General features: G+C 33.9%; 1 pseudogene across 1 annotated transcript; it reads left to right on the top strand.

The window, feature by feature from the left end:
• Nucleotides 1–38,497: 38,497 nt before the first annotated feature.
• On the top strand, nt 38,498–59,005 carry LOC308415145 (large ribosomal subunit protein eL30-like; annotated as a pseudogene). The gene is made up of 2 exons: nt 38,498–38,588; nt 58,652–59,005. The product of its transcript is annotated as a large ribosomal subunit protein eL30-like (transcript).
• Nucleotides 59,006–72,089: the final 13,084 nt, after the last annotated feature.

Here is a 72,089-nt window from a genome sequence, read left to right as displayed (position 1 = left end):
CACATTTCTGAATTGAATTTCATTATTTGTACAAACTATGTATCAAATCAGGAGCTTAATACATTTACATTTAAGTAGTTACCCATGGGAAATTTATTCTATTTTTTTAATGTTTACTTCTAGTTATACTTTTTAATAATTATTATCTATTGGTTAAAAGAAAAGAGGATAGAAAGAGAAAAAATGAATAGAAAAAAATGAAAAGAAAAGACAAAAGACCAAACAAGAGAATATTAAGTACAGAGGGGCCTTGAGAGGAATCTTTCTCTATCCTGGAGTGTTTAGTTGCTAAATTCTGTGCACACCATTTGTTATTATCATGGCTCCTATGAGGGAATGAGTGCAGTATCTCTTCTCCAGGATGTACTGCTTCATAATGTTGAGTGGCTGATGATGGGAGCAACCAAGGGAAGAGGAAATTCCTGTTAGAAATAGAGTAAACCTAGGTTTCCTCTGAGTTCATAGGAGTGTTCCCTGTATACCAGCTCTTACAGTCTTTCCAGGACCCCATTCATGAAGCATCTAGATCATTGTGAGAAGAGTTGCAGAGCTATTTATGGTTGAGCACTCCACAGACGTTTATTCTCCATGATATGTGCTCTGAGTTCCTGCATTAACCACCATGCATTGCACAAATAATCTATGTTGAAGATTGAGAAATATACTAATCTAAGGGTATAGAGACACATATTTAGAAGGTATCTTGTTATCATGTCCACTTAGAAAATTAATAGTAATATGTTCCCCAACTTAATCTGTGATTCTCCAGGCTTGTAACCAGATGTGGAGTAATTGGCATATATTCCCCCCTGTAAAGACCACCTTAATAATAAGAAATAAATATGAGAAAGCAGTTGGTTAACTCTATAATATTCATATTCCATGTGTTCAAATGGCTTATCTTGACAGACTTATTATTATTGTTATTTATAGATTTACAGCTAGGAAAATATCAATGACCTTTTCCCTCAGCAACCTGCATAGCATCTTCTGCCTTATGAAAAATAGTAGGGAGGAAACCTTCAGGCTAGTACCAACTTTACTTCTATATATTCTATGATCAAAGGATCAAGTGTGTGTATGTTCATAATAAGGTCTACCATAAAGTTCTGGAGGAAAATCTCAAACAATAATAATAACTCTATTGTTTAGAGGAATCTTTGTGACAGCCACCAGATCAGAAACTCAGTGAATTTCATGAAATACTGTATTTTCAGATATTTTTATACTAATTTTATTTCAACATGAAGTTTTTTGACAGTCTGGGTAATTGTGATTTATTTCCAAGTCTGTTTGCCTCAGGATGTCTCCTTATTTTGAAATAAGTTTGCTAGGTATCATATTCTTGATTGTCAGTCTTTATAGCAGTTATACTAAATAAGTCATAACACTCCCCTATTGCCTTTTAAAGATTTTTACAGAGAAAGCCATTCTTAGCTAGTGTAGATACTTGCATGCAACACATTTCCCTAGTATCAATAGGACTCTATGTTTTTAAATTTTGACAATTTGTTTATAAAATATCTTGTTGTGGGAATTTTGGTGATATTTTATTTCATGTTTTAGGATACTTAATATCTTCTTTATATGTTGAAAAATTTCATGTCTCTGGTTATTAAAAGATGGTGTCATAAGTGCAGGTGTTCATGACTACTCCACATTTATGCAATACTGGGGATCCAACCAAGAGCTTTGAGGAAGTTAGGCAAATATTCTACTCAAAGATCACTTTCATTCCCAGATATTGCTGCTTTTAATGAGGTTTTCATCCTTAGTCATTCTCTCATGTCTATATCAACCATTTTATTTTATCCTGTAATTCCTTTCAGGTTTCTTTTCACTTTTAAGCTGATTTTTTTTTATTATTATCATCTCACTGGACTTATATCAAATTTCCTGCCCTTAGATTTATGAATAATTTCTTCTAATAAATGCATTATCCTAGTCAAATTCTCTAGCAGGTTTTCTTATTAATTAATTTTATTCTGAACTAAAATATTTCTTTTGCCTACGTTAAAACCCCATTTTCTCTATTTGTGGAAATTCTGACTTTAGGTTTGTTCTCTTGGCAAAGATTTATTAGGAATTATTTTTACATTGGATTTGATAAATATATAGTGTTGTTTCACTAAATATGAAGATTTGCCATCTTTTGTTCAAAATATTTTTGTCTAGTTTTTTTTTAATTGTCTTTGAGCTATCTTTTTTTACATTTTTGTCAGTACTTGATTTTTTTAAACTTCATTGTAAAAAGCAAAGATAAAAAAAACAAATTTTAGCATTTTTGCATAAATGTATATGAATACATTTTGTCAGTGCTTGTTTTTTTTTTTTTTTGTTTTTTTTTTTAAGGTTTGATACTCTGCATTAAGGTCTTACTAGTTAAAATGAGCAAAACATACATATAAAACAGGATGTAACCTGGGATTAGTCGACGTTTTCTTGGTGTGTAAAGATTGAGTATAATTTTTTTTTTCTTGAACTTCACACAGTCTGTGAGTTGTTTCTGGGGCAGTCTGAGCCCTCTGGGGTCAGCATCCCACTATCAGTGACTGCATATTATGTCTGTTCTTTTGTGACTGGGTTATCTCACTCAGGATGATATTCTCTAGATGCAACCATTTTCTTAAGAATTTGGTTAAGTCATTGTTTTTGATAGTTGAGTAGTACTCCATTGTGTAAATGTACCACAATTTTTGTATCCATTCATCTACTGAAGGACATCTGGGTTCTTTCCAGTTTCTGGCTATTATAAATAGAGCTGCTATGAACACTGGGGTGCATGTGTCTTTGTTGTATATTGGAGTGTCTCTGGAGTATATGCCCAGAAGTGGAATAACTGGATCTTCAGGTAGTACTATGTCCAATTTCCTGAGGAATCACCAGACTGATTTCCAGAGTGGTTGTATCAGTTTACAACCCCACCAGCAGTGGAGAAGTGTTCCTCTTTCTCCGCAGCCTTTCCAGCATCTGCTGTCATCTGAGTTTTGGATCTTGGCCAATCTGACTGGTGTGAAGTGGAATCTCAGGGTTGTTTTGATTTGCATTTCCGTGATGGATAATGATGTCAAGCACTTCCTTAGACATTTCTCAGCCATTCGATATTCCTCAACTGAGAAATTTGTTTAGCTATGTACCCCATTTTAATAGGGTTGTTTGATTCTCTGGTGTCTAGCTTTTTGAGTTCTTTGTATACCTTGGATATTAGGTCTCTGATGTGGAGTTGGTAAAGATTTTTTTCCCATTCTATTGGTTGCCATTTTGTTTCCTTGACAATGTCCTTAGCCTTACAGAAACTTTGCAGTCTCATTAAGTCCCATCTGTTAATCTTTGACCGTAGAGCTTGAGCCATTGGTGTTCTGTTCAGAAAATTTTCTCCTTTGCCTATGTGTTCGAAGGTTTTTCCTACTTTCTCATCTAATAATTTCAGTGTGTCTGGTTTAATGTGGAGATCTTTGATCCACTTACACTTCAGCTTTTTACAAGGAGATAAGAAAGGGTTTATTTTCATGCTTCTGCATGCTGAGTGCCAGTTGGACCAACACCATTTGTTGAATAGGTTGTCCTTTTTCCATTGAATGTTTACAGCTACTTTGTCAAAAACCAGGTGACCATATACATGAGGGCTCATTTCTGGATCTTCTATTCTATTCCCTTGATCCACATGCCTATTTCTGTACCAGTACCATGCAGTTTTCAGCACAATTGCCTTGTAATATAGCTTGAGGTCAGGGATAGTGATTCTCACTGATGTTTTCTTGTTGTTGAGGATGGATTTTACTATTCTAGGTCTTTCGTTATTCCAGATGAAATTGCACATTGCTCTTTCCAACTCAGTGAAGAAATGGGTTAGAATTTTGATGGGGATTGCATTGAATCTCTAGATTGTTTTTGGTAGGATGGCCTTTTTTAAAATGTTGATCCTTCCAATCCACGAGCATGAGAGATCTTTCCATTTTCTGAGATCTTCCTCGATTTCCTTCTTCAGAGGTTTAAAGTTCTTGTCATACAGATCCTTCACTTGCTTAGTTAGAGTCACACCAACGTATTTAATGGTTTTTGCGACTATTGTGAAGGGTATCTTTTTCATAATTTCTTTCTCCACATGTTTGTCCTTTAAATATAGGAAGGCTACTGATTTGTTTGAGTTAATTTTATATATAGCCACTTTGCTGAACTTCTTTATGGAAGACTTCTGTAATCAATCTAATCAAGAGTTAATGGTTTCTCTACCTTCTCTTTTCTACTCCAAAATTCTCTAAAGAAGTTGTGATTTTTTATCCAGTTATTGTTTATTGACCTTGTGTGGGGAACTGAATATTTTACTTCAGTGATTTTAAGGATGGCATTGTGTTCTTTGCCTAATCAAGTAAACAATATGCAAGGGAGTACCATAATGAAGAAGTAACAACAAAATCCATAGATTGGAAAGAAAAAGCTAAACTTGTTCTATTGATATAATTGCTTAATAGAGGATCTCAAGGAATTGAAAACAACAAAACTATTATATATATATATATATAATATTCATTGAGTATAACACAAATACCAAGAGGAATATATTATATTTTATATAGTCTACTAATGATCTATCTCACATATAATTGTTAAGTGTTTAAATTATTCTAGGATATAGTGTAAGCTTTTGCAACCTCAGTATAGAATGCAGGGATTGAGGATTTTGAATTCAAGGAAATCAAAGCCTACATAATGAAATTCTAACTGGAAAGTACAACCTATAATAAATAAAACCACAGAAATATCTAGACCTTATATGCATAAAAATCATATAGATTATTTTTCCAAGCATCCAGAAAAACTAAAAAAGTGCTATATTCAATTTTAGTGTTCAATAGTTTTTAAATAGATGTTTATTTAAAATGTATCTATGCATGCAATACAATCTGAAATAGTTCAACTGGGATTATCCCATGAATGAGGCATTTAGGCTGTGGCTTCCCCCCAAATGAGGCTTAGGTGCTATACTGTTTTCTTCTAAAAAATAACACTCAAATTATATATTGGAAACAAGGTTGGATTTAGACTGTCACTCATATTGAAACTATTACATCACATCAATCACAGTATCCCTGAAAATTGAGGCATAGGTACCATGGTTACAAACACATCCAAGTAAGACTATGAAGAATGAAATAAATACACATATTGGAAAGTAAAGAATAAAAACCATCACCTATCAATCTTTGTATTCAATTCCAAGACATTGTGTGTTACCAACTTCATTTTCTTCAGTAAACATTGACCTTCAAAATAAGCACCAGAACCTGACCAGATTGTAATAAGTATTAGATAACTCTTAGGTAGAGAATTCAAAATGCTTGTTTGAAGCAAACTTCATGATCTCTAATACTGAACTGAAAATATTAAAATATTCTAAAAGAAATTCAGAAAATAGGTTAAGTAATATGACAGTAACTGAGTGAGGTATTTTTTAATTATCTATCCATACAGAGGCACATAAACTCAAACAGCTTTCACAAGAGAAAACTTTCATATAATTAAAGAGCTAAGTTGAGAGATCATAGAACATAATTTTAGTGTAACAACAAAAACGAGACACTGAAAATACAGAAAAGTTTCTCAAATCACATTCTTTATTTCATATTCAAGTAGTCCAAGGAGGAACAAAAAAAAAAAGAAAAAGAAAAGAAACAAAACTCCTGTTTGGGAGTAAGAGAGAGAGAGAATTAACACCAGGAGTCAGTTCTAAAATCCAGTAACAGACTTAACAGACTTGCCAAAACAATTTCCAGTGTTTGGATAAGCTCCAATACTCTCAATACCAAGCTAATCCCTGTAGACTAGAATGCTGCAACTACTTTAGAATAGATATCAAGAAGACCAACTTCATCAGCATTTCTGTATCCTGACTTCCAGTGCAGAACACAGAACTTTCACAGACTTTAGAGCAGAGAAGGAAAACAGATAAAAGTGTTGTCTCATAGCCCAGTGTCAGGTTGCCTTTGTGATAAGAAACACTCAGTAGAAACTGAGGGCTGGAGCATACAAGCAGACCTTTTGTAATAGATCTAGCATATGGAAAAGACTGTATTTGTAGAGTTAATTTGAGATTTATATGTGTCAGTTTTCATTGAGGAATGGATCTGGAACCCATAACCTCAAACTCCAGCTTATCATTCATAATAGTGATTAGTACTGGGCCTTTAGAATTATTTTGACATAGTGTAAAAGAATATTAACCAGTTGTAGAATCTTTGGTTAGCATGCATCATTTAAAAATGCAATCTGAGACTCTGTGTACCTTGAAAACTATGCAGGTCCTTTGTCTAAAAACATAAGGCAAGAACAATACTAAAGTATCTTTCTGGAGAATAAAATATTTAGAATAGAACTGGTGTTGGTTTTCCTCTAATACTGAAACAGCAATGGCTCCTATAAAAATATGTGAAATCTAGATTTATATGCAATTTATTAAAAATAGTATAAATTATTGTAGACTCAAAATAAATAATCCTACTTAGAATTTAAGGAAGCATAAATGCAAACAGATTTAGATTATGAAGACTATAATGAATAGAATTGTTTAGTGATTAGATGACATGATCCAACAAGTTTACCTTACCATCAAGAAATTTAAGAGAACCAAGGACTCATCTATTAGTCAAAATACATGGTCATACCTGTCCTATAAATAATCTGTATGAGAAAAGGCTCTATGAGTTTAAAGCGGTTTCCTTAAGTACACTTAATGATCTTGAAGAAATATAACAAACCATACCATTGACATAGTATTAACAAAAATGAAAATTATTATTAATACTTGGAGAATTTCTGGTGCCATGCTTTAATTATAGATACCATGGCTCCCCTTCTTCCTCCAGCTCTTCACACATCCACACACCCTTTCTTCCCTAACCAATTTGATGGCCTTTTCTTTCCTGTTAAGACAAATTTGTGTTGCTCAAGTATCCTTTTTTGTTCCTTTTTCCCAGAACATGGACCGATGATTAAATAAAAATGAATGAGTTGAAAAATGCACCTAAAAGGTAAAACACAATGAATGATATTAATAGCAGGATATGTCAAGTAGAATAGAAAAAAAATCAACTTATTCAAATTCAGGCTATTTTAAAATACTCAAAACTCAGAGACAGAAAGTTTCTCAATTGGAGCAGAAAACACTACAACTGATGAAGCAGCTTAGGTGTGGTGGAATATACCTTTTATACTATTACATGGGAGTCAAATAATTTGCATTTCCATGAGTTTGAAGTCAGCCTGTTCTACAGAGAAAATTATGGACAACCATAGCTGTGCAGTGAAACTGTGTTTCATGAAATAAAAAAATAATGTTAAAAAGAGTAAACCTTATGGAACTCTGGTACATTATTATGGTGAATACTTAAGTTCTTGTGGTTGCAGCCATCCTTAAAAGTACCAAAGAGATAGCAGATTTACAATGGAAATAATTAAAGGTACATTCATAACCGATAAAAGGAAATGAAGAAACAAATAAGGGGGAGTTTCAAGCCACTAGTCTAAATGATATCAGAAGAATAGGCAATGATTTGGAGATGATACAGGGAATGAGTCTAACAATAGAACACAGTAGAGAAAATAACAAAAATAGGCAAATGGAATTGTGTAAACCTAAGACCTTCTGAGTAATGAAAGATACAGTGAACAGAATGAAGAATGAAGAGCTATTATGCAGCATGAAGAGAACAATTTGTAGAGTATATGTCTGCTATTAGCATCAAATATGCAATTGATGTATAAAATACATGGATAATAATACAAATATTTAGAAGATAAAAATAAAGTACTCAACTAAAATGATAAACAGATAAAAACATCTATTTCTCCAAAGAATAAAAAAATCATGAAGTACATGAAGAAAATGTACAAGGTTGCTAATCAACCTGGAATGAAAAGGAAAGCTACAATAAAATATTCACTTCACACTTATAATTATAGACTATCTAAAAGAGTATATGACAAGTACTGAAGCAGATATATAGAAAGGAAACTATTGCTTCCTGTTAGAAATGAATATAATTTAGCAAGGACATGTGAGGAAAGAGTATGAAGGTTCCTAAAAATGAAAATTAGGACTCACACATGATCTGAAAATCTCAATCTTGAGAATACATGCAAACAAAATGAAATTAATATCTTTAAGGGATGATTGCACTTCAATATTTTTGCAGCATTAATTTCAGTAACCAAGGTATGGAAATAACATATTTTCAACAACTAAGAAATACATGAAGATCATATAATGTATATACACTGAATATACAAACATATGTAAAACTAGTTATCTACAAAAATGATTAAAAGGCTGTTACTTGGAACAATATGGCTAGAGAGTAAGGTAAGTATATAAATACAATTACATGGCACAGAAAGACATGATTCTACCCATATATTGTATGTAGCCATTTGTATCTCATAGAAATTAAGAATAGAAGTATGCTTACTAAAGGTAGGAAAGCTTAGGGAAAAAAGAAGAATGGGGAAAATCAATTGTCAATAAAGAAGAATGGGGAAAATCAATTGTCAATGTCACTTTTAGGTCATAGGTATTAAAACAAAGTTCTGATGTAATATGATTAGTAAGACAAATAAACATTTTATCATAAAAATCATTAATAAATTCTATAAGTATGTTTAAACATCATACAATATAAATTAATGTAAAGTTAGTGTGACTCCATTAATGAACACAAGTTTATATTATATACCAGTGAAACTCTATTTTATTTAAAACTTTACATTAGTTCTAATAAGTCGATTTTTTGTTTTGTTTTGCTTTTGTTTTTTATTGATATTCTATTTTTTCTCTTTCAACTTTATTTAAAAAAGAGACATGTACATATTTTAAAGGCATTTTGGCATAACACTATATGAATATATTTTTGTCAGTACTTAATTCTTTTCAAAGTTTGATAGTATGCATTGAAATCCCACTAGTTACCATAAGCATAAATTACATGTAGGACAGAACATAACATAAAAACAGTCAGTTTTCTTGGTGAGTGTAGATTAAGCATAATGATCTATCTTTGAATACCAAAAATTGCCACAAGGCTATATTCTTTTTTTTTTTTAATTTATTTTGAAAAACAAAGATAAAATGAGGCCTTCTTGGGGGTAGTTGTGGCATTTTTGGTGAAAATGTGTCAATGTGTGGATCAGCTTTGAGAGACCCTCCTCCTAGCTGCCTGAGGACAGTTTTCTCCTAGCAGCGTTTGGAACAAGAGGTGGGACTCTCAGCAACTCCAAACCTATGTTTGACTGGATGCTGCTATGATCCTATCTTGATGATAATGAACTGAACCTCTGAACCTGTAAGCCATCCCCAATTTAATGTTGCCTTTTATAAGAGTTGTCATGGTCAGGGTATCTGTTTACAGCAGTAAAACCCTAGCCAAGACACACATGATACCAAATTTTCTTCTAAATAATTATCTTTATTTTGTTAGATTATTATATATCTCCCCATTAATGATAAAAGATTGTTTTGTTTTGTTTTTCACTTTAATGGATCAAGAATAATACAGAGACTCAAAACTCATCAATGTACATACAAAAAGTGACTGGAATGTTATCCCTAATCAGAACATCCTAAATGACAACTGCCACACCTAAAGCTCAGAGAACATCATAGAAAAGGAGGTGAAATGAAAGAAGTGATATTCATAAGACATAACACAATCTACTGACAAATTTTCTGTAACTGGAGCAGGCAAATATTATTATTGGCTACTAACTTAATGAAAGTGACACTTCTTTCCATATACTACTTAGGAGCTTTTTCCCTTTCTGTTACAGTATTTTTTTTTTTTAATTTTATTTTAAAAAACAAAGATAAAAGAAAAAAATTAAACGTTTTTGCATAAATGTATATAAATACATTTTTTCAGTGCTTGTTTTTTTTTCTTTTTTTTTAAGGTTTGATACTCTGCATTAATGTCTTACTTGCTACAATGAGCATAAAGTACATGTAAAACAGGATGTAACCCAGAATTAGTCAATCTTTTTTGGTGTGTAAGGATTGAGCATGATGTCTTTTTTTTGTTTGTTTTCTTTTCTTTTCTTTTTTTTTTTTTTGAACTTCACACAGACTGTTAATTGTTTCTGGGGCAGTCAGAGGCTCTGGGGTTAGCATCCCACTATCAGTGATTGCATATTATGTCTGTTCTTTTGTGACTGGGTTATCTCACTCAGGATGATATTCTCTAGATGTAACCATTTTCTGAAGAATTTGGTTAAGTCATTGTTTCTGATAGCTGAGTAGTATTCCATTGTGTAAATGTACCAAAATTTTTGTATGCATTCATCTACTGAAGGACATCTGGGTTCTTTCCAGCTTTTGGCAATTATAAATAGAGCTGCTATGAACATTGTGGTGCATGTATCTTTGTTGTATATTGGAGTGTCTCTGGGGTATATGCCCAGAAGTAGAATAGCTGGATCTTCAGGTAGTACTATGTCCAATTTTCTGAGGAATTGCTAGACAGATTTCCAGAGTGGTTGTATCAGTTTACAACCCCACCAGCAGTGGAGAAGTGTTCCTCTTTCTCCACAACCTCGCCAGCATCTGCTGTCATCTGAGTTTTGGATCTTGGCCAATCTGACTGGTGTGAGGTGAAATCTCAGGGTTGTTTTGATTTGCATTTCCCTGATGGCTATGGATGTTGAGCACTTCCTTAGATGTTTGTCAGCCACTTAACATTCCTCAATTGAGAACATTTTTTTAGCTCTGTACCCCATTGTTAATAGGGTTGTTTGATTCTCTAGTGTCTACCTTTTGAGTTCCTTGTATACCTTGGATATTAGGCCTCTATCTGATGTGGAGTTGGTAAAGATCTTTTTCCATTCTGTTGGCTGATATTTTGTTTTTTTTTTTTTGACAATGTTCTTAGACTTACAGAAACTTTGCAGTCTCATTAAGTCCCATTTGTTAATATTTGACCTTAGAGCTTGAGCCATTGGTGTTTTGTTCAGAAAATTTTCTCCTGTGCCTATAGATTCTAAGGTTTTCCCTACTTTCTGATATAATAGTTCCAGTGTGTCTAGTTTAATGTGGAGATCTTTGATCCACTTGCACTTGAGCTTTGTACAAGGAGATAAGAAATGGTCTATTTTCATTCTTCTGCATGCTGAGTGTCAGTTGGACTAACACCATTTGTTGAATAGGCTGTCCTTTTTCTATTGAATGTTTACAGCTCCTTAGTCAAAAATCAGGTGACCATATATGTGAGGGCTCATTTCTGGATCTTCTATTCTATTCTATTGAATCACGTGCCTATTTCTGTACCAGTACCATGAATTTTTTATCTCAGCCATTCTGACTGTGTGAGGCAGAATTGTAGGGTTGTTTTGATTTGTATTTCTCTGCCAGTAAGCTGATTTATCTCAGAGATAAGATAACAATATGAAACATACTTATATAAGAATATTATTCACTCTTAAAAACAAAAAAAGTCTTGAAAATTGCCACCGATTTGGCAAATATGGAGAGAATTACAATACCTGAAATTAGCCAGTGACAGACCTAAAACACACCAAAAACATTCCCTTTAAATAAATATCTATAATATTCCAATTCTTTAATACCAATAATACAATAATGTGTGTGGTGATATTTTGGATAAAATAGATAGTCGAGGGTGAAAATTTTTAGTTATAAGATATATAAGTTACATATAGTTAATGTGCAACATAGCGATTATAATTAAGAATGAATTTTATATATGAAATCTGATCAGAGAGTTTTTTTTATCTTATGCTTATGCACACACACAAATGCTAAGTACATGAAGTGATAAGTATGCTAACTAACTCACTGGTGGTAAAAATGTATATAATCTATATAAATGTTAATCAGATAACTACTTTGCACACAGAAATGCATATATTTATTTGTAAGTGTAATTCGATGACTCAGTAAGAATTTTTTTTCTCTTAAAATATTTATACCATTGTCTTTAGAACACTATCTATGAATCAGCAGTATGCTCTGTTGTAATATGAGCCTTTACCTATAACTGTCACACATATTAGAAATTTTAGCTTGGCCTTTTTGGGAATAAGGAAGAAAAGAAGATTTAAGTAGGCATAATTCAATTAGAGTATCCTGATATGAAGTATAAAGTATAGGTAATACTTAAATGGTACAGTTAAGCTAGTCTCAGAAAACTGGAGTGTCAATCTGAACACAGTTGGGCCAAGAACATGGATACAATTATATTAAGTGAAATTAGCCAATGACAGAACTAAAAGACAAAAATGCCCCCTAAGTTTTTTTTCAAGTCATAAAAGCAGAGAATACAACCTTACCTTTGATAGAACTAGGGATAAAAAAAATAGATGATCAGTGATACAGATTTTAAATTATAAGATGAACAAGGTATATATATATATATATATATATATATATATATATATATATATATATATATATATATATATATATATATATATATATATATTTAACCCTTCACTGATGTCCTCAGGAGAAGGGATCCATTGCCTCCAATTGTGTGCCAATACCTTTTGCTTCTTCAGTCATGTTATCTATTCTGATGGTGTATTCTTTTGTTCCTGTTTTCCAGTCCTCCAAACTTCATCTTTCTACCAACATGTTTTCACATTCTGCCTAATAGTTTCTCTGGCCATCCTGCTTTCCTCATATTTTATGTATTTACACTTACAATTGACATTTCAGTTTCCCAAAAGAAAGCTTACAAAAGACCATTATCAAGAATTAATAGTCTTAATGGTAAAACTCTTAAGCTGTATTTTCTCATAATCACCCAGTTAGCCCACAGATAATCTTTACAGCCTAGTAATTTTTTTTTCTTTACCAAAGTCTATAGGAAATTAAATTAATACAAAATAAACCTCCAACAAATTATGCAGAATTTAGATATTCTTAAACTGTTTTAACTTACATTTAATGTTCTTCAATTTAAATATAGGACCCCACAGAATAATAAGTTTGGATGAAAAGCAAATAAGAAACTTCAGGCAAGATTTCTTTAAAATTTCTCCAGCCAGGCAGTGGTGTGTGCCTTTAACCCAACACTTGTTAAGCAGAGGCAGGCAGCTCTCTGCCAGTTTGTGGCTAGCATAAACCACAGAGTAAGTTCCAGGATATCCAGGGCTATTGTACAAAGAAATCCTGTCTTAAAAATAGTTAGCAAATGTATTAAAAATATGGAAAATTAGATAAAATGCTACATTGTTTTAAAAGAAGAATATCCACTGATTAAGAGATAACAAAGTTGAAACAAATAAAAGTAGCAGACAAAAAAGGGCAAATGTTCAATTTACCAATTTGATCATAAGTTTCTTTAATTAAATAAACTAGAATTAGATTTACCATATGATACTGCTGTACAATTCTGGGGAATTCATTGGACAGTCTACAAACTAGAATTGAAATAATGTAATCTATTTGGAATTCTGTAGGTTTCATTTATGTTCATGTTCATCTCGTTCTTAAGGGCAGTGAAGTTTTCTTCTATGATTTTTTTGAAGACATTTACTGTGCTTTTAGTTTATAGTATTCACCCTTTTCTACATCTATTTTCCTTAGTTTTGGTCCTCTCATTGTGTCCTGGATGTCCTGGATATTTTGTGTTCAGAGCTTTTTGGTTTTGCAACTTCTCTGACTGTTTTGACTATGTTTTCTGTTGTCTTTGTTCCCTAACATCCTCTCTTCTATCTCTTGTAGTCTATTGGTGATGCTTGCATATGTGACTTCCTGCTTTCTTAATAGCTTTTCTATCTCCAGGATTGTCTCTTTTTGTGTTTTCTTTATTGTTTCAATTTCTGTTTTCAATTCTGTCACCCATTTGGTTGTATTTTCCTGTAGTTTTTTGAGTGATTTTTTTTTGTTTCCTGTTTAAGGGCTTCTATTTTTTCTTTTATGTGTGTTCTCCTGTAATTGTTTAAGGGAGATATCCATGTGCTTCTCAAAGATCCCCACCATCATCATGAGGCAAATATAAATACACACACACACACACACACACACACACACACACACACACACACACACACACATATATATATATATATATATATATATATATATATATATATATATATTCTGTAGTTACACTAACTTAAAATATTGGAACACTATATTCAGAAAAGAGTCATATTTATCCAAATTTAAATTTTCTTATTTTCAGACATTCAGTATTCCTCAGTTGAGAATTCTTTGGATACATCTGTCCCTCATTTTTAATGGGTTATTTTATTCTCTTGGAACTAACTTGTTAAGTTTTTTATATATTGGATTTTAACCCTCTATCTGATGTAGCATTGGTAAAGATCTTTTCCCAATCTGTTAGTTGTCATTTTGTCCTATTGACAGTGTCCTTTGCCTTAACATAAGCTTTACAATTTCACAAGGTTCCATTTGTTGATTTTTGATCTTAAAGTTCTATTCAGTAAATTTTCCCCCGTGCTCTCACAGAGGCAGGGACAGGTGAGGATGAGATATAGGGGTTCCAGAGGGGGAAACCAGGAAAGGGAATAAAGAAAATAGCCAATAAAAATTGGGACAATGTTATACAGCTCTTTGGATTGCTAACATTGAAGGCTGAAAAAAATTCTCATTTTTCTCAGAAAATAACAGGATGAGTAGGCCAGGAAATGTGTATGCAACATTCTTCAATTAGAATGAACAGAGTACAGCAGAGGCTGGAGATGATGTGGAGAAAGAGGAATACTCCTCCATTGTTGGTGGGATTGCAAGCTGGTAAAACCACTTTGGAAATAACACTGTCACTTCCTCAGAAAATTGGACATAGTACTAATTGAAGACTCAGCTATTCCACTCATGTGCATATAGAGAAAATATTCTCTAACATATAACAAGTACACATGCTCAAACATATTCATAGGAGCCTTATTCATAATAACTAGAAGATGGAAAGAACCCAGATGTCCTTCAACAGAGAAATGGATTTAGAAATGGTGGTACAATTACACAACAGAGTACTTACTACTCAGCTATTAAAAACAGTGACTTCATGATATTCTCAGGTAAATGGATGGAACTAGAGACTATCATCCTGAGTGAGATAACCCATTCACAAAAGAACACACATGGTATGTACTCCCTGACAAGCAGATGCTAGCTCAAAAATCTCTCAATACCTAAGAAACAATTCAGAGACCTTATGAAGCTCAAAAAGAAGGAAAGCCAGAAATGTGGATGCCTCATTTCTACTTAGAAGAGAAATCAATACACTCACAGGAGGAAATACAGGGACAAATAGAGGAGCAGGGATTGAAGAAAAGATCATCCATAGACTTCCTCACCTGGGGATCCATTCCATATGCAGCCACCATATCCAGTCACTATTGCTGATGGCAAGAAGTGCTTACTGGAAGGAGCCTGATATGGATGCCACCTCAAAGGCTCTTCCAGAACCATACTGATACAAATGAGGGTGCTTGCAGATAACTATTAGACTAAGCACAAGGACCCCAGTGGAGGAGCTAAAGAACAGACTAAAGGGTTTGAAACCTCATGGGAAGAACAACATTATCAACCAATAAAACCCCCCAGAGCTTTCAGGGACTAAAACACCAACCAATGAGTACACATGGAGAAACCCATGACTTCAGTTGCATATATAGCAGAGGATAGAATTGTCTGGCATCAATGGGAGGAGAGGCCTTTGGTCCAGTGATAGCACCTTTTCCCAATGTAGGGGAATAACAAAGAGCTGAGGTGGGACTGGGTGGTTGGGAAGCAAGGGAAGGGTGAGAGGGTGTGGGTGTAGGGGATAAGGCAAAAAACATTTGAAATGTAAATACAGAGAATATCCAATAAAATGATAAAGAAAAGAATGAACAGAGCAGTAATACTAGGCATTAACATTAATTTTTGATATTAATTTCTGGAATTTTTAAAATAATTAATACTAATGGTGTCTGTAACAACATGTAATAAAATATAAAAAATAATTAGTAAGGAGCAATAACAAGGCTGAATGTGAGATCACAACTTTAATATCATAATGAGGTAGAGACAGACAGATCTCTGTGATTTTACAGGATTTATGGTCTAAATAGAAAGTTCTGAGACATCCCAGGTGTCTCAAAATCAAAGAGAATAAACACAAAAGGACAGGAGGAAAGCTTATAAAGTCAGCCATATACAAAGAGCTACAGGCAACTAAGAATTGCTGAGCATGAATCAATTGTCTTTAGGGAACAATACATATATTCTTATAGGATACCAAATTCTCAGCCTTGAAAACATACATATAAGTAACATTATATAGATGGAGAACTTGTATTTCTATATTTAGAAACAAATACACACTCAAACACACAAGAACACCACACACACACACACACACACACACACACACACACACACACACACACACCGTGTATTTGAAAGAGAACAAGGGCAGGGACTTGGAAGCGTTTGGAGGGAGGATATGGAAAGAAAAATGTTGTATTTATATTACAGCCTCAAAACTAAAAGAATAAGTAAAAGCAAAAGCAATAAAGCAAAGTAAAATTGTTCTACAAGACAGAGACTTTTTTGAAATGCCAACCCCATCCTGTATATGAAAATTAAAAGTTATAGTTAATTTAAATTTTATGAAGAATCATGACAAATGGGAATGTTTAGTCAACTATGATGTAATTCAGTTACCTTAACACTTCCTCCAGTATGCCATTAAAATCTGGTATCAAAGAAAGCATGAGAAGCATATACTTCCATACCTATTTTGTGGCACCAATTCCCATGACATCAGGTTATTGAGGCAGAAGTTACAGAGGCATTTGATTGCTGTCTGGTATGCTCAGTTCTCTCCAGGACTTCAGCAATTGTAAAGACAGTGAGGGACTAGTGAATTAAAGCTATCTATCAGGCTTGTTGTACCACACTGAGCAACTGCTTCTGGACAACAGTGAAGATTGGAGTTTCACAAGGGAAAGAGAAATGCAAAGACTGAAAATTCAGAATTAAGGACCATTTCAAGAAACATACCAGCAAAGTAGAGAGCCATTTTTCTATCATATTTTGTAGCCAGATAACAAGCTTTTGCCTAGAGACGTGGCCTCATTTGTCAGAGAAAATACTGATAGCTATGATATTACTGGGGGTAAACTTGAGAGCCTTTAATATACTAAGCCGGGCAGATTTAATTATCAGAAGCAGCTATGTTGTCTACATACTTGCTGTGCTATATAATCTGCAATCCCATGTGTCCCAGTATTTATATATGTCAGCCAATTCTGCTTTTATGGAAGGGGAAAATATTTCACTATGACTAAGCTTGTGATCTTTCTATTTCCCAGCTCAGTCAGTCTCTGTACATTTGTTTCATTACAGAGAGAGGAAAAAAACAATAAACCTGGGAAATTAATTAACACAAAGCAGAGTGGGTGCTTAGCTTCAATGCTTTAACTTCCAAGCTCTGTTTCTCTCACTACCAGTAAGTTGCATCTCATGCATTTTAATACACATCAGTTAAAAAAATTGACTAGGTTTTGTCTACCAAATATCAAATTAACTCTATTTCTCCACTTCTGTATTTGTTTTTCATTTTTCCAGGAAAGACACATTTCCACTGCATTATATTTATGACTCACAATACAGAAAATATATTGCACTTGATGGACTGGTACCACACATACTCAGTTTTGAAACTCAGCACAACCAATAAAATGTAGGAATAAGGAATTGTTCTTTCAAGTGGAATTGAGAAATATAATTAACATACAATTTTAATTCAAAATTCTTCTTGTTACACATGGGGGGGGGGAGTCAAGAGTGTAGTAGAGACAAAAAAAGGCAGAGAGAGGGTAAGAAATAGAGGGGGGAGAGAAAGAGAAAGAGAGAGAGGAGACAGAGACAGAGACAGAGACAGAGAGACAGAGACTGATGAAGGGAGAGAGGAAGGAGGGAGGCGGGGAGTAAAGAAGTAGAAGCCTGCCATGAGGTCCTGGAGAGAGATGGGAGAAGGGATTGGGGAGAGAAGTGGAAAAGAAAGGCAAGAACAAGAGCAGGAGAGAAAGAGAGAATAAGAAACTAAGTTAACTTTCTATTTTGCATTAGGTGTTCTGAAATAGATAGGTTATGAGCAGTGTGAAAACAGACTAGAAAGATATATGTGGAATGTGGATACTGGGAACAAAAAAAGAAGGAGGAAGAGGAGGAGATGAAAACAAGGAAAAAGACACTGCCTTGACAGAAATTGTAGGCTAGAGAAACTAATAAACTTCCTTTCATTAATAATCAATGAGCCTCAATGCCAGCAGAAAACACTCTGTAACCACTGATTTTAGACTGCTATGATTCTGCACACATTTTTATGCTTACATAATAGCTTTCCAATAAAATTGTCTTAAATAATGTAAGTAGCTATATTTTATGACCAGTTACCATATTGAACAAAACAGTCAAAATATGTGTGTTAATATGGTAAAGACATTATGTGATGGATCACATGTTTAATTCTCAGCACTTGAGAGGGTGAGGCATGAAGATTGCATTAGGATTGCCAGTAGCCTTAGCTACAAAGTGAGTTCACTATTACAGTGGGCTACAAACTGAGATGTTCCCTCAAAATCTAAAGGCTCAAAACAAAGATAAGAAACCACATGGTAAATAGATACAAAATAGGAATCAAATGAAGTGAGTAAATTAAGATCTAAGATTTGATCCCTCTTTTTTATTTTTAATTACAGTCTATATATGTTAAATATAAATTATTCATCGTATAAATTATTCATGTACATTAGTACATATAACATACAAAGTCAGTCACATACTATATGTCAAATAAAGATTTGTTGATTGAACAGGCCATTAACTTTCAGAAACAGGAGAATAGACACACTGCATCCTTTTCATTTCATTTGTCAAGCCAGCTTGATCTTGAAGTTTTTATAAAATACAATTGATTAAAATCTATGAGATTTCATGTGCCTCTACTTGGATTTCCATCTACTAATTTTAATGAACAGTAACTTGGTCTCTATTATAATAACAGAAACTCTCATAGAAACATAAGCTAATGAAACAGCAGAAGCTAACGCTCTTTCACCAGTTTTTTTTTTTTTTTTTTTTTGTTATTTTTAATTCATTTTACTTATTTACTTCACATCCTGCTCATTGCCCACTCCTTCCTGAGCAGTCCTCCCACAATCTTTTCACCAACCCCCTTTCCTCTGAGATGGTTAGCCCTGCTGGGTATACCCTCACACTGACACCTCAAGTCTCGGCAGGGCTAGGCACTTCCTTGACCACTGAGGCCATATACAGCAATTTATCTAGTAGGACTTATACCTTGTACAGGAAAATGCTTCTGTGATAGCCCCCATTCCAGTTGTTTAGGACCCATATGAAGGCACAACTGCACATCTGCTAAATATGAGCTTGAAGGGCTAGGTCCAGTCCATGTATGTTCTTGGCTTGGTGCTTAAGACTGTGAGCACTAAGAATCCAGGTTTATTGATCCTGTTGGTCTTTTGCAGAGTTCCTCTCCACTTCAGGGCTGCAACCCTTCCTTTTTTTTCTTTAAAAATCCCCATGCTCCATCCACTCTTTGTCTATGGGTGTCTGCATCTGTCTGAGTCAGCTGCTGGGTGAAACCTCTCAGAGGACAATGTGCTCCCATCCTCAAACATAAGAGAATATAATAAATAGGGTTATGTATGGGTGCTTGTCTATGAGATGGGTTTCATGTTGGGACACTTATTTGTTGGTCATTTTATCAGTCTCTGTTCTATCCTCTGTGCCTGCATTTCTTATAGATAGGACACATGTTTGGTTGAAAGTTTTATGTGTGCATTGGTGTCTCTATCACTCCACTGGTGTTGTTTTCCCAGACTACAGGAGGTAACCTCTTCACGTTCCATATGCCCAATGTTTTGAGTCACAGCTAAGGTCACAATTATTCATTCTTACTTGAAGGTCTTACACAGATATCTTCTAACCTCTAAAAAAATGCACAGGTGCAAATCAAGAATACCATACCCAGCAAAACTCTCAATCACCATAGATGGAGAAACCAAAATATTTCAAGATAAATCAAAATTCAAAGAATTTCTGTCAACAAATCAGGCCCTCAAAAAATACATTCAGATAAGAACATCCCATATTAGCCTTTCAGATTTATTGAATGGTTTTAGGATTTTTAAACTACTTTATATATTGCAGATATTAATATTATAGGTAGTAAAAACATTTTCACATTCTATAGAATTTCTATTATCTATGTTGATTCTTTTTATTATTCACATTTCCACTGCGTAGCTTTTGCCTTTATTTCCTAAGGTACTGAAGTATTTTTCAGAAACTGCATGTGTATGTACATATTGGACCATCGTCTCTATATTTCCTTTAAATGTTCAGATTTTCAGGTCTTTAATTAAAGTTGATTATTTATTTATAATAGGACAGAGACTTTCACTTTTCCACATGTGATTATGTATTTATTTGGGAAGAATTTTTCAAAATATGTTTTGAGCACTTTTAGCAAATAACAAGTAGTTTAACTCACATAATTCTTGTTGTGTATTCTGCTTCCTTGGTACACCTTCCTGTTTTGTGAAGTACTTTGATGTTATTCTTTTTTTTAACAACTTTATTTTACAAAACAAGGAAAAATGTACAGATTTTAAACATTTTTTGCTTAAAATTATACATTTTTTGTAAGTACTTTTTTCAGATTTTAACATAATTTTTACATAAAACTATATGAATATATTTTTTACTCAGTACTTGATTTTTTTCAAGGTTTGATTGTATGCCTTGAAAACTTAATAGTTACAATGAGCTAAAGTACATGTACAACAAAATGTAACATGGAAATAGATAAGTTTTCTTGTTTTGTAAATATTTTGTTTTGTTTTGTTTTGTTTATTTCTCGGACATCATACAGTCTGTGAGTTGTTTCTGGGGGAGTGCAAGCCTCTGGGGTTAGCATCCCACTATCAGTGACTGCATATTATGTCTGTTCTTTTGTGATTGGGTTATCTCACTCAGGATGATATTCTCTAGATGCAGCCATTTTCTTAAGAATTTGGTTAAGTCATTGTTTCTGGTGGCTGAGTAGTATTCCATTGTATATATGTACCACAATTTTTGTATCCATTCATCTTCTGAGGGACATCTGGGTTCCTTCCAGCTTCTGGCTATTATTAATAGAGCCGCTATGAACATTGTGGTGCATATATATTTGTTGTGTATTAAAGTGTCTCTGGGGTATATGCCCAGAAGTGGAATAGCTGGGTCTTCAGGTAGTACTATATCCAATTTTCTGAGGTATCGCCAGACAGATTTCCAGAGTGGTTGTATTAGCTTGCAACCCCACCAACAGTGGAGAAGTGTTCCTCTTTCTCCTCAGCCTTGCCAGCATCTGCTGTCATCTGAATTTTGGATCTTGGCCAATCTGACTGGTGTGAGGTGGAATCTCAGGGTTGTTTTGATTTGCACTTCCCTGATGGCTAAGGATGTTGAGCACTTCCTCAGATGTTTCTCGGCCATTCGGTGTTCCTCAACTGAGAACGTTTTGTTTAGCTCTGTACCCCATTTTTTAATAGGGTTATTTGATACTCTGGTGTCTAGCTTTTTGAGTTCCTTGTATACCTTAGATATAAGGCCTCTATCTGAAGTGGTGTTGGTAAAGATCTTTTCCTATTCTGTTGGTTGCCTTTTTGTTTTCTTGACAATTTCCTTAGTCTTACAGAAACTTTGCAATCTCATTAAGTCCCATTTGTTAATCTTTGACCATAGAGCTTGAGCCATTGGTGTTTTGTTCAGGAAATTTTCTCCTGTGCCTATGTGTTCTAAGGTTTTCCCTACTTTCTCAGCTAATAGTTTCAGTGTATCTGGTTTAATGTGGAGATCTTTGATCCACTTACACTTGAGCTTTGTACAAGGAGATAAGAAAGGGTCTATTTTCATTCTTTTGCATGCTGAGTGCCAGTTGGACCAGCACCATTTGTTGAATAGGCTGTCCTTTTTCCATTGAATGTTTACTGCTCCTTTGTCAAAAATCAGGTGACCATATACATGAGGGCTCATTTCTGGATCTTCTATTCTATTCCATTGATCCACATGCCTATTTCTGTACCAGTACCATGCAGTTTTCAGCACCATTGCCTTATAGTATAGCTTGAGGTCAGGGATAGTGATTCCCGCAGATGTTTTTTTATTGTTGAGGATGGATTTTGCTATTCTAGGTCTTTTGTTATATTCCATATGAAATTGCACATTGATCTATCCAATTCCATGAAGAACTGGGTTGGAATTTTGATGGGCATTGCATTGAATCTGTATATTTCTTTTGGTAGGATGACCATTTTTAAGATGTTGATTTTTCCAATCCATGAGCATGGGAGCTCTTTCCATTTTCTGAGATCCTCCTCAATTTCTTTCTTTAGAGGTTTGAAATTCTTGTCATACAGGTCCTTGTTAGAGTCACACCAAGGTATTTCATAGTTTTTGTGACGATTGTGAAGGGTATCTTTTCCCTAATTTCTTTCTCCACATGTTTGTCCTTTGAGTATAGGAAGGCTACTGATTTGTTTGAGTTAATTTTGTATCCAGCCACTTTGCTGAACTTGTTTATCAGCTGTAGGAGTTCTCTGGTGGAATTTTTGGGGTCACTCAAGTACACTATCATGTCATTGGCAAAGAGTGATGTTTTTATCTCTTCCTTTCAGATTTGTATCCCTTTGATCCCCCTTTGCTGTCTAATTGCTCCAGCCTGGACTTCTAGTACTATGTTGAATAAGTAGGGGGAGAGTGGGCAGCCTTGTCGAGTCCCTGATTTTAGTGGGATTGCTTCAAGTTTCTTGACATTAAGTTGATGTTATTCTTATTATCATTCTGTTCTGTAATTTGAATTGAAATAATGTAATGTCTCCAGCATTATTCTTTTGGCTCAGGACTATTTAATTATTAAGTGTTCTTTTTTAATGTTTTCACTCAATATATTTTCCAGTTCCATTTATTTTCCTATATATTTCATCTACACTTATTTTTATTTGTGAATAAATGTACATATATATGCACATATAATTTTATTGGCTCTTTATCAGTTGATCAACTTCCAGGCATTTACTAGATATTGTATCAATTAGCATGGGTGACTAAGTGTCTCTAGAGTCGGATACAGTCATTTGGGTATATGCCCAGGAGTGTTATAGCTGGGTAGTAGTTCTTATTACCCTTTTGAGAAACATCTACATTGAGTTTTCACAATGGCCACACTACCTTACACTGAAACAGAGAATGAGAGCTCCTGTTTCAATATATATTTTACAACATTTGTAACATTTATTTTATTGATGATGGCTATTGTGAAGAGATTGGAATGTCAATGCAGTGATAATTTACATTTCCCTTATTGCTAAAGATATTAAATGAATTTGCAAAGATTGCTTTATCCATCTGTATTCTTCTGTTGATAGATACCTGATGATCTCCTTCACTGATATTTGGTTGGATTATTTGTTTCCTTATTGTTTAGTCTGCTGAGGTCTTTCTATATTCAAATAATTAATCCTCTGTCAGTAGTATGGAGGGAAAAAATACTTCCCCATGCTGCTGGTTGTCTCTTCATCCAGATATTTCCTTAGCTGTAAAAAAGCTTTTCAATTTGATGACCTCTACTTTGTCAAAACTCAACCTTATTTTCTGAGTGACTAGAATCCTGTTCACAATGTCCATCTCTGGCTATACTTGTGAAGTCTTTTCTTGTTTTCCCAAGTTCTTTAACTTACTTGGAGTTATATTTTGTATAGCATGAGAAATAAGGACCAAGTTTCCTCCTTGTACATGTAGCTACAGTTCCCCCAGAACAATTTGTTTCATTTTTGGAGCCTGTGTTTTCTCCAGTGAATACATTTGCTGTTCATGTCTGGATCTTCATTTTTTTTCTTTTTTTTAAATGACTTTATTTTACAAAACAAAGATAAATGTACAGATTTTAAACATTTTTTGCTTAAAATTGTACATTTTTGTCAGTACTGTTTTTTCAGATATTAAAATAATTTTTACATAAAACTCTGTGAATATATTTTTTAGTCAGTAGTTGATTTTTTCAAGGGCTTGACAGTATGCATTGAAAACCTAATAGTTACAATGAGCATAAAGTACATGCAAAACAAAACGCAACATGGAAATAGTCAAAGTCTTCTTGTTTTGTAAATATATTTTTTTTTGTTTTCTTTATTTCTTGGACTTCATACAGTCTGTGAGTTGTTTCTGGGGGGAGTGCAAGCCTCTGGGGTTAGCATCTCAATATCAGTGACTGCATATTATGTCTGTTCTTTTGTGACTGGGTTATCTCACTCAGGATGATATTCTCTAGATGCAGCCATTTTCTTAAGAATTTGGTTAAGTCATTGTTTCTGGTGGCTGAGTAGTATTCCATTGTGTAAATGTACCACAATTTTTGTATCCATTCATCTTCTGAAGGACATCTGGGTTCTTTCCAGCTTCTCGCTATTATAAATAGAGCTGCTATGAACATTGTGGTGCATATATCTTTGTTGTGTATTAAAATGTCTCTGGGGTATATGCGCAGAAGTGGAATAGCTGGGTCTTCAGGTAGTACTATATCCAATTTTCTGAGGTATCACCAGACTGATTTCCAGAGTGGTTGTATTAGTTTGCAACCCCACCAACAGTGGAGAAGTGTTCCTCTTTCTCCACAGCCTTTCCAGCATCTGCTGTCATCTGAGTTTTGGATCTTGGCCAATCTGACTGGTGTGAGGTGGAATCTCAGGATTTTTTTTTGATTTGCATTTCCCTGATGGCTAAGGATGTCTAGCACTTCCTCAGATGTTTCTTAGCCATTCGGTGTTCCTCAACTGAGAACATTTTGTTTAGCTCTGTACCCCATTTTTTAATAGGGTTATTTGATTCTCTGGTGTCTAGCTTTTTGAGTTCCTTGTATACCTTGGATATTAGGCCTCTATCTGATGTGGTGTTGGTAAAGATCTTTTCCCATTCTGTTGGTTGCCTTTTTGTTTTCTTGACAATTTCCTTAGTCTTACAGAAACTTTGCAATCTCATTAAGTCCCATTTGTTAATCTTTGACCTTAGAGCTTGAGCCATTGGTGTTTTGTTCAGGAAATTTTCTCCTGTGCCTATGTGTTCTAAACAATTTCAGCAAATTGGTTGGAAATAAAATTAACTCAAATAAATTTTTAGCCTTCCTTTATGGAAATGATAAACAGGCTTAGAAAGAAATTAGGGAAACAACTTCTTTCACAAAACCTAAAAATAATATAATATATCTTGGGATAAACCTAAGCAAAAAAGTGAAAGATCTATAGGACAATAACTTCAAGTTTCTCAAAGAAGAAATAAAAGAATATCCATAAAATGGAGACACATCCCATGCTCATGGATTGTCAAAAAAAAAAAAAAAACAAAACAAAACAAACAAACAAACAAACAAAAAAAACACGATAAATGGCCATCCTACCAAAGGTGATCTACAGATTTAATGAAATACCCATCAAAATCCCAAGACAATTTTTTAAACACATGGAAAAGGCAATTTTCAAAAACATCTAGAAAGGTTAAAAAAAAAAAAAAAAAAAAAAAAAACAGAGTAAAAAAAAATACAATTCTTAACAATAAAAGACAGACTGAGGGAATCTCCATTCCTGAGGTCTGTAATAAAACTGCATGGTATTGGTTCACAGACACACACTTTGATCAATGAAATTGAATTGAAGACCCAGAAATAAAACCACACATTTATGCATACTTGATCTTTGACATATAAGCCAAAAATAGAAAATTGGATAAAGAAACCATCTTTAGTATTTGTGTTGGTTTAACTGGCTATCTGTGTAGGAAAATGAAAATAGACACATATTGGTCACTTTTCATAAAGCTCAAGTCCAAGGGGGTCATGAACCTCAACATAAAATTAGGTACACCCAATCTAATAGAAGAGAAAGAGGAAAAAGAGCTTTAAAATCATTGGCACAGGGCAAAATTTCCTAAAGAGTATTCTAGTTGCTCAGGCTCTAAGATTAAGAACTGATAAATGAGACCTCATAAAACTAACGGTTGTATAAGGAAAGGGACAGTCAAGACAAGTTGGCAACCTACAGACTGGGAAAAAAATCTTCACTAACCCCACACCCAATAGAGGGCTAATATCCAAAATATATAAAGAACTCATGAAGCTAATCACCTGAAAAACAAACAACAAATCAAAAAATGGGATATAGAATTAATCCTAGAATTCAAAACAGAGAATTCTCAAATGGCTGAGAAGCACCTAAAGAAATGTTCAAAATCCTTAGTGGTCAGAGAAATACAAATCAAAACTACTATGAGTTTCTACCTTATACCAGTTAGAATGACTAAGATAAAAACTTCAGGTGATAACACCTGTTGGGGAGGATGTGGAGGAAGAATACTACTCCACTGCTCTTGGGATTGTAAACTTGTACAACCACTCTGGAAATCAGTTTGAAGTTTCTCAGAAAGATGGAAATAGATTTTACCTAAAACCTCAGCAATACCATTCTTGGGAATATACCCAAAAGATGTCCCACAATGCCACAGGGGCATGTGTTCCATAATGTTCATAGCAGCTTTATTTGTGATAGCCAGAAGCTGGAAACAACCAGTATGTTCAACAACAGAAGACTGGATAGTGAAAATCTGGTTCATTTACAAAATGGAATACTACTCATTTATTAAAATGAGTACATCTTGAGTTTTTAAGAAAAATGGATGGAACTAGAAAATATCAACTTGAATGAGATAACTCAGACCCAAAAGGACATGTACAGTATATATTCACTAATAAGATATAACCGAAGATACATTCCACAGAACTCAAAAAGGCAACAAGCTCAAGGGCCAAGTGAGGAAGCCTCATCCCCACTTGGAAAGGAGAAGAAAACAACCACAAGGGGGAAGGACATAGGGACCTAGAAAAATAGTGGGGTGAAAGGGGACTATGATTTGGTATTTGGTTGGGGGGAAAAGGACTGATGCTTTGAGGCTGAGCAGAAGGAATGGAAACAGACTTAGGAATGTGGGAGGTTTAGAGGCACTCCAGAATGTATCAGAAACCTGGGAGGTGAGAGACTCTCTGGAATCAAAAGGGGAAACCCTAGATGAAATCCCCTACAATGAGAAGAGGGGACTTGTAGAGCCTATATCCAGCAGAAAAAGTGAGCATCAGGTAAGAGATGGGGTTGCTCTCCCACAGTCAAAACTCTGACCCATCTTTGTTCCTGTCTGAAAGATTTGCAGGGGTGGAAATAAAGAAGAGCCTGGAGGAAGAGATCCAGTGACAGGCACAAAGAGGAATCCTGGTCAAGGAGAGGCCCCAAGACCTTATACAATCACTGAGGCTATGGAGTGCTCACATAAAGAAACTTATCATGACTGCCCTCCAAAAGACTCAACAAAAAGCTAAATCATTCTGATGCAGATATTTGTACCCAACTAATGAACAGAAGCTGCTGGCCCCTGTGTTAAATTGAAAAAAAAAAAAAAAAAAAAAAAAAAAAAAAAAAAAAAAAAAAAAAAAACTAGTGGAAGCTACAAATGAGGGCAACCCTGTAAATCTTCAAATGTGGGTATCCTGGCATACCTACAAAAACCAGGAAGCAAAATTGAACCATTGCCAGGATAGAGTCTTTGGAACAGTAAAAATGGAAAGAAAAAGGTTCATGTGATCTGATCAGGGATAAGAGGAGAGGAAAAAGAGGAGGGGAAGAAAATACAAAAGAAGCAGGCGTGTAAAGTAATGATAAGGATGTATGAAAAGCCTCAGGGACTCATACTATTAATTATTTACCCTAAAATACTACAGCACACATAATTCTGTCTATAAATGTGCATGTATCATTTTAATGAGTTTTAAAATCTTTGTTGGTGGTGCTTCCTCCAGGAGCCAAATACCACCTAACATAAACCTCAATACCCACCATGAGAAACCCTTTTCTTGAGTTTCCAGCTAGAGCTGCACAAAAGATTCCCTATTTCTGAAGGTACTATACACTTCATCAGCAAGGCCCAAGAAATCCTTGAACTTGAAATTATCTAAGTTCACCCTCCCTCACAAGTAACATTCACAGTCATTGCAGAAAACATCATGGAAACTTCCAATAAAATGAGGCACTTGACAATCCCACCCAACTATGATCCCTAGGGCCACATCAATGACCAGTTACAAATAGTAACTCCAAGGATTCTAAGGATATATATGACAACAAGGGACAAGACAAACTGTCCAGGGAGAAGTCCAAGAAGTCTCCATTCTATACAAAGAAATAAAAGCAACTGTGGAAAGATGGATTCGGAAATGGTATTTCCCAGGGAAGAAGCACACCAAGTAGTTACCCAATATGAGTCATTTGAAAAAAAAATACATAAAGTAAAAATGTTATATGGGAAGGCTGAGAAGGAGAAAAGGGAAGGGAAACAGGTTGTAACTAAACTGTAATTTTTATTTATTTATTTATTTTTTTTAAATGACTTTATTTTACAAAACAAAGATAAATGTACAGATTTAAACATTTTTTGATTAATTTTTAAAACCCTTGCATTCTAATAGCAGAAACTATCCTGCCTTTTAATTATGTTTGCTATAAAGATAAAACTTTAAACTTCAAAGCCTGAGATCAAAAAGAAAAATAAGATTAACAAACTTTTAGCCAACAAACAAAATGAGAGAGGATTCAAATTAATGAAATTAAAGATAAAAGGGAGACATTAAGATAGACAGTAAAGAAATTTAGATAATCATTAGGCCATATTTTATAAACTTATATTCTAAGAAACTGGAAAATCTAAACAAAAGACCAATTTCTCAATGTATATGGAATATCAAAGCAAATCAAAATGAAACAAATATTTTAAATAGACACATAATCTCCAATTAGATAGAAGGTATAATTAATATGCCATCTCAGGGCTAGAGAAATGGCTCAGTGGCTAAAACCACTTGCTGTTCTTGCAGAGGAACAAAATTCAGTTCCAGAACCCACAATGTGGTTAAAAGATGCTTTTTACCTCCAGTTCCATTTCATCTGAAGCACTTTTTTGAACCGGATGGGTACAAAATTTACATAAAGATAAACATGAAAGCAAAATATCCATACATACAAAAACCTCAGGGACACATGGAATTAGTGTAGAATCTTACCAGAACTTTCCAAAATAATGAACCACCTTAATTAACTCTATGAAGCAAAACAGATACATTTCCAAATTCTGTTTTATGAATCCACTATAATCCTGATACCAAAACCAGAGAAAGATCTCACTCAAAAAAGAAGGAAGAGAAAGAAGAGTTTATAAGTCAGTATGTTTTTTAAACATGGATTAAAAAGGATCAATAAAATATTTGCAAATCAAGTTTACGAACATAACAAGAATTTTGTTCATGATAAACTGATGTGTTTATAAAAAATAAAGAGAGGGGCCATATGTTTTATGGAGGTGTAGTCTGGTATGGGAGAGGGGGTTGCTTTGATAGGTCCAAATTGAGGCATCCTTTCTCTCTGAGGGAACAGGCGCATGACTGTATAGTATAGAATATAATTTATTCAGGGTATAAAACGGGAAGTTAAGAGGAGAGAGAGAGGGAGACAGAGACAGAGACAGAGAGACAGACAGACACATACACACACCCAGAGAGAGAGAGAGAGAGAGAGAGAGAGAGAGAGAGAGAGAGAGAGAGAGAGACAGAGAGAGAGAGAGAGAGAGAGAGAGAGAGAGAGAGAGAGAGAGAGAGAGAGAGAGAGAGAGAGAGAGAGAGAGAGACAGAGAGAGAGAGAGAGAGAGAGAGAGAGAGAGAGATAGGATCAGAGAAGTAGAGGCCAGTCATGAGCAGTGAGGGCGAAAAGGAACAGGGAATGAGGCAGGATGGGAAGGCAAGAACAAGAGCAAGAGAGCAATAGAGAACAAGAGAGTAAGGATGGGGCAAACTGCTCTCTTATAGTGAACCAGAAATACTTGGCTGAGGGCAGGTAACTGTGGGGTTGAGTTTACATAGAATGCTAACATAAAGCAATTGGTTTCATCATATAGATGCTGGCATGATTCAACATATATAATTCAAAAAACCAAAACCACACACATAGACACACACAGACACACACACACAGATACACACACACACACACATATAATCATGCACATACACATACATATACATACTCAAGAACAGAATCCATATAATGATTCTTTTTAGATTAAGAAACACTCTTTTATATGTGTTTATGTGTATGTTTTTTTCAACCATAGGTGGAAAGACCTTCCTTGCTCATTTATTAGTCGAGTTAATATTACAAAGTAGCCATTTGACCAAACGCAAATTTGAGATTCAATACAGTTCCATCAAAATCCCAATGCAATACTCACTGAAGCTGAACAAATAATATTAAATTTTATATAGAAACACAAAAGAACCAGGATAGCTAAAACAAACTATAGCAAAGAAGGAACAGATGGAGTTATTTATCTTCCCAAATTTCAAATTATCCTTCATAACTACAGTAATAAAAATAGTGTTGCATTGGAATAAAAACATGCACACTGATCAATTGAACAGAGTTAAAGACACACATATTAAAAGGCCACATTTTCCAATGATAAACATTGAAGAAGAGATCATATCCTTAACAAATTGTGCTACTCAGTCTGGGGAATATAAAAGGATAGTCAATACTTACCTCTCACCCTGTATAAAAGTAAACCGCAAATAAGTTAAGGTTCTCAATATAAAAACAAGAACTCTTAATCTGTCAGATATGAAAATAGATACCATGATTAAGATTTGTAGGCCAGAAAATTACTTTCTGAGTACAACCCCCAATAGCACAGGTATTAAAGACCAGCAATCAACATTTGGAATCTCACCAAAGATTTTTCTCATTCTGTCATAGAATGAGAAAAAAAATTATCAGCTGTATATCTGACAAAGTACTTTAAAAAACACAAACAACTTAATTTAAAATTGAGCATAGAACTAAAGACGGGGTTTGTATTTTATTATTTTTTAATTATCTTTAATCTTTTTTTGCAGTTCAGTCATTAGCTCTCTCCTAGTACTCCCTCCTACAATTTCTTACTCCATTCCTCCTCCCCTGTCGCAAAGAGGGTGTTCCCATGCTCCAGTCCACCCAACACATCCTACCTCACCCCTCCAGACCTCTCCACTCCCTGGGGCCTCAAGTCTTTTGAGCATTAGGTGTATTTTCTCTCACTGAGGTCAGACTAGGCAGTCTTCTGCTGTATATGTGTCAGGGGCCTCCTACCAGCTTGTAGGAGGCTCATTATCTGAGAGATCTTGGAGTTCCAAGTTAGTTGAGACTGCTAGTCTTCCTATGAGGTTGACCTCAAACTCAACTTCTTCCAACCTTTCTCTAATTCAACCACAGGTGTCCTCAACGTCTGTCCATTTGTTGGGTATAATTATCTGCATCTGTCTCAGTCAGCTGCTTGTTGGGCCTCTAGGGGGACAACCATGCCAGTCTCCTGTGTGTATGCACACTATAGCATCATTAATAGTGTCAGGCCTTTGTGCCTCCCATTGAGATGCATCCCAATATGGGCCTGTCACTGGACTTCCTATCCCTCAACCCCTTCTCCATTTGTCACTGTGTTCTTTTACACAGGAAAAATTCTGGGTCAGAGTTGTTGATTGTGGAATTGCAACATTATCTCTCTCTCCACTTGATGCCCCGTCTTTCTACTCCAAATGGCCTCTACAAGTTCCCTCTCCCTACTACTGGGCATTTCATCTAAGGTCCCTCCCATTGAGTCTTAAGAGTCTCTCAACTCCAAGGTCTCTGGTACATTCTAGAGGGTCCCCCCACCTCTTACCTCCCCAGATTTCCTGTTTCCATTCATTCTTCTGGCCCTCAGGGCTTCACTCCTGTTTTCCCCAATACCTGATCATGGACCCCTTTCCCCCTCCCCTTCCCCTCTACTATCCAAGTCCCTTCCTCTTTCTGCCCCCCCCCTTTATGATTGCTTTCTTCTCCATCACATGTGGGACTGAAGCATCCTAACTTCAGACCTTCAGCTGGTTAAACCTTTTGAGTTGTGTGGGTTGGTTGTATCATGGATAATCTGTAATTTTGGGGCAAATATCCAAATATTACTGAGTATATACCATGCATATCTTTTTGATATGAGTTATCTCACTCAGAATGATATTTTCTAGTTCCATCCATCTGTTAACAAAACTCATCCTCATTCCAAATAGCTGAGTAATATTCCATTGTATAAATAAATCACATTTTCTGTATCCATTCTTATGTTATTAGACATCTGGGTTGTTTCCAGCTTCTATCATAAACAAGGCCACTATGAACATAGTGGAACATGTGCCCCTGTGCCATGGTGAGGCATCTTTGGGGTTTAAACCCACAAATTGTATAGCTGGAATTTCAGGTTTATGTATTTCCAATTTTCTGAGAAATCTCCAGATTGATACATCTTGTTTTACATGTACTTTATGTTCATTGTAACTAGTAAGATTTTAATACATACTATCAAAACTTTAAAAAATCAAGTACTGACAAAAATGTATTCATATACTTTTAAGCAAAAATGCTTAAAATCTGTTCATTTATCTTTGTTTTTATTTAAATAAAGTTGTTCAATTTATTTAAAAAAAATATGTTTAGGACAAAATAAATAAATAAATAAAAGAGTAGTTGTACCAGTTAGAAATCCCATCAGCAATGGAGAACTGTTCCTTTTTCTCCACCTTCTCACCAACCTGTGTTGTCAACTGAATATTTGATCTTAGCCATTCTGATTGGTATAAGGTGGAATCACAGGATCATTTTGATTTACATTTCCCTGGTCACTAAGGACTTTGAACATTTCTTTAAATGCCTCTTGGCCATTTGAGATACCTGTGTTGTGAATTTTCTATTTAGTTCTATACCCAAATTTTTGATTATGTTGTTTGGTTTTTTCCAAGAAGGATTTTTTAAAATGATGAAATACAAATGGCCTAGAATTACTTTAAAAAAATATACCCAACATCCCCATCAATTTGAAAAATGAAAATTGCCTTGGAATTTTATTCTTCTACGATAACAATGGCTACATTCCAAAATCTAACAAACGAATGAACAAAAGTGATAATCAATGCTGGCAAGTATGTGGGGAAAGAGGAACATTTTTTCTCTGCTGATGGAAGTCCAAACTATTAAAGCCATTCTGCAAATCAATGTAGAGATTCCTCAGAAAACTGGCGATAAAGCTACCCCAAGATCCATCTATACCTCTCAGATGTATATATACTTAAAAGACCCTATCCTACTGTAAAGACACCAAGATACATGAGTAGGGAAAGGATGATAGATCTCAGAGGAGTGGCTGTTCAAACTGCATTGTATGAAACTCTCAAATAGCTAATGAAAAATAATATTTTTTTCATTATACCATTACTCACTTTCTTTGTTAGGCTAATTTCAGTATATTTGTATAAAATTTGAATATTATTGTTTCTGTGATTTCATTACCAGTATATTTCTTGATTCTTTTTATGGAAATCCTACAGATTTTTTAAATCATTCTTCATTGTCTTACCTTATTTTATTCTAACAATCTTTAAACTCTCAATATTTTTAAAGTTATACATTTTTAGATTTCTTTTTAAATTTCATTCTGAACATTTTCACCATTAATAAGGTTCCAGGTTTATGGATATTAATTTTACATTCTGCTACTTTGCAGAAAGTACACTCATATCTAAGGGTTTTCCATTTTGAAATTTTAAAGTCTCTTACGTACGGTATCCAATAATCTGCAAACAGGGGTGATTTGGCATTGTTTTCTCCCATTTATAGCCCTATCCCCTACTTTATTTTTTGGAATAAACTATATGAATATATTTTTGTCACTACTTGATTTTTTAAGGGTTTGATAGTATGCATTGAAATCTTACTAGTTAACATAAGCATAAAGTATATGTAAAGCAAAGCATAACATGGAAATAGTCAAAGTTTTCTTGAACTATTTGATATCTCTGTCATTTCTGTCTTTTGTCTAGTAAAGATTTCTTATACTATTGTGAATGGTGAGGTGGCCACTCTTGAATACATTTTCCTGAAAAATTTTTAGATGTTCTACATTTAATGTAATTGATATAGGCTTCGTACGTTGATTTTTATTCTAGTGAAGTGTATTCCTCCTATTCCTAGACTTTTGTTCATGTGTTTTTGATTTAGGGATTTATTTTGTTGTTCTGGTTGGCCAGATCATTGTTATGTAAATCAAGAAGGTCTTAAATGGGCAGAGATCTGCCTAACTCCAAAGCCTCTGTGCTGACATTAAAGAGGATGCCATCACTCTGATCTTCTAGTTCTACTTTTATCCCTTTTATTAGTTTTGTTTGTTTTTTTCATGGAGTCATGTTAGATTTGGCAAGGGGCTTTCTTTCTGTTTCTATTGATATGATGAAGTGCCATCTTTGATATATATTATGATTGATTTAATGTTAACTTGACACAAATTAGAATCATCTGAGTATGGATTCGCAAAAGCATAACTAACCTGCTTGTGTTAACTAATACGGTAAGATCCTTCCCACTGTTGCTGAAGTACACTTAAAAGGAAATGACAGAAGGAAGACCTGTTGTGTACTCTGCCTTTCCTTTGTCTGTCAGGTTGATTTCTTTTGTTGGTGGTCCTGATAATGATGTGTTTTTATTGATATCAGTACCACAACTTCTAGACTTCCATTTGGACTAAGGACTAGAGATATCTGTGAAACTTCTAGGTTTTCAGCATGGGATTTGAATTGTTGAGGCACCCAGCCTTGTGAAGTGAGCAACTACTAGTTTGTAAGCTTCCATGGAGACAGTCCAGTGGAAGTCATTGTTGAAGGCACAGTGTCAGTTGTTGAGGATTCCCAGCATTTTGGAGATTCTAAGATTTTGGGCTGACCATCAAGGACAATATAATATGGAATGGAGGAAGCCAGTAGGTACTATTTCCTTGTGGTTCCCTCTTCATTACTGACTCTAGGTTGCTGACTTGAAATCCTGCCCTGATAAACCTGAACTACCTGGAAATTTTAGAAGAAATAAATCTTTTCCTCTTCAAGTTGCTCTTGGTCAGTATTCTATTAACAGATAAAAAGTAAACAAGAAATATATATTTATATTATATATTGCATTTATTGATTTGCTTGTACGCCTGAATTGAAGCTCACTTGATAATACTGAACTATTATTTTGACATGTTGGATTTGGCTTACCTGTGTTTTAGTGAAGATATTTCTTTTTGTTTCTTTCTATCTCCCTCACTTTTGTTGATCATTGATATGTCTTTTTGGATTGAGGGTATCATAGTATTACTCCTTTTTTGTTTTATGAACAAGTTTGAGAAGCACTGGCATTAATTCTTTATGGAGCCGATAAAACTCAGTGGAGAATCCATCTGGACCTAGACTTATTTTTAGTTTGTAGATTTTTTTTGTTATACTCTAGTCTCAATGCTTATTATAGATCTGTTTAAGTTGTTTTCCTCTTGGTTTAATTTTAGCAGGTCGTATGTATTGAGAAAGTTATCCAATCTTATGGCATATAATGTAAGTAATAGGAGATTCTAAATCAAATGAATCTAGAAATACCTTCCTGACAAAAAATTCTGAGAAATTTCAAATTCAAAGAGCAAAGGATTTCTTAGACATTTTAAGGCACAAATAAAATTTAAGCAAGCTAGATATTTTAAATTTTGATGATGTGTTGTGCTTGCAAACAGCAGCTTAGCATGGCTGCCCTCTGAGAGGCTCCAAAAGCAGCTGACTGAGACAAATGCAAATACACACAACCCTTGAACTGATGTCTGGGACCTCTATGAAAGAATTAGGGAAATAATTGAAGAAGCTGAAGAGAATGGCAACTACATAGGAAGACCAACAGTGTCAACTAAACTGGACCCTTGTAAGATTCTAGAGACTAAGCCACCGAGCAAAAATTATACATGCACTAGTTCTTGGCCTCTGGCACATATGTAGCAGAGGACTCCCTTGCCTGGCATCACTGGGAATGGATGAGCCTAATCCTGTAGAGAGTTGATGACCCTGGGAAAGGGGATGCCTTGGGAGGGGTGCACCCTATCAGAGGCAGAGGGGAGGGGGTGACAAACTCAGATGGAGAACAGGAAGGGGCAAGATTTGGAATGTAAATAAATTAATTAATTAATTAAAAATTGAACAACCATGGGTTTTGATTTTTACATATCCTATTAACATTATAAGGCACATCATTGTCTAAAAGGTTCACTTTAATAAATGTAGTATAAGATATTTATTTGAAATAATTTATTTTATAAACATTTAAGCTAGAATATGTTATTAAAGGTATACTTGTAGTTCACTGATTGACTACAAACACTTGCAAACTATATACTCACTCTATTTGACATTATGTGGTAACATAATGGAAAAGATGGAATAGGGGAAGCTTGTAATGTGAGGAAAATGAACATGACTGCCTTAATAATGTCTGATCGCTCTTGAGTCTACTTAAATGCAGCCCCCCAATAATGAATTAGGTGAAAATATGAGACATACTTCAACTAAATGTTAAAATGCAAAATATTGTCTTAATACAATGTCTTGTAAGAAGACAAAAATATTGTCTTTATACAATGCTGTTGTATTCTTTAATTGTATTCTAACTGTGGTCTTAGAATGATTCTATGGTAAAATAGAATACTACTGACTGAGGGAAGCAATTTTAAGAATTTGTAATTTTTTGCTGTGAATACAGAACAGGATACTGACATGATATGAAGAGGAGCAAAAATGAGATAATCATACCCCTGAGAATTTTTGTCTCATAATATGTGAAGACTCAAATGGCTTTAAGATGTGATTATTTTCTGGTAACAACCACCTGGACTTGTATAATTGCTATTTTCTAGGTCTCAAAGAAAAATATGTGTATGCAAAAATATATATGTTGGCAAAACATGTTGGAAAGCTTGATGATTCAACTGAACAGCAATAAGAACTGAGAAATCACAATTTGGAAAGGAAATCCCAGTTATATACACACATACATACATACATACATACACACACATATATATATCAACCACAGTTTATATATTGTTCTAGTACTTTATAAATGCTAATTATTTGGGAATTGGGGATAATGGTAAATAAATAGGAAGTAATTAACACTGCTAGCAACATAAAATGGAGCTTTCTTAAGATGGGAAAATGAGGAAGGAGGTGAATGGATTCTGTGGCATCATAGCTCTGAACCACTTAAACTGCAGTTGTTTAGCTCAACTTTTTTAAGATCAAAATTATATTTTAGTGATCATATGTTAATTCTGCAAAGCAAATGTAATACCTCTTTATATCAATATATAAGTTAGGATTTAAGTAACAGCCCTGAATAGTATAAAAGTATTTTCAAAAATAGAATGTGCAATCTTTGAAGAAACAAGCATTTATATTTTAGTTCATAGAGATAAACTTTTGCTTATTCTTCAGTAGAATAGTTTATTTTCATTTGAAAACATCTGAGGCTTTTATGAACGTATTTGGAAACCTTTTGAGCATCCTGTCTTCTCTAGAACAGAGATATAGATGATCACCAATAAGATAGAATAACTTTGCAGTAAGCTGAAATTTTTGTGTATAAAGAACTACGTTCTGCAGAGAATTTTATTGAGAACAACTAGAAGTGAGTGGAGCTTTTCAATGGTATCTTTTTTTTCATAAAACTATATTAATATATTTTTAGTCAGTACTTGATTTTTTAAAGGTTTGATAGTATGCATTGAAAACTTAATAGTTACAATGAGCATAAAGTACATGTAAAACAAAATGTAACATTTTCAATGGTATCTAATTATTGGAAGTAGAGAACTGCTCTTCAAATCATACTTCATAGCATGTAGAACAGTCCTTACTGGATGACAACAACCATAAATATATGGCAGAAAACATTAGAAAAACTGAGATTGAGATAAACAGGTGACATATGTCCTTATGTCCTATTTGCTTTTTCATAAAGAGCAGTGTGTTATAAAATTTTAAAGAAGTTGGGATGGAGTTTATAATAAGAAAATACCAGAAAAAGAGCAAAACTTTGAACCTATAAATTCAATCAATATACTCATATTTTTGTTCTTAACTACCTATGCTACCTTAGCCTAAATTATAGAACTACTCTAACTCATAGTATCATCTTAAGAAAGAAGTTTTTGAGAATTAAGTAATGATACATGTGTAAAACAGCATAGTATTTGAGAAAAATAAAACATTCAGGAAATGTTGCAAAAATTAAATATTCATTTATTTCTTAGACAAACTCTATTTTGTTTAAAGGTCATGACATGCACAGTGAAAAAGAAAGCATGCTATTCAATTTAATGCTAATTTTTGACACCTTAGAATAAACACTTGGAAATGTACAATACTGATTATAACAAAGGGCAAATATTTCCTAAACCATCCTTCTGTAAACGATGAATTTTCTTCCTAATGATGAAGAAAATGACTCTTCAGACAGAAAAGCTATACATGGGTCATATCACGGTTCAAATTGTGACATGAGAGGTAAATAGATATGAATCCACATTTTTTTCACAGTTCAGTCACAAACGAGAAATTCAAAGGCAACTGTGTCCTTAGTTATGCAGAGGGCTAAAAGCTCATCATATCTTTTTAGAAATCCTTGTCTTTAGGTTATATATACATAAAAAGGATTAGAAACTAGATACAAATGCACTGTCGTGGCACACTCTAAACAGCAAATCAAACCTTTGATATCTGTAGTTCTTTTCATATTCAGTGCCGATGTTTTAGGCTTCCTATTTATTGATGATTAACTTTATATTTAATTATATAGAAATTTTACAATTGTATGAAAAGTTTTTTGAGGACCTGGGCCTATGTCATCAATCTTATTATGACTATTACTATTAATATATCTAAAGGACCCTAAAACCAGACACACTGAATCTAATAGAAGAGAAAGTGGAAAATAGCCTCAAAAGCACACAGGAGAAATTGTCCTGAACAGACCACCAGTGACTAAGGATCTAAGATCAACAATTAAGAATTGGTACCTCATAAAATAAAAAGCTTCTGTTAGGCAAAGGACTCTGTCTGTAGACAGAATGGCAACCTACTGATTGGGAAAAGATTCTCATGAACCATAGATCAGATATATCTATATATAAAACATATAAAGAACTCAAGAAGTTAGACCACAGAACAACAAAGAACCCAATAAATATGGGGTACAGAGCTAAACATAGAATCCTCAACAGAGAAATCTCAAATGTCTGACAAACATTTACAAGAGATGTTAACATCCTTAATCATCAAGAAAAAGACCCTGAGATTCCTTCCACCTTACATCAGTCAGAATGGTTAAGATAAAAAACTCAGGTGACAGTACATGCTAGCAAGGATGTGGAGAAAGAAGAACACTTCCCCACTTCTGGTGGGAATGCAAACTGATATAACCACTCTCAAAATCAATCTGGCAGTTTATCAGAATGTTGAAAATAGTTCTATCTGAAGACCCAGCTATAGAACTCCTGGGCATATACCCAAAACGTGCTCCACCATACAACAAAGTCAAGTACTCCACTATGTTCATAGAAGCCTTATTCATAATAGCCAGAAACTAGAAGCTATCCAAATGTCCCTCAACTAAAGAATCAATACAAAAAATGTGGTTTGCTTACACAATTGGATACACTTCATCTGTTAAAAAAGGAGGACATCATGAATCTCACAGGCAAATGGATGAAACTAGAAAATATCATTCTATGTGAGGGTACCCAAACAAAAAATGATATGCATGGTATGTACACACTGATCAGTGAATATTAGTCAAAATACAGAATACACTTGATACAACCCACAGACTGTAAGAAGTTTAATGGAAAACCCAAGGGAGGATGCTTCAATACCACTTAGGAGGGGAAACAGAATAATCCTGGTTAGGAGAAGGAATTGCTGGGGAGTTGGAGACAGGATTAGATATGGGGTGAGACAGACAAGAGAGTGTCCCACGTGGCTAGAAAAAAAGAATGGAAATATGCAGCTGCTAGGCGTGGAAGACATGGAGAACTTGTAATAAGTCCAAGAGACCTGGAATGGCCTTAGTGGAAATGCCCAGCAGTGGGGAGATGGAACCAAAAGGGACCACTTTCAGTAGGTAGAAAGGGGCCCCAGGAGAGGGATGGAGTCTCCAAACTACCTTCAAAATATAGGCCCAGAATTGGTCCTATCTAAAACAAATGCAAAAACAAAAATGTAGCAGATACTTAATGAAAGACCAGCCAGTGACCAGCCCAACTTGGAATCTATCCTATGGTCAGGAATCAAACACTGACACTAGTAATGTTCCTATGATGTGCTTTCAGATAGGAGCCAAGTATGGCTGTCCTATGAGAGGCTCTACCAACACTCAACTTAGACAGATGTATATTCTTACAACCTGCCATTTGACTCCAGTTTGGCATCTCTATGGAAGACTTAGGGGAAGGATTGAAGGAATTGAAGTCTATGGCAAGTCCATAGGAAGACCAACAGTATCAACTAACCCAGAAATTAGTCCCAGAGACTAATGCACCAACCAAAGAGCATACATGGGCTGATCCTTGGCCCCAGGTACATATATAACAGAGGAATACCTTGTCTAGACTTAGTGGGAGAGGATAAGCCTAATCCTGTAGAAACTTGATGCCCCAGGGAACAGGGATGCCTGGGTAGGGTAGGGGAGTGAAGGAAGGGAAATGAGAGTGGGAGGTGAGGGATGGGGGTGGGGTTGGGGTGAGAGGAAAGCCCCTCTCAGTATAAAACAGGAAGGGGATGGGGTGAAAAACTTTGAGATGGGAGACTGGGAGGGGGGCAACATTAGGAATGTAACTAAATAAAATTATTCTTTTAAAGAAGAGAAAAATAAGTCAAATCACCCCAAGGTGTAATATTTACAACTCTGTAATTTAAGTCAGTTAATTATTTTTATGTTTTACCTTGGTTCTAGTTAAAGAGAGATACCATACAAGTTTGATTTGTGAGTAACATGGATTTTGGTTGCTACAAATTATTCTAGACAATAACTTCATAAAAAACTAGGCATTTTCTATTGACAGTATACTTTCAATTTTTGAGCATATTTTTCCTGATCCATTTAAAAGTTACTGTGACAAAAATAAACATGACCATATTTATTTGATTATTATAATAGAATATAGCTTAATAAAGTTCCAAGTGTCAGTGCTTTGCTTTTTAGTCTAAGCCAGTCCTTCTCAACTTTCCTAATGTTATGACCCTTTAATATAGTCCCTTCTGTCATAGTGACCCCTGCCAATAAAATTATTTCTTTGCTGCTTCACAACTATAATATTGTTATTCTTATGAATTGCAGTGTAGGTGTCTGATTATATAAGATATCTCACATATGACCCAAAATTGTTATAACTCATAGATTGAGAACTTCTTGAAAATCTCATAAGTATAATATACATACATACATATATATATATATATATATGTATATCTAGAATCATTCCATATATTTGGTCTTCATTGGTTATATATACATACTTGATATTCTGATACTTTGGGTGTTGCCTGTTTAAACTTGACAGAGAGTTCTATTGTAGTTTTATGAATAAAGTCTTGAGTGATTTAGACAACACATAAATGGTATAGTTTGATAAATATAACAGAATAACTAATGGAAATAATACTTCTAGAACTATCTTTGGCCCTTATGTTACTTCATGTTTAAAGGCAAATTGCTTCACATTGAAGTACTGCCTGCAATTATAGCTTAGAGAATGACTGCATTGTATGCTCCTTTGACATGCTACAAAAATACTATGTATTATCATTTTCAATTCAGTGAATAGATGGAAAATTTCTATGCATCAGTGATTTTTAGTTGAGAAAGAACAACATACCTAAAAATAAGGGTTGTGGCAATGCATAAAAGTTGGCAAGTTCTGAATCTAAAGAAAATAGTGACAGGAATGATTAAAGAAGAGAAGTGAATAATCAAGTTATTTTTATTCTTATATATTATATAAATCTAACTATTTAGTCTAAGTTTTTAATTTACATGAAAACCTATACTTGCTTCTATGGTAAGAAGTTTTGTTCTTGTGTTATGTCACCTTCTTTTTGTAATAATATAATTTATCAAAAAGCAAAAATAGCGCATCATGAAGTTGTACATGCTCCATTGTTAACTAACTGCTGCCTTTTCAACCTGGGTTGAAATCACTGTTTCCTATTCTTTTTATAACCACAAAAACACTGGAATACAGAGACTGTGTATGGAATAACTTTGTGGTATAACTTTTTATATGAGTTGCAATTTTAAAAAATTGAATTTTTATTTTAAAAATCAAGAAATGTGTCTATGTGTGCTTTAGTAACACAGTTTTGGGAATAATTAGTTGCTCTTTGATTGGACTTGAGATACATTCCACAGGAGAGAACTTATACTTGGTATTCTCAACCCAATTAAAACTCATTTCTGAGAGGTTATGGGTTCAAGTCAGGAACTTACTACTGTTATTTAATTAAATTGACATACTATCAAAGTGTCTTCTAAATATCACTTTATATCCATAGACAAAAGCTACTCTAAGCCCAGCCATAAAGTGTCTGTGCAGCAAATAATATCGAATGCAGTGTTATAGCTGTTCAAGATACTGAAAATTAATGTGTTGAAGGTTGAGTCCTAAACAAGGCACATTTATCACCACTACTATACTCAGAGAACACTGCAGAAGAGAGGACAGAAAGTAAGAAAGAGCCACAAGACTATATGCTAAGAAATACATCCTGCAGACTCACCAGTGCAATCACCAACTCTCAACTGAAGTTACCTTCCTTGTGTCTAACTATAATACCTAGGGTCATTCCTGTCACTGATGAACTATTCTTAACTGATCAATTCTAGACAAAGAAATTAATTTTTTCAACATTATACTCACTGCTTAGGCCATGAGTCTCCAAAAATTAACAACACATCCATGATCATGCAGAGATTTCTGGTGGAACTCAGTTGACCTCAGACAGATTTGGAGGGAATGGTAGGTAGATATGCATGAGAATTAACAGTATGCAGTATATACAAGTATAAAGTTGTCAAAAAACAAATTTAATCAATAAAAATACAAAATATGCATTCATCGACAAACAGTATATAAATTAACCACAAAAATACCTGTAAGAGAAATAAGTCATAAAGTATATAAAAGTATATGAAAGTTTCATTGAAACCCATATTTAGTTGAAATGGTATATATCTCATCCCTTTTGGGATGACTAATTTTATGTCTTTAAAATATTTTATCATAATAATTTTTATATTTTGTTCTCTCCATGAATAAGGAGACATGATCTTACATTTTTAAAAACAATAAAAGTGAATAAACTTTAGTGGCAAATTTATATATCTAACAATGAATAAAATAGATATCCATTAGTAACTGTTAAATCTGTTTTTGGGCTAAATGAAGGTAGATATACTGATATTCATTTACAAAAATATTTTAGGGGTAAAGATGGTTCTTTGTGTTAGATCAACTACCTGATATGTATTAGTTTCTGGTCCTGATCCACAGTTTCATCTAAACATATAATCATAGTAAGGGACATTTTTTTTTATTACAGAAAATGCAACAACTTCACATGGAGGTTGGGAAAAAAGAAAATATTTTCCAGAGGCTTATTTATGAATCTTAATTACTTAGCTAACAGAAAATATGAACTTAAAGAATGGTGAATTTTAAAGTTAGTGTAAGTTATAAAGTTAATATAATTGTTAGTCGATCCCAGTAGTGGATACAAGATATAGGGAAAAGAACAGTATTCCCTCTATGACAGCATTTGACTAAATTCCAAAACCTATGATACTATTACAATTCCAATATGTAGATAGTATTTTTATGATTGGAACACGATAAAACCCTGCACAGTCTAGCCTCAAAAGGAGAAGATGGCCTAGTCTTACTGTAATTTGTTATGCTAAGACTGATATATATGGAAGCCATCCCCTTTTCTGAGGAGAAAGAGAAGGATTGTATGGGGACCAGTGAGAAGGAACAAGATGAGACAAGGGAGGGGAAACTGCAATTGGGTTATAAATTAGTTTATAAACCCTAAATTTGTATCTTTCATGTAAATTGAATGTATACCAGAAATAAAAATGACATTTTTAAAACTAAACTTTTTTCCAGAAACCCAAATGCATGGAAGAAAATTAGAACTATTTATTACATGCTTGGTCCTTCTCTCCACCTTCCATTTCCCACAGTATTTAAGGGTGAATACACAAAGTGCTTATTATATAACTTTGTTATTGAGGATAAGCTAAATAAAAATGTATGTTAAATCAGCAACATGGAAATGGAAGAGAGGGCTTTTGTTCATAATTGTGAATTAAGTTTACTTTTATAAGAACTAAACTCGTAATAAAATTAAACCAAGCTTGCCATTGTAGGTATAAAAATTTAAAAAAGTGGAAGAGAAAATAGCACCCAGGTATGTGTTATATGTAATACACTTAGAAAAATGATAACTTGTAGTTAAAGTGAAAAGAATTATAAACAATATTCCATGGAAGTAATAATCAAAGACATTAGATATAATTGTACTATCATCAGACAGCATCAACCTTATTTAAAACATTCATGAAACACAAATTGCATTGTACATTAAAAAAGTTAATTCACAAAAATATATTGTATACTAATTACAAATACACATACATCACCCAGCATGGTCTCCCTCGAAAAGAAATATGACAAAATTAAAATGAGAAATACAGAACTTAAGTAGCAATAGGTGATTTGAGGATATTATATTCTACCTTTGATAAAAATACTAGACAGGAAATCAGTAATTATAAGAAAATAGAGGCTGTAAATAATACTGTTGAAGAGTTATAGCTAAGACAGACAAACAACAGTCCACCTAACAATAGCAGGATAATTCTTGTACACAGATATTATCCAGGATAGATAATATGTCATGAAACAAACAAAAAATTCATCTTCAATTTTATTATTAAATTCAATACTAAATTATTATTTTTTCTTTTTTATTAGATACTCTCTGTATTTACATTTAAAATGTTTTCTCCTTCCCCCAACCCACACCCATCCCCCTCCTCCTCCACATGTCTTCATGAAGTTGCACTTACTTCTAATCACCCTCTCTACCACAGAGCCTTGTCATTCTCCTACATTGGGAAACCATGTCCTCCTTGGACCAAAGGCCACTTCTCATATTGATGCCAGACATTGCTATCTTCAGCTACATATGCATAAAAATAACTTCTCCCACACAAAAGCAAAGCATCATGAAAGCTGGATATTCATTAGCTAGGGTATTAAATATCTCACTCTTAAATGAAATTCAGCTAAATCCTAAATCAGAGAAATTCCAAAATACAACTGAATGATAATGTCTAAACACAGAAAAACTTGTGATCAATAACTAAGTCATTAGTAAAAAAGAAAATCTAAAGTTAATATTGTGCATCTTAAATAAGCTAAGTATATAACAACAATGAAGTATAAAAATACCACTCTGAATGCAAATGTACTTGTGATCTTTTAAAGGATGATAAGGAAATCCTATGGAAACATTTTTATACAAGTGAGAAAATGAATGACTTCACATTATATACCAATTTCATCTTTAGCTTACTTGGGTTTTGCTATTTGATATGTTTATCCATTAAAATTAATATTGTTGATATTGATCCATTGTCAGATAAATATCTAAGAGAAAATGACATGGTAAATAGCAGAATTCATAAGAACATGTGTGTGTGTGTATGTGTGTGTGTGTGTGTGTGTGTTGTGTGTGTGTGTGTGTGTGTGTGTGTGTGTCTGTGTGTGTGTGACTTTGTTTTTGCAGGCAAATGACTGGATGGCTCATTTCATATAAGAAGGGGAGCCATAGAGAGTCCAATCTAGTATGTGAGAAAAATGTGTCCAAATTCATATCCCTTTTCACCTGTTTAATTCATTTGTCTATCAAATAGAACTTGAAAGTATGTCAAGCATGATTTAGCCCTGCTTCCAATTCGAGACACTATAGTTAGTATTGATATTGAATGCTAGCTAAGGCACCATAAAACTACAAGGATTAGAAATATCAACGGTGATGGATCACGAATCCAATCAGACACTGAAAGTGATCTGATGCCATGAAAAAATATTCCTGCTAAATTTACTCAGCAGAATCATTACTGAAACTATAATGCTGAGGCCAAGGACAGTACTCAAGGCTAAAATCTAACCAAAAAAATAATCAAATCAAATAAGCTTGAATCAACTCTGATCAAGGAAATGGCCTTACTGTAAACACAACCATGTGTGCATACATGTGTAGGGGTGTCGACAGGAAAATTACTTGCTCTAATAACCAAGTTCAGTGACACCGAAGAGCATAAAATGGCACACCAAGACAACATTCTGTTTCTTAATACTACTGCTATCATATCACATGGTCATTCCTACCAAAATAATATGATACTGTGGAGAAATTTAAAAAAAAAAAAGTTACCCTCAAATTTATTCAGAATTTTATGGGGCCACAAATAGCCTAGAAAAACACTCCTAAAGTTTCTAAGAGTTTCTGATAATTTAAACATCATTCTACATGGATAGCAGTAGATATATAGACCAATATAATAAAGTTAGATTACTCATACTATATTCCCTTAGAGACAGCTATCATTTTAAACATTATATATGTATGCATAACACAAAGTAATAGATCCGATGTATGTATAAAATAACTTTGCACTTATTTAACTCTATCATCTTTTGTCATCTGTTCTTTTCATAATACTTCCACATTCCCCAAAATATCACTCCTTCTATTTTCTAATATTTCAAAATCTAGGTATTAACATTGGAGAGATGCCTCAGTGGGAAATAGCAACTGTCACTATTGCTGATGACTGGACGTTTGTTCCCAGCATCCACATGGATATTTAAACCACCCTTAACTTCAGTATTATGTGATCCATCACCCTCCCATGGCCTTCCAAGACACAAGATATGCATGTAGTAAGATACTCATGTAGTACAATCTTCACATGATGGTAAAACTTAAAGATGTTAAATCTAAATACTGCACCTCAGAGGAAATCAATACCTCCTTTTAGTCTTGTTGGTCTTATGTTGTTTTCTAGTTCTTTCTTCCTAGAAATGGCTTTCTTTCCTTTTTACAGCTAAAAATTACTCAGGTGTGTGTGTGTGTGTGTGTGTGTCTGTGTCTGTGTGTGTGTGTGTGTGTGTGTATGTTTTCAAGGTTGACAATGTGATATTGATTTATCAATTAGTATGTTGTGCCTTAAAGATGAAGGAATTGAATAAGGAATTTAAAATGGAAATGGAAAGAATATAGAAAACACAAAAAGAAACAATCCTGGAGGTAGAAAATCTAAAAAATAAATCAGGACTCACAGATGCAAGCAGCACCAACAGACAACAAGAGATGGAAAAGAGAATCTCGAGGGCCAAAGACAACATTGAAAACATAGACAAAACAGTCAGAGAAGATGCAAAAGCCAAAAAGCCCCTAACCCAAAATGTTGAGGAGATCCAGGACACAATGAGAAGACCGAACCTAAGGATAATAGGAATAGAAGAGGGAGAAGAGTATCAACTAAGAGGCACAGTAAATATCTTCAACAAAATCATAGAAGAAAACATCCCTACCCAGAAGCATGAGATGACCATGAGCATAAATGAAACCTACAGAAGCCTGAATATATTGGAGCAGAAAAGAAATTCCTCCTGGCACATAATAATCAAAACACCAAGTGCCCAAAGCAAAGAAAGAATACTAAAATCAGTAAAGGAAAAATGTCATGTAACATCTAAAGGCAGAACAATCAGAATCACACTCGAATTTTCAACCGAGACTATGAAAGCTAGAAGATCCTGGACAGACATCATGCAGACCCTAGGAGAACACAATTGTCAGCCCAAGCTGCTATACCTACCCAGCAAAACTATCACTTGCCATAGATGGAGAGACCAAGATATTCCAGTACAAAACTAAATTTACAAAATATCTGACCATAAATCCAACACCACAATGAATTATAGGTGAAAAACCCAATATAAGGAGGGAAACTACATCCTAATAAAAACAAGAAAATACCTAAGCAAGAAAACCAAAAGATGAAAGACACACAGGCACAATTCTACCTCTAAAAGCAAAAATAGCAAGAAACAGCAACCACTATTCCTTAATATCTATTAACATACATAGACTCAATTCACCAATAAAAAGATATAGGCTATCAGACTGGATACATAAACAGAAATCACCATATTGCTGCATACACAAAACGAACCTCAGAGACAAAGGCAGACACCATCTCACAGTAAAAGGTTGAGAAAAAACCTTCCAAACAAAGAGCATGAAGCAAGCTGGAGTGGCAATTCTAATATTGAATAAAGTAGATTTTCAACCAAAAGTTATCAATAAAGACAAGGAAAGGCACTTTTATTTATTACAGGAAAAATTTGTCAGGAGGAACTCTAAGTTCTTAATATATATGCTCCAAATACAAGAGCACCCATATTCATAAAAGAAACCCCAGGACACTGAAAAAATACATTGCACCCCACACAATAATAGATGGAGACTTCAACACTCCACTCTCATCAATGGACAGATCAAGGAAACAGAAACTGAACAAGGACACAGTGAAACTAGCAGAGGTTATAAACCAATTGGAATTAATAGACATCTACAGAATATCTCATCCTAAAAAAAAAGAATACACCTTCTTCTCAGCTCCTCACAGCACCTTCTACAAAATTGACCATATAATTGGTCACAAAAAAGCCTCAATAGATATAAGAAAATTGAAATACTTCCATGCATCCTATCATATCATTATTGTCTCAGGTTGGTCTTTCACAACAAAGAAGACAACAAAAAGCCAATATACACATGGAAAATAAACAATGCTCTATTAAAAGATAGCATGGTCAAAGAAGAAATAAAGAAAGCAATTAAGAATTTCCTATAATTTAATGAAAAAGAAAATACAACATACCCAAAAATATGGGATGCAATGAAAGCAGTACTGAAAGGAAAACTCATAACTCTGAGTGCTTCAAAAAAAGAAACTGGAGAGAGCATACACTAGCATCTTGACAGCACAGTTGAAAGCTCTAGAACAAAAGGAAGCAGATACAAACAAGTGGAGTAAAATTCGAGAAATATTCAAAGTTAGAGCAGAAATAGAACAAATAGAAACAAAAAGAACCATTCAAAGAATCAACAAAACCAAGAGCTCGATCTTTGAAAAATTAACAAGACCTATTAACCCTTAGCCAGACTAACTAGAGGGCAAAGAGAGAGTATCAAAATTACCAAAAATCAGAAAGGATAATGAAAACAAAACAACTGAAACTGAGGATATTCAAGAAATCATCTGATCCTACTACAAAAGCCTATATTCAACAAAGCAGGAAAATCTGGAAGAAATAGACGAATTCCTAGAGAGATACCAGATACTAAAGATAAACCAGAACCAGGTAAACCATCTAAATAATCCCATAACATCTAAAGAAATAGAGGCAGTAATCAAAAGCCTCCCAACCAATAAAAGCTAAGTTCCAGATGCGTTCAGTGCAGAAATTTATCAAACAATTATTGACAACATAATACCAATACTCTCCAAACTATTCCATAAAATAGAATCAGATGGAATACTACCTAACACATTTTTCAAGGCCAAAATAACCCTCATTCCTAAACCACACAAAGACCCTACAAGGAAAGAGAACTTCTGACTAATCTCACTTATAAACATTGATGCAAAAATACTCAACAAAATACTTGCAAACCAAGTCTAAGAGCATATCAAAAGCATCATTCACCATGATCAAATAGGCTTCATCCCTGGGATGCAGGGTTGGCTTAATATACAGAAATCTATCAAGGTAATCCACCATATAAACACACTCAAAAAAAAAAAAAAAAAAAAAAAAAAAAACACATGGTCATCTCACTGAATGCTGAAAAAACATTTGATAAATTTCAACACCTCTTCATGTTAAAAGTCTTGGCAAAAACAGAAATCCAAGGCCCATAAATAAACATAGTAAAAGCAATATACGGCAAACCAGTAGCCAACATCAAACTCAACTGTGAGAAACATGAAACAATCCCACTAAAATCAGGGACTCCACAAGGCTGCCCACTCTCCCCCTTCCTATGCAACATAGTACTGAAAATCCTGGATGGAGCCATTAGACAGCAAAAGCAAAAAGGACAAACATGCAGAGAAGAAATTAGGGAAAAGATACACTTGACAAAAGTCTCAAAAAAATATGAATTACCTTGGTGTGACTCTAACTAAGCAAGGGAAGTACCTATATGACCAGAACTTCAAATTGCTAAAGAAGGAAATCAAGAAAGATCTCAGAAAATGGAAAGATCTCCCATGCTCATGGTTGGAAGGAGCAACATTGTAAAAATGGCCATCTTACGAAAAGCAATTTACAGATTCAATACAATTCCCGTGAAAATTCCAACCCAATTCTTCATAGAGATGGAAAAAGCAATGTGCAATTTTATCTGGAATAACAAAAGACATAGAATATAGAAATCCATCCTCAACAACAAGAAAACATCTGTGGGAATCACTATCCCTCACCTCACGCTATATTATAATGCAATTGTGCTATAAACTGCATGATACTGGTACAGAGATAGGCAAGTAGATCAATGGAACAGAATAGAAGATCCAGATATTAGCCCTCACATATATGGTCACTTGATTTTTCACAAAAGAGCTGAAAACATTCAATGGAACAAGGACAACCTCTTCAACAAATGGTATTTGTCCAACTGGCACTCAGCATGCAGAAAAATGAAAATAGACCCTTTCTTATCTCCTTGTACAAAGCTCAAGGGCAACTGAATCAAAGATCTCCACATTAAACCAGGTACACTAAAATTTTTAAAGAGAAAGTAGGAAAAACCTTAAAACACATAGGCACAGGAGAAAATTTCCTGAACAGAACACCAATGGCTCATGCTCTAAGTTTAACTATCGACAAATGGGACTTAATGAGACTGCAAAAGTTACTGTAAGGCTAAGGATATTGTCAAGAAAACAAAATGGCAGCCAATAGATTGGAAAAGATCTTTACCAATCCCACATCTGATAGAGGACTAATATACAAGTTATACAAAGAATTCAAGAAGTTAGATGCCAGAGAATCAAATAACCCTATTAAAAAATAGGTACTTAGCTAAACAAAAAGTTCTCAATTGAGGAATAACTAATGGCTGAGAAGCATCTAAGGAAGTGCTCAACATCATTAACTATCAGGGAAATGCAAATCAAAACAACCCTGAGATTCCAACTTTGCAATCTCATTAAGTCCCATTTGTTAATCTTTGACCTTAGAGCTTATTATTTAAAATTATGCATAAATTACCAATAACATTTTTGAGATTTTATCACACTTTTTAATTTTCCTTAAAAATATGATGCTTAGGATAACAAAAAAAATGTAGCCACAGATTTAGAGCTTTGGCTATTCATCCCCAGTTGATAATTCTGCAGCACCAGCCCTACATCTAAGACTCAGAAAATATCATAGCAGAGGTTTGGAAAGATCTTATAAAGCAAGAGAAACAATATTTCTGCAATGAGATAGTGTCTTGTACATATACTTGGCAAATGAAATCTCAACATGGTTGTGTAAACAAGACCTGCATATTGACAATATTGGTGGTGGAAATCTCATATGGCTCACCCACAGATGAAGTTACATGCAATTAACTGCTGCTTAAATGCAGTGAATTGGTCCTCTCCAGGGATGAATCATCTGATATTCTATCAGATTCCAAGTGGTCAGCCCTAAACACATAAACAGAGAGAGTCAGCACTAAGTAGACTCAGTAGGTTGAATATATAAAATAAAATAAATCTCAAACTTTAAAATATGAAATTTAACCATACTAACATGTTAAATAATTCTGAAATTATAGTTGTATAATAAAATTGATACACTAAAAATAGCCAAGAATAGAACCAGTGAGATTGGTCAGCAGGCAAAAGTACTTTCACTTTAAGTCTGGTGATATGAGTTCCAAGTTCAATTTCTGGATACCATGCAAATTTGAAAAAGAAAACTAACTCAAGAGAGTTGTTCTCTAAACACACATGTAATATGATATGTGGGCACACACACATACACACAGCATGCATGTGCAGCTACAAATATTCACAATTCTTCACACATACTATTGACTATTTTATAGTCAAGAGCAAATTTTACCCAACAGATACTGAATTTTTTAAAAATTTTATTGGATATTCTCTGTACTAACATTGATACTGAATTTTAAATTAGTGAAAATTAAAATACTTTAATTTAGTCAAACTAGAATTTGTCTTGTCCTGGATTTGAAAATACAATCAAATAATGAAAATATTATTATGAATATAAAACCCTAGTTTTCTTCAATATATATATATATATAGTATAATTTGCAAAGTAAAGAGCCACTATCCCACTTTATACATGGTATAGCCTGATTTACATATGATCACATTTAAGGGGAATATGAATAAGCAATGTAAGGAGTTTTCCTCAGCTGCATTTATTATCCTTATGAAAATTATGTAGATTTAAATGTCCTTCCAAAAATAAAACTTGGTACATAGAGATAAGCAAAGAAAGGATGTTTGGCACTTTCTGAGAAATAATACTTCATTAGGCAAGGGTATTTGAATTCATGCTGAGAGAAAAGATAGAACAAGTTAACTAATTTGTGTTTCCTGTTACATAATGTACTCAAATGTTCCCTACATTCTAAAACAGTGTCTGTCCTCAATATATAAGGTTAGTTTTATTTGAACACATTTAATCATAAGACATGTTAGGTAGAAAAATTGCCTCCCGTCAAACAAACAATGTCATCCATAAGAAATGGCTCAGGATTATAAGTGCTGGTGCCAAATGATAATTCACAGAAGACCTTATCTGTTTTTTGAAGTTGAAACACGAGTGCATTGGTGATATGAAGTTAGCTAGCACATGGAGCTATAGATAGGTTCCTCTCTCCCAGATCTAAACATGGACCAGAGTGCATGAATAAATATTTCAACTAATTTAGAATTTAGAGCTGTTCGATTGTAAAAAAGATCAATTTTTGAATCAGCATGTATAGGGAGCTCCAGACGTATTAATTTGAATGATTGTGCTAGTGTTCATTGTTATGATTTTCCCCTATATTCTCCCATTCAAGGTGATGGTTAGAAATCAGATTATATGTGTTTTAATTTATAATGAACATTCAGGGAAAAGTGTTTCAGTCAACTTTTGCTATCCGAAGTAGTCCACACAGAAATATAGGATGACCATTTCCCATCATTTAGACACAGTTCAGAAGTAGTATGTTTCTATGGGGAATGATGTTTTGGAGGATTTTACTTCACCCTGGAATTAACGTATTCCCCAATTCAACATTTGAGGACCCTGAGACTAACATTGTGTATTTCCATAGTAGTGTATTAAAAATGAACAACGACGTTCAAAATGTCTATTTTCATGTCTCAGCATGGAGACTGGGAGCTTCCATTTAGCCCTTCCTATTAGCTCAAAGTCTAACAGAAAAGATAATGACCTGCAAAATAACTGGGAAAATCAGTTTTAAATAATGAAAACTAATCAATTATATTTTTCCTTAAATATATGATTAAACAATTTGTGCATAACATATAAGATGCAAATCAACAGAATAAACAGTAAGTTTAGAATCAATCAAAACAAAGTTTTGAAATGTGGTTCTTAAACAAAGTGAGAAAATTGTATTTCTGGTAAACAATCTTGAGAGACAGTTTCTATCTTAGGGAAGTTCACATGAAATCATTAGAAATTGCATTATAAGGCTGGAGAGATGGCTCAGTGGTTAAGAGCACTTACTGCTCTCCCAGAGGTCCTGAATTCAATTCCCAGCAACCACATGGTGGCTCACAACCATCTGTAATGGGATGCAACACCCTCTTCTGGTGTGTGTGAAGAGAGTGACAGTATATTAGCATGTAGTATGTAGTACTTGGACTAATTAATTGGAAACATAGATTCACATTGATACTTGTATATAAGCCTAAAGTAGATTTAATCATAATAACTCTAAATTATAAATAATCATTTTCAAAACTGTAAACAAAATCATCCTTTAAAAACTATGTGGTAAAAATGGTACAGCCATATTATAGGATTATATTTAGCTATAAGGAATAAATTTAGGATGTATATAACTATTTTTGTTCATATATAGCGATCTATGCAGACTGAACAATGCAAAGTGTATTATTTGTAATCCCATTTTAAGAAAAATTTAAATCACAATGTGATTGTCTCAATCTTACTGCAGTACTATAAATTTATGTAACCTTGTTTCTAGTTTTATATAGGCTTTCTCAGTATTTGCACAATTTTCTTAGTTATTTGTATGACTTTTCCTGTTTTTTGATAGCAAGAAAGCTGTTTGGTCTGATCTATCTGTGAAATCAAGTGACTTTTAATGGCAAAAAGGTAAAGTAAATGGAATTTAACATTTTAGGAAGGCAAAAAATAAGGGTAAATATTTTATGAGTAATTCTCAAAGCCTTTAAAACCTTCTTACATTTTAAAACATCTTTTCTCTTCCTTTGCTTAAAAATATAACTGACTGTTTACCATACAGAATGTATCAAAGAGATTCAGCTAATTGTTATTTCATCAGGAACAAAAGCTATGGCTTGCAGAGAAATACAGACTTTTGTCAGAAACAATGATGTCTATATAGGCAGTTTGTACAAAAGTGTGAAGAAATATAATATAAGAAACGGTATTGACTGGAAAATTGGAAGAAAAATTCACTGCCTGTTTTATCTTTGTGTGCTTTGTTATGGGGCCTAAATTTATATTTGTGTCATGTTCCTTTTTTGAAGATGAATAAGTTATGCAACAGAAAGCAAAGCAACATTAAAATTATATTGAACAGCTTACATTTGAATATGTTAACAATGAGATAAGAAAGAGGTCCCAATTAAACAAACCCTAAGGCAAATTACTATTCCATTTAATAATTCATATTTTTTCATCATCTATAGTAAAATGTCTTCCTAACTACTTCTTAGTATACTTTAATTAAAACAAAAGCAGTATTTATTAATGGCATTCTATAGTTAACAATTTGAATTCTCTTATCAAAACTAGGGAAAAACACCATTAAATGTGCTTTTATTGCATTTTAAAGGAAACGAAATTAGATCTGTCTTATCAGAAGTGGGACTTGTCAACCCTAAAAGAAGCAGTAGTACTGCCAAATGGTCAATTTACATAAATAAATTTGCCTCTTTTACAAGGCAGGAAGTCTCTGCATGAGAGCCTCAAAAGCAACATCATTCCCCTGGCTGACTGTGAATTGATGGACTAGTGGTGAGTCTGATAAGATTTAAGCAAGACCTTCCCTCTCTTTTCCTCTGCACAAGGTAATTTTTAGGCTTTGCTTTTCCTGTGATACCTATCAAAATGTTAATACTGTACATCCTTTCCATGCTATTATTACGATCTTAGGAGAGAAGTGCACATTGGAACACAGCAATTCTATTCAATCTGAAATAATAGATATTTTGGAATACTTGGTTCTGAATAATTCATTTATAAAATCTACAGTTAGGATCGCAAAGTTTTCTTTCTAAGGATTTACATCGTTTCTTAGAAACTGCTATGTAAGGAAGAAAATTTTATTATTCAGTAATATATGCCAAGTTCACCACCCTCTCTTTTACTCTCTCCCTAACATGTGCTAAGCATTTACTAAATTGTACACTGTTATTCAAGTTAAAATAACAATTTGAAGGTCACCTACTATAAACTCCCACCAGATCAGAAATAAATGAGTATCTTCTATGGCATACACCAGTAGAGCATTTACTGGTTCCTGGGATGCTTTTAGGAACAATATAGAATTTAGTGTCTGTTCACGTGGCCAATTGTTTTAGTTTTGCTTTACCTTGACTACATTTTATTTACATTTGTATGTCTCTTCTAAGCCTGTGAACTCTGTGGCTCTTGGACCCGAGTAAACACTAGAATCATGGACATAATACCAGCCTAGCTTCCCCTGCAAGCAGGATACAGCAGTGAGGCACAGTTTCCATCAAATTTCTTTGATTGTTTCTGCTCAGATGCTTGACTTCTCTCTATTTGCTTACCATCTCTGTAAAAGAATATTCTTATCTACTTACTTTTTGAGAGATTCTCAAGTTGTTGATGCCAGAATATTCTTTCTATTGCAATAGCCTGCTTTTTGAATACACTTTCTTATCGAAGTCTGCATTTCATTATATTTTAAAATCCATTTTAAAATATGTGAACATTCTCAACTCTATACTTCCAGAAATTTGCATGTCTCTGGATTGGTTTTCTTACTCTGATATTTCTAATTACTTTTTGCTTTTTCTCATCTATTTATTTTCCTTTTCTTTATACAAAGTCATGGACTTCAACTCCAATATATTTTTATAGCTCTGAAATTCTTTCTCACTGGTTCACTGAACAAACCCCATGGCTGTTGATGACATTTTCCACTTGAAATATTGCTTTGCACATCGTAGCAAGAGTATACTCTTAGAAACAGTTTTTTAAGTATATTCCATTCAATATTATTTCTCTGCCTAGTACAATCTATTCACCATCTACTAATCATCTGTATTATCTCATCTAAAGTTTAATTTCTTCCACAATACAACAAAATCTTACTTCTATATATAACTTAAATTTTACAATTTCATAAATATTTTATATTAAGATATTGGCATATTTAGAAATCTAACTGTAAATTACAAAGTCAATTAAAGTTCTTTTAACCTGAACCTTTTTATAAATATCTCAAAATTTAAACTTTTATATTGCATTCTTTAATTTACAGAATTGTTACAAAGGAAATTAGCTGAGAGACACTGAACAACAGGACCCAAATGATAGAGCACTGACAGACTGAGCAGGTTACATTTGTGTATTCGGGAATATATACATATATAACAATAATTAATGTAAAAAATGTTGTGAATTTGATAGAGAGCAAGTAAGGGTACCTGGAAGGGTTTGTGGGGAGGAAAAGAATGGAAAGAATGATGTAATTGTATTATATTCTATAAAGTGTAAACAAAGCTGAACAAAAACAAAAACAAATGAAAAGTAAGAAACAAGAACAATGGATGGGCCAACCAAAGGACCTGGGACAAAGTGTAAAAATGATGTTGTTATGATATTAAGAAGATGATTCTGGTGAACTCCAGATGGACCAGTTCAGAAATCCTGTAATGGATGCAAAGTATAAAGGATGATATAGTCTTTAATAGGTCAGATTACAGTAACATCAATATCTCTTTAGAAGTGCTGTTACTCTTCTTTCCCCTGGTAAACTTTTCATATTTACAGGTGCTTAAATCACTATAATTCAAGTGTTTGCATCTCTTCCATATATTCATACAGTATTTCCCTTTTATGGAAGTGTCAACTTTGAAAGAGACACAAGTTAGAAGCTGCAACATAGAGAAGTATAAGCCCAATGCCTGAAAACATGGAGTTCACTGATGCCTGAATCAGCTTTCTCTTTTTGTAAAGAGTTCATTCTTAATTTTCTAATTAAACTCTTGGCTGCTAGATATACTACTGTGCTCCATGAGAATGCTTCTCTTTGGAGAGCCCAAGAACCAAGACTGCTGCCACAGCTGAGAATACAAAAATTAGAGACCTTCCTATGGCAGAATGCAACTTTTGGAAGAAATTTAGTAAAAAGAGCATGATATCCTTATTAAAAGCATGTAATTTCCTATGAATCTACAATTATTTAAAAACAAATTTATTGAAGCTATTGGAAACTACAGATAGTAACACTCCCCATGACACTATGTTAGGGAGAAGGAAAACAGTGAGATAAGGCTGCCATGAACCATTTAGACATTAGGCAGTGACCAACAAGTTATGAACTAGACATGAATTCAAAAAGTATAAACCATAAATAGGACTTCTCTGGCAAGAGATCAAATCCAAAGATCTCCTAGGTTTATGTGATCCAGTTTGAAGGCAGAGAAACTCTGGATGGGAGTGTGATCTGCCTGGAATATAGCCAAACCCTTAGTACACACATGTAAACCCTAACAATGAAGGCAAAGTAAGTTTGTAGAAGGAAGCAGCCATGTTTGAAAGTGATGTCTAATTGAAGGACAGAGAAAGTGCCCAGAGAAAGATTTAACAGAATGAGTCAGAGATAAGAAACACCCAACTTACAGGAGAATAGCACAGAAGAGAGGGTATATAAGAATGGGGTTGGGGAACAATGACAGTTTTCCAGGGAGAGTTTTACAGAGATATGTTGCAGAGAGAACAAGTTAGACACAGGTGCAAAGGGAATGATCCAGAGCATAAGAAGGAGCCAGAAGATTAGAACATATTGCTAAAGTTTGTATAAGCCCAAGAAGAGCAATTCAGGCAAAAGCAGAGAGAAGGGATGGATGGAATAAGTCATCTTGGGAGATTAGATAGTAAGAACATTAGAAGATCATAGGTTGTCCTGCACATAAGGCAAGAACATACTGGCCGCAAAGAAGATGAATAAGTCTCTGGAGTCGATCAACTCTAGGCTCCAGCTGGTTATGAAAAGTAGAAAGTACTTGCTGGGGTACAAACAGACTCTGGAGATAATCAGATAAGGCAAAGCAAAGGTGGCTATCCTTGCGAACGACTGCTCAGCATTGAGGAAACCTAAAATAAAATACTATGTCATGTTGGTTAAAACTATTGTTCATCACTACAGCGGCAATGACATTGAATTGAGCAGTGTGGGGGAAACACTACAGAGTGTGCACGCTGGCTGTCACTGTCCCAGGTGGTTCTGATATTCTTAGAATCATGCCAGAACTGACTGGAGAGAAGTAAACAAGAAGGTTTTCCCCAAATCAAATTTGCCAGATATCCTTTTGAAAACCTAAATAAAATGAAATATAATATAATAAAAGAGCCTAGGCCTTGGCCTAGGCATAGTTAGAACAGAAAAGGAAACATTCTGGGCTCAATCCATCTTGAATATGGCTCTCATCTCTTAATCTGAGGAAATCAAAATGACATTTATACACAGATTTAAACATTCTCATAGAGGAAAGTAAAATTAAATTTGAATTTGTTATATCTTGGCCATTGTGATTAGTGCTGCAGTAAACATGACAGCATATATACTAATCTCACAACTTTGCAAGTAAAATGGTGGATATAAGAGACTAGGCTAGTTAGAGGATGATAGAGATTAAAAAATTAAAACACACACACTGTAGAGGCATTTTGAGTGCACTTAATAACAAAGTTATATTCTTGAAAAATGGTGGTGTGTACAGGTATTTTCACTGTGAAAGTGTAGCTATGTCAGGTAAAACATTACCTAGACAGATATAAGTGTATCTCTCTGTATTATATGCATATACACAAATATGTTTGAAAATACATATAAAAGTATCATATTGAATTGTTTCTGATATTCAAACAAAAGAATTTTTGTTTTAAAGAAGACATCATCTAAGTATGACAACTAATACATAACTGTAATATTAAGTATCTTTAATCCCAAAATTACTATGTTATTAAAGTTTATTTAGTTTTGATACAACATATAATAATATTGGAACATCACAGAATTAATTTTATATTACAATCTATCTGCACAGTTTTGTAAGATTATTATAAACAAAATTTGCATATATAATGACCACTACTATAAATATTTGGAACTGTAATTCCTGTTACATACCAGTCTTCAAAAATAATCTGGAAAAAACTGGAAATCAATCACTTTAGGGAAGGTCTTACATGTTAGCTGAGGTTCCAGATCAAATTGTCACACAAAAGGTACTGTGAATAATTGCTCCTCCACACATTTATAAAAAGTGAATTACTTAAGAGCTACTAAAATTCACTTAAGGAGAAAGAAATAATGTAAATAATATATAAATTTATAATTTAAAATTATACTTATGAAACAGGAATTAACAATAATCTTTCAAAAAAAGACCACCAGATGAAAATAGGAAAATTCTATCTCAATTCATTGAAGTAATTATCACTTCTATATAGTTTATCATATAAATCTGTTTAAAAGTTTTTTTCATTTTAGAAAAAATGTTTAGAAGCCCATACAAACCTTGAATGCTTTCTTTCCTACCAATGCTTTATATTTGTCTAGTCTTACAATTTGTTACTTGATGGTGAGAAGACTCTAGAAACACTTGGTAGATTAAATGATAAATTTCAATTGTTAAAATGTCTAAATTTATAATCTTCTGGTTATACTCATTTGGAATATTGGTGAAGAATTTGCCAAAAAGAATTTTCTGAGGAAAGAAGACTCCCTGCTATCAGGCACCTCCAAGGTGGGAGCCACAGCTATAAAGCATTTAGAGAAGTATTCTGTTCTTGGCTGCTTTTCCTTCTTCTGAAGTTAACACTTCTGTGAACACCAAGCAGCAGCATTCTTGGCTTCTCTGAATACACACCAGTAGTTAAAAAGGGATTTTCCAGGCTTTAGCACCCATCTGAGAATTCTAAGGCGTCTAGCTTTACAGATTTAACAGCTACTATTTTCCCTACCACTCCAGTGTATATATGACCTTTGTTGAATTGTCTATTCCCGTAATGCAAGTCAATATAATAAATATTATATATAATACAAGCAAATGATATTTCCACATGAAATGCAAGGGTGGTAGAACATTTGAATACTGAGCAATACATATCAGTAGCTATAAATACATGAAAGAAAATGAAGAGTAAATGTAGAGTGATAGTGAAAGTTCAGTATAATAAGCTCTTTTAGGGTTCATATTCACAGAAAATATTAATTTGAATACCTTACTGTATTCTCACTAAAGAAAAATGAGAAGGCTTGAGAGGTCACATCCTTTACTTTTAGCACAATGAAAAGGAATGATATGTTGAAGAAAATGGGCAAAGAGGAATAATTTTTATCACCCCTTGTCTAGTTCCATGTTAAAGCAGCATGGAGAGATACCTGGTAGGAATCTGAGATAAAGAGTTAAATACAGGTCTTGACATGAATCAAAAAATGGGACTTTGCCCCATTATTTGTATGCTCCTTTTAAGCCACCATTTTATATGAATATGTATATATGTATATGAATATATATATATATGTATATGTGTATATGTGTATATATGTGTATATTTGTATATATGTATGACCAATATCTCAATAACTGACTCTGAAGTCATAAACTTTATTCACCAATGTATAAAGCATCAGCTTTGCTAAACAACCAAGGAACTGATTCCAGCATCTATTCTCTGAAATTAACCAGCATAGCACAAATAAAGCCTCATTCACTATAGGGTAAATAGGGAAGTTCAAGACTTGGTTTTGAACTCAGTTCAGGACCCATCATAGTAAAAGTAGTATCAAATAAGACCCTATGGAACCTCTACCCAGACAGTAAATTAGCATCAATCATAATAATAATAGTAGTAATAATAATAATGGTAATAATAATACAGCATAAAGATTATTAATCGACTTTCATTGTTTTTGTTCAAACTAATTTTGCAAGTTATAACCAGAGCCATCCGGCAAGTGAATGAAATAAAAAGGAATTATAATAATTACTGTTTTCAGGGGAGAAAGCCTGTCTTTCTGTTTGCCTGTCCTCTATGCAAACTTAAATACATCTAGAATTTATAAACAAATCAAGCTAATTTGGATGATGCAAAAATAAATATATGTGAATCACTAGTATTGCTATATGCCAATAGTAAATTATGTGAAACAAAAAATAAAGACAGCAATTCTACTTATTGGTGCTACAAAGAATAAAGCTAAGGAAAAATAACTATAGATGTATAAGTACAACACTAATGAAAGTAGAGGGAAAATAAAATATAGATTTGGATTCCTACAGTTTGCACAGTGAATGTGTCCACAAATGCAATGTTTTAGGCCTCCTACCAATGTCATTACATGGACTGGAATTTGGGGCAAAAAGCATAACATTGCAGCTGTTATTGGGATATTGTTGCATGCTCTTATTCTCACTCTCTACTTCATGGATACCGTAAAATCAACAGATTGGCTCTATACTCAATTTCATTCCCTTCCATAATATTCTGCCTTATTGTGAGCATACGAACAATGAGGTAATATGAATAGGGGCTAACCTTTGAGAAATCAAGAAAAATACAGTCTCATTTATTACTGGACCTTTTTTTTCTTTGTCAAAGTGATAAAAAGCAAGTATACAGAAATCTAATATTCACTGTTTGGAAGAATCAATACTGTTGAACTGTCCATAGCACCTAAAGGGATCTATAGTCCAAAATTTGTACAATACCTAAAGATCAAGAAAGGATGACAAATGAATGGTCAAATTAGGATAGACCCACAAGCCTCTAAATATTTAAAGTTACTTTTTAGCGAAAAAAAATCAAGAAATGAGTTATTATATAAATAAGCTTCAAAATATGCCCCATACATAGCATAGCAATTAAAACATTATATTTGCACAAGTAAAGATATATAGAACACCATAGAGAAAAATACCATGACTAAACCCACGCAGCTACAGGTGACTAAATTAGACAAAAAGTTGCTAAGAATGTTTGCTGGAAAAATACTTGAATTTTATATTTAGCAAAATAATCCACCTATGGGATGAAAAATGTTAAAAGAGAATATTCATATGGAATATAAAATGCTAATCTTGTAAACATATGGGTAGAATGGGTGGAAAGATAAGTAGGGCCTTTGCTTGTCAACCAACACTAAGTTTTAATTAATTAGAAGAACTAAATTCTCGAATGCTATTGTAGAGTAGTACTATTGTTTTACAAAAAGAAGACATGACAAATATTTCAAAGAAAATTGTGTTGACCCCGATTCAACCATGAATCCATGTGCACATGTATGTGTCAGAGATAATGTCACACCACAAATTTTGAAAAGAATTATGTTATCATTTCAACAAACAACAGGGAGAAACAAAAGTTTTCAAAAACTCAAGAAACATTAACTTTTCCACTATTGGTATTTCAATAAAACTCTCTTATGTAAATTTGTACATATTGGAGATTTAGTTCAAATTGTCATTATTCATTAACATAGTCAAGTGTTGGAATGGCCAATTTTCAAATACTCAAGATTTATTTTTCAAAGAACAAATCTTAATAATAAATTTATTTTACTCATACATTAATTTCAAATGTTAGTTAGGTATTGTACCAAAAATTAAGATAATCTGATTTTATTCAATATGTGTATTGCTTGAAGCCACAATTATGCTCATTCCTAAACAACCCAAAGACCCCACAAAAAAAGGAACTTTAGAATTGTTTCACTCATGAACATTAATGCAAAGAACTCAATAAAATTCTTGCAAACCTAATACAAGAATGCAGTAAAACAATCATTCACCCTCTCCTTGCCCCACACAGTAACTGGCTTTCCTTCATTTTACTAATTAAAATGGGAAGGTTCAGCTGGAGTCCTGTGACTAGGCAGCCCTTCTTGGGGAAGTGGAATTAACATTAAAATACAAACAGCTTCTGAAAAATCTACACATCTCTCTCTCTCTCTCTCTCTCTCTCTCTCTCTCTCTCTCTCTCTCTCTCTCTCTCTCTCTCTCTCTCTGTGTGAATTTAACTGTAGGTTGTTTAATGGTGTTAGTTGAAAGATATAAACCCCAACCATCAGCAAAGGAATAATAATTTTCTAAACAAGAATAAGATCTTCTTGTTTTAAGTTTGAGAAAGAATCAAATGTAAAGAAAAAATTTAACCTTATTTTATAAATAAGTATGACCAATTAAGCTACCACTTCAAGATGTACGAATATTATCTAGAAGAAACGATGCTTTAGCATGTTCTAGTATTATGCAAATTGCCAGCACATTAATGTTACACAATCATTTCTAATCACAGTGTTAATAGTTCACTACCTATGCCTGAAAGCATTCTTCAATGCATCAAGATTGTGATGTTTTTTAACTACACATGAAATTTTCATTTGTTCCATAACTATTAAATGTTTATCAAATATTCATAGCATAAGCCAGCTGCTGAGTTGTTGAAAAATAAATGGAATTTATTCCTATTCAAAAAATATCAACGGGTATCAGACTATTGTTTCTAGTTTAGAAGATAAAGGCTGACTTATAGGTAATCTAGATTTAATAAATTGTACAATATTTGGAACTATGTGAAATATTTAACTCTATATTAATTAAACTATAATGTGTTATGTACATAATTAGCCTCTGTTCAAAGTAATATATAGGAAATATTGTATATAACTTGGTAACATGATCATTTTGGTTGAATGATTTTAATGACGCATAGATTCAAATTCATGAGTTAAATAAGGTACATGCATTGTGACTTCATTTTCTTTATAATTATTAAAAATAGAGCAACTGCTCTTATTCAAGATATAATTATAAGAAACATGGTGACTGAATATGAGTTATTACTTGGTAGGAATATTCACAGTATTTTGTGTTCACACTAAGAACACAGCACAATTTATGTTATTGTTTTCCACATAAAGATCCAATAGACCAGATATCATATTGAGTTCTTCCCTCAAAATTTAAAATAACTTCATTAAATTTTTCATTTGCTGTATATTTCCAGATGGTAGATCAGGAGGTGAATAAAATCTGGAGTAAGAAAATATGAAATAATTTTTTAAAAGCAAAACAAAATTTTATTTATACATATTTATGAATCTACTGTAAAGATTATGTTTCTTCATTTATGCAGATATATAATAGATTACATTGACTGACTATTATTAAGTCAATCATGCATTCCTGAAATAAAACATACTACTATAATATACTTTGTAATATATTTATTATACCTAATAAGACCCTTCACTTCATTTGTTTAATATTAGTTCTTTAAAAATTTAATACACAATATGTTTTGATCATATTTATACCCTTTATCCACTGCTTCCACACCTATAACCCCTTGACTACTCAGCAAATTTATGTTGTCTTTATTTTCTTAAACCCATCAGGTGTAATGGGTATTTTCCATCTTAGATTATGACCTTCAACAATAGTAGGTCCACAAGTAAATATATCTTAAGGAAAATTTTTCTTACCTTCTCCAAAAGAGAGCAAAACCAATAGCTTCTTAGCTAGGAGTAAGAATTCCTACTCATCATCTTTCTACTTGTTGGAATATTGTCTAGCTTGAATTTATATAAGTTGATTGCATGCTGTCTCAACTGTTGTGAATTCATATGTGCAACCTTCATATTGTATTCACTAAAAATAGTTTCTATGTTCATTCCTAAACAGAACATCAATGGCTTATGCTCTAAGATCGACAATCAAAAATGGGACTTCATAAAATTGCAAAGCTTTCCTAAGGCAAATTTCACTGTAATTAGGACAAAAATGGCAACAAACAGAATGGGAAAAGTTTGCTACCAATCCAATATCTGATAGAGGGCTAATATCCAATATATACAAATAATTCAAGAAGTTAGATTCAAGAGAATCAAATAACCCTATTGAAAAGCAGGTCAGAGCTAAATTAAGAATTCTCAATTGAGAAATATTGAATGGCCACAAAGCCCCTAAAGAAATATTTAACATACATAGTGTTCAGCAAATCAAAACAACCCTTGAGATTCCACCTCACACCATTCAGAATGGCTAAGATTAAAAAAAAAAAAAAAAAAAGACCCAGCTATTCCACTTCTGGGCATATACCCCAGAGACACTTTAATACACAACAAAGATATATGCACCACAGTGTTCATAGCGGCTCTATTTATAATAGCCAGAAGCTGGAAGGAACCCAGATGTCCTTCAGAAGACGAATGGATACAAAAATTGTGGTACATATACACAATGGAATACTACTCAGCCACCAGAAACAATGACTTAACCAAATTCTTAAGAAAATGGCTGCATCTAGAGAAGATCATCCTGAGTGAGATAACCCAGTCACAAAAGAACAGACATAATATGCAGTCACTGATAGTGGGATGCTAACCCCAGAGGCTTGCACTCCCCCAGAAACAACTCACAGACTGTATGAAGTCCAAGAAATAAAGAAAACAAAAAATATACATATATTCACAAAACAAGAAGACTTTGACTATTTCCATGTTGCGTTTTGTTTTGCATGTACTTTACGCTTATTGCAACTAGTAGGTTTTCAATGCATACTGTCAAGCCCTTGAAAAAAATCAAGTACTGACTAAAAAACATATTCACATGGTTTTATGTAAAATTTATTTTAATGTCTGAAAAAACAGTACTGACAAAAATGTATAATTTTAAGCAAAAAATGTTTAAAATCTGTACATTTATCTTTGTTTTGCAAAATAAAGTCGTTTAATAAATAAAAAAAAGAGAAGCAGCCAAAGAAAAGGAGAGGATTTATCTTTTACACATGAGGACTTAGGGTGATATCAGAGTATAATTGAGTTGGTGTGGTGCTAACACAGGGTAATATGGTCATAGAAAGGGAAGCAGTGAGTGCTAAAGAATAGTTTACACATATAACATCATAGATGGGAACTAGGAAATAATCTCCTTAAGGCTAGTCTCCTACTGTTTTCCATTTATATGTCCTTCTCATTGTTTATCACTTACGTTTTATTTGTTCTTTGTTCACTCGTGTAATATGTGATTTTTATTTATTGATGTTCTTTTTAAATTTGAGAATAAATTCTTCTCTCATACAATAAAAAAAAAAAAAAAAAAAAAAAAAAAAAAAAAAAAAAAAACCTCAGGTGGCAGCATAGACTGGCAAAGATGTAGAGAGAGAGAGGACTCCTCCATTGCTGGTGGGACTGCAAACTGGTATAACCACTCTGAAAAATCAGTCTGGAAGTTCCTCAGAAATTTGGACATAGTACTATAGGAGGACCCAGCTATACCACTCCTGGGCATATACCCAAAAGTGTTGCAGTATATAACAAGAACACATACTCCACTCTGTTCATATCAGCCTTATTTATGATATCCAGAAACTGAAAAGAACCCAGATGTCATTCAACAAAAGAATAGATACAGAAAATGTGGTACAATTACAAAATGAATTACTGCTAAGCTATTAAAAATAATGACTTCATGAACTTTTTAGGCAAATGGATAGAATTTGAATGTATTATTCTGAGTGAGGTCCCCCAATCACAAAACCTACCCTTGGTATTCACTCACTGATAAGTGCATATTAGTCCAAAAGCTTGGATTACACAACATACAGTTTACAGACTACATGAAGCTCAAGAAAAAGAAAGGTCAAATTGAAGATGCTTCAGTAATCTTTAGAAGGGGGAACAAAATTATTTACAATAGAAAATACAGAGACAAAGTTTGAACTAGAGACAAGAGCAAAGACAATCCAGAGACTGTCTTACCTGGGTATCCAGCCACCAAACACAGATAATACTGATGATGTCAAGAAGTGCTTGCTGATCTATTTATAATAGCCAGAAGCTGGAAAGAACACAGATGTCCTTCAGAAGATGAATGGATATAAAAATTGTGGTACATTTACACAATGGAATACTACTCAGCCACCAGAAACAATGACTTGACCAAATTCTAAAGAAAATGGCTGCATCTAGAGAATATCATCCTGAGTGAAGTAACCCAGTCACAAAAGAACAGACATAATATGCAGTCACTGATAGTGGGATGCTAACCCCAGAGGCTTGCACTCCCCCAGAAACAACTCACAGACTGTATGAAGTCCAAGAAATAAAGAAAACAAAACAAAACAAAACAAAAAAATCTTTATACAACAAGAAAACTTTGACTATTCCCATGTTACATTTTGTTTTACATGTACTTTATGCTCAGTGTAACTATTAAGTTTACAATGCATATTATCAAACCTTTAAAAAAAATCAAGTACTGACTAAAAATATATATTCATATAGTTTTATGTAAAAATTATTTTAAAATCTGAAAAAAGTACTGACAAAAATGTATTGTATAATTTTACGCAAAAAAATGCTTAAAATATGTACATTTATCTTTGTTTTGTAAAATAAAGTTGTTTAAAAAAAAAAAAAAAAAGAAGTGCTTGCTGAAAGGAGACTGATACAGCTGTCTCCTGAGAGGCTCTGCCAGATCATGGCAAATACTGAGGTGGATGCTTGCACCCAACCAATTTACTGAGAACTGGGTCCCCAATGGAGGAGTTATAGAAAGAATTGAAGGAGACAAAGGGGATTGCAACCCCATAAGAACAACAATACCAAACAATCAGAGTTCCCAGAGACTAAATCATTATCCAAAGAGTACACATGGACGGAACCATAGCTCCTACTGCATATGTAGCAGAGGATGGCCTTGTTGGGCATCAGTGAGAGGATAAGCCCTTGGTCCTGCCAAAACTTGATATTCCAGTATAGGGGAATGCCAGAGTGAGGATACAGGAGGGGGTGTGTGGGTAGGGGAGCACCCTCATAGAAGCAGGGGAGACATGATGGAATACGGGTGTTATGGAGGGGAAATCAGGAAAGTGGATAACATTTGAAATGTAAATAAAACAAATCCAAGAAAAAAAAAACACCAAAAATATATATTTCATACTTCTTGTATAAATTGCATGCTACTTCCAGTTAGTAACCTAGGATTTTCCTTAACTAAATTATTCCCATATTTTATTTTATGGCTATCCTAAAGATGAGACATTGGAAATCTCAGATGAATCTTAGGAAGTAGAAAATAAAGTAAAATCAAGATATTATTCAATGATTGTCAAAAAAGGCTTTGACACTAAAGGGTAAACTGAGGCATGTGACCAATGAGGGGTCAGTGCTGAGAATGGCCGATGGGGTATATCTAGAGAACTATAGGGGTTGCTGCCAATTACTGCCAGCATTTACAGAAGATATAAGGCAGACTTTTCACTGAGGGAACAAAGTCCAATAATTTCATACACACAAATATATACATATATGCAAACAGGCATGTATACATTTACACGTTGAATGTTTAGAGTAAAGCTTCACCAAGGAGGCTCCAATTATTTCACATTTACACACACACACACACACACACACACACACACACACATATATATATATATATATATATATATATATATATATATATGCACACAATTGATGGATGAAGAAGGCTCTAAAACACACACAGACAAGCTTTCTATATATGCATATATGCACATAGTTGATGGGCGGAAGGAACAGTGTTCCAACATCCGCACTTTATTTTTTATTCCATAACTTATATTCCAGCAAAATCTTTCAATTAGTATGAAATTACAATGTGATAACATTTTGGTGTTCTTTTAGTGAGTGATTAGGAAAACAAAAACAGTATATTCCCCCAATAACTTTACAAGACCTAACATTATGTAGTACAGGTAAAGAAAACAAATTAATCACAAGAACCCATGTACATTCATAACTAATCAACCTCTTTATTCTTTACATTTTGATGTCTTCTTAAATTTTCTTTTGTTTTATTTGATATTTTTATTAACATTTCAAATGTTATCTCCTTTCCAGGTTTCTTCTCTGTAAATCCCCTATCTTATCCCCCCTCTCCCTGCTTCTATGAGGATGCTCTCCCACAAAACCACTACCTCCTGCCTCCCTGCCTTGGCATTCCCCTACACTGGGATATCAAGCCTTCAGAGAACTAAGGACCTCTCCTCATATTGATCTTCAACAAGGCCATCCTCTGCTACATGTGCAGCTGGAGCCATGATTCTGACCACATGTACTCTTTGGATAGTGGTTTAGTCCCTGGAAGCTCTTGTTTGCTATTGTTGTTCTTATGGAGTTGCAGACCCCTTCAACTCCTTCAGTTCTTTGGGGACCCAGTTCTCAGTTAAATGGTTGGCTGTGAGCATCCACCTCTGTATTTGTCATGCTCTGGCAGAGCATCTCAGGAGACAGCTATATGAGGGTCCTGTCAGCATGAACTTTTTGGCATTTGTAATAGTGTCTGAGTTTGTTGGCTGTATATGGGATAGATCCCCAGGTAGGGCAGTCTCAGGGTAGCTTTTTAGTCTCTGCTCTACACTTTGTCTTTCTATTACCCCTGTGGGTATTCTGTTCCCCCTTCTAAGAAGAACTGAAGCATCCACAGTTTAGTCTTTCTTCTTCTTGAGCTTCATGTGGTCTGTGAATTATATCTTGGGTATTCTGAGCTTTTAGATTTATTAAATGTAAGCAAAAAATGTAGTTTTCTCAGTTAGCGTCAATTACTAGAAGTCAAAAATTTGTAGTTACAAAGAAATGAATAATTACTTTATAAGTTATTTTAATGTAATCTTATAAGACTCTTAGAAGAATCACAAATTTAAATATTATGGAAAAATCAGTCATATCTATCTTAAGCCTCAGAATGCATTCCTATTCATATGCAATTATTAAATCATATAAGTTGAGGGAAAAATGGGTATAAGAAATAAATCATCACCAGTTCAGGCTCAGAGTCATGTGAGCCAGTGCTGCCATTTTTGTTCTTCCCTGACCATAACAGGTCCCTAGCTTAACTAATAAGCATGTGCCTTCTGAACTTCATATTGTTCCCTATGATTTTCTACATTACAGCCAACAGTAAAACCATCTCAACTGAGCCTCACTAACAATGTAATTTTTCCAAATGTTTTCTAAAGGTGGTGGTCATTGTTGGCAATTGACAACTCTAATTGCTTACCTTGGCAGGGGGAGAGAACTGCATTATTAATCTGCTCCAGCAACAATGTCTGAAAGGGATTGAGCATTATTGTGAGTGCCAGAGGTATATCCAGTGATAAACAGAAGCCTCATTAAAGTCTGCATATATTCTTAGATCAAGAAGTATGTCCTTCAGTAGAGGAATGGATACAGAAATTGTGGTACATTTACACAATGGAGTACTATTCAGCTACTAGAATCAATATCTTTACGAAATTCCTAGGCAAATGGATGGAACTAGAGAATATCATTCTGAGTGAGATAACCCAGTCACAAAAGAACAAACATACAGTCACTGATAATTGGATACTAGCCCCAGAAATCTCTGAATACCCAAGAAACAACTCACAGTGCATATGAAGCTCAAAAAAAAGGAAAGCTAAAATGTGGAAGCATCAGTCCTCCTTAGGAAAAAAAAAATAAGTGTACAGCACCCTCTCAGAGTGTGGTATACCTAGACCTTAAATCATTAATAATCCAAGAACTAGGAATATAGCCTTGTGGAAATTTAATCTATACACTCCAAGAAAACTTTGACTGTTTCCATGTTACGTTCTGTTCTATATGTACTTTATGCTTATGGTAACTAGTGGGATTTTAATATATGCTATCAAGTCTCTAAAAGAATTGTCAAAATGTTTTTAAAAATCTGTACATGTATTTATCTTCTTTAAATAAATTTGTAAAAATAAAATCAAAGGTCATAGATGTCATCTCTCCCTTCTTTCAGCTCTGTTGATTGCAACATACTTCTCTCCTTGATCTACTTGCACTCTTAGTTTTCTGCTCTTTACTGACATCCCAAGGTCCCTGGATCTCCAACATCATGGGGTTTCCACTTCACAGTTTAAATGCAATCGCCTTTAGAAGGCCTCCATGAAAACTCTCCTTTGTTTATATATATATATATATATATATATATATATATATATATATATATATATATAGAGAGAGAGAGAGAGAGAGAGAGAGAGAGAGAGAGAGAGAGAAAGAGAGAGAGAGAGAGAGAGAGAGAGAGAGAGAGAGAGAGAGAAAGAGAGAGAGTAGACTATTCCTAAAATATAGAGAATATATATATATATATACATGTGTATTGAAGGAAGAAGACAAACAGAGAGGACTGGAGGATGAACATGGCCAGCAGATTAAACCTGATCATGATAGTAGAGGGAGAGGGAGACAAAGAGAGGAGCTACTGAACAAGAGAAGAAGCCCAGACCAAGAACAAAAGACCAGCTAAGCCAAAACATCTGAGTTATACATAGATCATGGTTGGAGAAC

This window comes from Micromys minutus (assembly GCF_963924665.1).
Source record: "Micromys minutus genome assembly, chromosome: X".
Taxonomy (NCBI): Eukaryota; Metazoa; Chordata; class Mammalia; order Rodentia; family Muridae; genus Micromys; species Micromys minutus.
This window is presented reverse-complemented; position numbering and strand designations above follow the sequence as displayed.